We start from the raw sequence: 72,089 nt of genomic DNA, 5'->3' as shown, positions 1-72,089 counted from the left end.
CCGCAAAACAAAATCTGCCTACTGAAACGGTTCTCAAAACAAAAGCTATAGCGCGCGGATTGCAAAGGAATTGAATCGAGCAGTTGAGTTTGAGTGAACCTCCATTAGCCTGTTGACCAGCGTGGCTTTCTCGTTGCTCTTCTCGTTGTACGCCTCGAGGCACATCTTGTATTCCTTCTCCTGTTCATGTACATACATTCGGTACGTGTTATCTGCCTGATCGATCGACTTGCCATTTGATCAATCAATCAGCATGCAAGCAACACATGAGGAGTAGTCGATCCGATGCGCAGCCGCACAGGAACAGCAGTCAAAAAAGAGTAGGGTACCTTTTTGAGGCATGTCTTGGCGAGCGGCTTGAGCTGCTTGTTGACCTTGTCGATCCGCTTGCGGATGGCGTCGACCTCCCGGCGCGTGGGGTCGGCCATGAGCTCCAGCTCCTGGCGGATGAAGGCCAGGCGCTTGGTCTCCTCCTCCACCCGGCCCAGCATGGAGAACACCTTGTCCCGCACCTCCACCTTCTTGCGCTCGATCTCCCCCTCCTTCTCCTTGAACAGCGACAGCGCCGACCGCGACGACTGCTCCTCCGCCCACTCCCCCACCTCCTCGCCGACCACGGCGCCGCCCGTCGACACGCTCCGCACGCACACGATCTGCATCTGCTGCTCCTTGCCGCTGTACTCCATCTGATCACCCTGCTGCATCGTCGTCGCTGCTAGCTGCCAACAGCTGCAAAGCAGCAGAGGCCTCTTGCGCCCTAAGTCGTGTAAGAAATTTGTAGTAGGAGTAGCCTGCATCTACCAACCGTTCGTCTATTTATTCCGGCTTCCCCCTCTGCTCCCCGGCCGTCTTCTCTCTCTCTCTCTTTCTCCTTTTTATTGTTTTGCAACCGATCAAGAGCTAAGTACCAGCTAGTGTCCTATACTAGCTACTCCGAGTCTGAACCTTTAAGCAAGCACCGGTGATTTGTATGAATTATTATATTGTTTGATGTTATATTTATCTTCATGCAGGTGTCACCTGTCACTCATAACTCATACTATTCGCTACTTATGGTAATGATAGCACAAGCTTCCTGGGCATCGATGGAGGAAATAAAGCCAACAAAGCTGTATGCCATGACCTGAGACAGCATCATTCCACGTACATGTGATGTGTGCTGGAGGGCGGCTCCGGATTGGCCCAAGAACAACAGCCAAGTATCATGAAAAGCGTTAGGTGAGACCCTGCGGCGATCCAAGAAGTCGAGTAGGAGTAACTCTTGAGCAATCTAGTGTACATTCGCTGTCACCAGTCGGTGTGACCAAAATGCACGCGTGATCGTCTTCTGCTTTCCTCTGAGGATACGATACGGCATGCGTCCAAGTGTTAGTGTCTTAGTGAAAACAGTCACTTAGCTTTGCAGCCATTTCGGCCTTGTTTAGATGCAAAAAATTTTGCAAAATGGCTACTGTAGCGTTTTCGTTGTTATTTGGCAAATAGTGTCCAATCATAGTCTAATTAGGCTTAAAAGATTCGTCTCGTGGATTTCGTCTAAACTGTGTAATTAGTTTTATTTTTTATTTATATTTAATGCTTCATGCATGCGTCCAAAGATTCGATGTGACGAGGAATGTGAAAAATTTTGCAAAATTTTTTGCAAACTAAACTGGACCTTCGTTTCACAATTCCGCATCCATGTCTATCATTGTAGGGTTAACATCTAAGACAGGCGGGCAGGCGAGGTATACCTGCAACGGCAAGTTGGGAATGTGCAGTGTCATCAGGGACATTTGAGTGGTAGTGCTGATCGAGCGTGTCTGAATATGAGTGACTCGGTAATTGGGAGGAGTAGCAGTCAAGAATAAGCAGAGCAGGGCCACACTGCTGACTGTTCTGTAGTTGGACAGACATGCAACACAGTCTGACCTAGGCGCTCCAGTCGATTGTTTAACTCTAAGATCATCAGTGCTCAACGGAATGAAACAAGCGCAAACAATCAGTCATCAAGCATTAGGAAAACGAAAAAGAAAGAAAAGGCTATGTTTAATTGACATCCTGAAGGTCTTAAATATTTAGAGATGACAACGCAGCAGGATGTCTGGGCTTTCCAGCATCGATTGAAGTTTCAGAACCTTATTGTGCCATGCATGCATCTGCCGGTGTTGGCAGAATGTTTTTTTTTTCCTCACATCGACAGCCCCACACATGCCGCCCAGCAACCAGTACCTTGCTATCATTCCGCTGGAGCATAGACGACGCAGGTTCTGCTTGGTGTATAAACCGAGAAGGAATGGGGCCTGTTAATTATCATGTGAACAGTCCTGCAGGTAATGGCCAATATTGTAACAGAAGTTAGCTCACATCTTCTGTCAGGAACAAGTTGACATCTGCGTACCGAAAGCAATATCATGTGCCACAAAACTTACGGTCGTGAAGTGCTCTGCCTCGTGATGGATCCTGCCAAACCCACCAAATAGTCCACCGTCCGAGTCCAAGACCACCTAGTAGTAGTACAAATAGCAGATGCTGTCAGCACCTCAGCAAGTGGATTTTCAGAAACTTCTCCAGCTAGTTTTGGAACAACGGATGTGCTCCAATATCAGAGGCACCAAGAGAACGAGCATGCGGCCATCCCCATCCATAACAGGTTCGCCTAGTTCATATATATATTTATATATATATATATAAGTATGACACTAGTATTTTGCTACCTTTTACCTGCTCGTATGGCATAACAAAATGGAAAAATCCAAATCTAGTGTCCTACTTTTTCAAGCAAATTAAATTAACTACAACATGAATTGCTGACAGTGGCACCAACAGCTTAGTTGCTCCTAGCTTCATCATAGAAAGAGATCAGTAATGAGATTTGATAAATTGCAGCATGATACTACGTATAGCAAACTCATTTAGCAAGAAAAGATATGCACTTTGAGCATAGGGAATGCACGACAGATGCATACCTTATACATCCCAGGTTTTCGACAACTAATTAATACGGTAGTCAAAATAGCTGTTGTTGCAGTGGAAGTTGAACACAAATACCAAATCTCCCTTTTCGAACACTATCATCTTATCCTCCTCATGTTTCCGAGAAATATACTGGTGATCGGACGTCATGAACTGCAATCATACAAGCAAGTTTCATCAGAAAATTTTTCGCTACTGTTATGGCGTGTTGTCTCAAGAGTCCAGAGTACTACTAATGATCATATGGAAATACCTAAGATAGATTTGCCAAGTTTAAAAACTTGACCTACGAGGTGTAAGATAACCCCCAGGCATTCTATTTAAGATAGAAGGCAACCATCTCACATAGGTTGAGAAAATCCCTAAACCCCTGCCACAGCCATACACAATGGCACCGTTGCCCATGTGAGAACCTAGGTCAGTCCTTAGACCTATGCATTGGCGTGGGACACATGAGGGAATTTTTTTAACCCCAGCCTAAAATTTACTCCCACAGGGAGTCAAACTTAAGCCACCTAATCAACTCAGCTAGAGCATAAATTATTGCGACAAAAGGACAGCTAAAATCAAGCACCATGAAATAGAATTGCTGATGCAACATCAACGAATTCATAATAAAATTTTCCTAGCTTAAAAGCTCAGTAAAATAGAGAAATGGTTTTTTAAAATGACATTACAAGTAGAATGCCCACCAAGTATGATGTTAGTAGAAACAATAACTCAAACTCGCAGAACCAAATCAAAAAATAAATACAGAACATACTCCATATTTTTGCTAAGTTGTTGCATTGCCTGATCAAACTCTTGCATACCACGTCACCCTGACAATGTAAAAATAACACAATTCCGATAATGATCAATTATTGACCAAACATAACAACAGAAATTAAAGAAAAATTTTGCAAAGGCAGTAATATTTTTACTTTTGAAAACACACTAATATGAATAAATAAGGAACTATTATAATGGCACCTTGCTGATTAAAGCACTCGATAAGTGGTAAAAGTAAATACAAACTGGACTTTACTGATGCACAAGCACAATAGCTCAAAGAAAGTTTACCAGGTCAAATCTTCGACGGCATTTGTCATAACTGTTATTATTCCCTGGAATGAACTTACCACTTGGAAGTCTTTGCGGACCTCTTGGAAAATCTATCCATTCTGCAAAATAGAAAGTAGAACAATGACCTCAAGTCCTCAACACCAATATAACTAACAAAAGATAAATTGCAAGATAATTGTTAGATGAGGTACTGTTCTACAAGACTCAAAGAATGTTAAATGAAACAAAATAGTTAAATCTCACCAGGATGTCCAAACTCATTTCCCATGAAATTAAGATAGCCCTCTCCTCCTAAACCCATTGTGATAAGTCTAATCATCTTATGTAATGCTATCCCACGATCAATGGTAGGAGTTGCAGGTCTATCAAGGGCCATGAAATCATACATATCCTGCATAAATAGAACCAGTGAGGTTCTCATGTCACCCTCTAGTATTGTTCTGTGTTTCTACATGTATTTTTCAGAGAATAGTGGAAGGAAAAGACCAAATATAATTTTCTGAAAGTATAGGATGAGGAAGAGCCGATATGTTCTACAAACTCAATGAAGTATTAAAACAATAAATCATAGTTCACTAGAACTGTCAAAGAAATGAAATTGCAACTATAATGCTCATGAATCATGACAGAAAAACAGGGCACACAAGTCCAAATTAAAGAAAACTAACAAAAGTTCTAACTCTTTGCTTCTAAATAACATTTGTTTTGTGGGAACCATGAATACATCATGAACTTGAAGAAAATAAATATAATTAATTATTGTAGAAAAAATATGTAAAGTACACCAAGAAAATTAATGAGTGGTAACCTTGTCCATCAACCAAAATGCAATAGTCTTGTTGCCAACTAATGCTTGATCATGACTTTCAGCATAAGTTACACACTTCTCCAACCACCTTCTATTTGTTAGTGTGTGCGCAATATCACCCATCTTCCAAGCTTCATCACTTTGCCTGTGCGGTTAAAGAGAAAGTTGAAACTCACCACATAACTCAAAGTGAACGCACAAGGTATATTACAGATAGAGCTTCCCCATTTCGAAACAAAAGCCTATACAAATTATTTGAGCACCAGATTCAAGGGGAGACTTTTTGTATAGAAAATTAAACACAAAACATATGAACATAGTGAATAGTGTAATGTTAGTTGTACAAAATATATATGCACCGCCGATATATGTTGGTATGTGCAATATCCTATGCATAAAAAACTTCAAGATTTGTGCAGCAATATTACAATAAGTATCAGATGGGTTCACTGGTTTCAAATTTGAAAAATATACATCAATCTCAAGGTATATTTGGTGGTGTTAATCATGTATGCGGCCACATGCAAATGTGCATAAAAAATATCTCATGTGAAAATCTATTATTTTTATGATTATGTAGATTAAACCACAAAAGTGATGACGACGACAACAACAGCAACAAAGCTTTTAAGTCCCAAACAAATTGGGGTAAGCTAGAGTTGAAACCCAGTAGAAGCAATCAAGGTTGAGGCACGTGAATAACTATTTTCCAAGCACTCCTATCTAAGGCTAAGTCTTTGGGTATATTCCATCATTTCAAGTCTCCTTTAATTGCCTCTACCCAAGTCAACTTCGGTCTTCCTCTGCCTCTCTTTATGTTACTATCCTGGCTTAGGATTCCACTACGCACCGATGCCTCTGGAGGTCTCCGTTGAACATGTCCAAACCATCTCAACCTGTGTTGGACAAGCTTTTCTTCAATTGGTGCTACCCCTAATCTATCACGTATATCATTGTTCCGAACTCGACCCCTTCTTGTATGACCGTAAATCCAACGCAACATACGCATTTCCGCGACACTTATCTGTTGAACATGTCGTCTTTTCGTAGGCCAACATTCTGCACCATACAACATAGCAGGTCTAATTGTCGTCCTATAAAACTTGTATTTTAGCTTTTGTGATGACAAATACAACAAAAAATGCATATGCACATGGCCCATGCAATTAAAAATTAGTGTATGTACTTGAATATTTTATGCCAAAAAAAAGAGAATTATTTCGAAATGCAGGCCAATACAAGAAAATAATGATCATCCACGGACATATGAAATACTTACTTGAGAAGTTCAATCCATTTGTCAGCCACAGCCATATGCATCCGATAGTCAAAACCTACCCCCACCATCGTGAACAGGAAGCGCAAATGTAGGCATTCCACTAACCTGAACAAGTTATATAATTTTTTTAAATAACCAATAGAAAAGTCACAGATTATTTTAGATACGTTCAAATTCCTATTGGTTTATGTAAGCCAATGATGTGGAGGGCTTGCCCTATTTTTGTCAAATTATAGCCCCAAAAATATTTTGTATATGTGTATACTTAATCTGACATTCAGTAAATCAGGACCTTCCAGGGAAAGAAAATGTTATCAATATGGAGCATGCTTCTACTTCAAAAGGGATTAAAATCTCAAGATATTTTTTCGGAACTTTGCAGATGGTTAGCATGAAGAAGCTAATATTCACCTAGCAACCTGCTAATTCCACATCAGGCAATGCTCATCTCTGTATTAAAGTTAGGTGAGAACCGAGCAATAACTTGGTTGGTAGAGCCTCTAGCTGAGATCCTATCCACCTGCTTGAACCCAGGTGCTCACAGGTCAGGCTCAGGTGATTACTTCCCTAAAGGGTTCAGTACTCTGCTCTCTTTAAAGCCAATCCAAGGGGATGTCTTCTCCGCGTTGTTGAGTTTTTTAAATTTTTTTAATTAAATCTGGGAGCCAAAACAAGGGCAACAGAGTGGCTTACAATTTTTTTTTGGGTATCCTCTGGTATCCATCCAGTAGTTTGGAAAGCATATTTGAGTCGAGAATGTAAACCTCTTAACTTCAAGAGAAATATTCTTTATAGTCGAGGCTCAGTATAAAACCAAAAGTTCTAGTATTCTCTCCATTATAATTTAGGTTCAGCCATTAACTTTCTTCATGTATTTCAAATAGTTTTTTAAATGTAATTCTATATGTTTCTTCACAAAGTAGTCATTCTATATGTATGAACTACTTATCTAATATACACACATGTTGTAAAGCATGATCTTGTTGTATTATATATTAATGTAAAATTAAAACAGTAACATGCTAAGCACATTATTATAAATGGAGTTGAAAAAGACTGAAACTTCGAATAAATGAACAATAATATAAATCAGTAACTTAGTGTGCACTTCGTATTAAAATCCAAAGTAACTTTTCTATAACCAAGGACCTGTTTGGATCCTATGGTCTAAAGTTTAGTTGGCTAAAGTTAAGGACTAAAACTAGACTAAAGAGCCCCACTAACCACACTACTCAACAAAACAAGCTAGCTCTCAAAACTAATTACACTAAAAAGCTTAGCTACACTAGAATGTAAATACAAAAGAGTGAGTAGAGTGATTATACCGCTGTGGCAAGAGATGATGAGCCAATCAATGAATACCAAATGAATCACTAGGAGAATTCCAATCACAACTTGACACAAGATTTTTCTCCCGAGGTTCACATGCTTGCCGTCACGCTAGTCCTAGTTGTGTTGACCAACACTTGGTGGTTCAGCGGCTAATAGGTGTTTCATAAACCTAGCCCAACAAATAGGCGCCGCAAGAACCTACCCACAAGTGAGGTAACTCAATGACACGAGCAATCCACTAGAGTTACCTTTCGGCTCTCTGCCGGGGAAGGTACAAGACCCCTCACAATCATCCGGAGATGGCCACAAACAATTACCAACTCGTGTCAATGCTCCTATGCTGCTCCAAGCCATCTAGGTGGCGGCAACCACCAAGAGTAACAAGAATTCTACAGCCACAACGATCCCCAAGTGCCACTAGATGCAATCACTCAAGCAAAATACACTAGGAGTCGCTCCTAATCTCACTATGATGATGAATCAATAATGGAGATGAGTGGGAGGTGTTTGCTTAGCCTTACAAGGATGTCAAGTATGTCAAAGTGTCAAGAGTGTGAGCCCCAAGCCAGCCAAAGTCTATTTATAGACCCCCTCAAACGAATAGAGCCGTTCCTCTGCGCAGGCGCAACCAGACGCACCCTAGCATCTGGTCGGCCAATGGCCGCCATGTGTCCTCCCTTTAAACCTCGCCCATCCATCTCCAATGGTCACTAGCCGATCGCTCACGTGGTTAAGTTGTGACCTGATGCGCTGCTCGAATGACCGGATGCACCAACAAATAGAGTTCAGTCGAGTACAGAAACTACACAGAGAGGTTTTTTGTGACCGAACGCGTCCGGTCAACGATGACTTAACATGCCTGGTGTTCGGTCGTCGCCCACTCTTCTCTGCACGCACCACACCACCGTAACCGGACGCACCCCCTATGCATCCGATCTCGCCACGCCACCAGCGTCTGATCACAAAGCCACGCGGCACCCTCTTTGGACCGTGTGATCTGACGCCGCGCATGCATTTGGTCCAGCGTCTGATCCTCCTAGGCACTCTTGGCCAAGTGCTGGACCACTCAACGGATGTGCCGGGCCAGAGTTCAGTCCTCTGCGTAGACAGAGTCCGGTCACTGACCATCGCCTCCTTTTTTTCTATCTCCTCAAACACTTCACCCTTGCTTCCAAGTTGCTAACCACAAAGTGTACAACTCATGTGCCCGTGTGTTAGCATTTTTTCAAGGGTTAATTGTTAGCACACTAGGTTCCTAATGCATATGCAAGAATGATGTCACTTGGTGGCACTCGATAACCGCTTATCCAAAGATTTCCCCTCTTTATAGTACGGCTATCGATCCTAAATGTGGTCACACTCTCTATAGTGTCTTGATCACCAAAACAAAAACCTATTTGATACCTTTGCCTTGATCAACACTTGGTTTTTGTTTTCTCTTTCTTCTTTTCCAAGTTAGAGCACTTGATCAACTCTTTTGGTCACCACCATCACCATGACCATCATCTAGCCCCACCACTTGGTGTGTACAACCCTATCTCAATCACAACACTAGATAACAAGGGTTAGTACACTAGGTTTCATCAATTATCCAAAACCAGACTAGGGCTTTCAATCTCCGCCTTTTTGGTAATTGATGACAACATTTTCACAAAGATATTCAATAAAATTTTCTTGGATTCATGTTGCTTGCCCAAGCATTTTACCATGTGTAAAGGATATGAACAAGTTTCATAAACCCAAATTGGTATCATTAGCTCCCCCTACACATGTGCTAAGAGTTTGAATTTGAAAGCTTGCACATATGCATGGATTAGAAAGTGTGGGAGAGTAATGGCTACTAAATAGTGCTAAGGTGTAAAGAATGGACCTTTGAAGCGTGATACCAATCAGAGTTGCCAGTAATACCATCCTTAGCACCATGGGTAGTTAGATAGCACTTGCAAAACACAAACACTAGATACCTCATGAGATCAACATTAGAAACAAGGCTCTAGTACCACTTGTAATGTAAGCAAGGCACATCTAACTATCATCCTATGCATGCTAGTTTTCCATTTCATCAATCACTCCTACAACTAGCATACACCACACATGCATGGACATGGAATTAAGAACTTGTGCTATGCAAGCAAACATATGTAATGCACATACAAATGCAACATACAAGTTTATGAGCTTGCTCCCCCTACTTGTGTGCGTCAAATTTTAATTGATCCCCTTCCTTTGTTAATCCACTATCTATCTTTGTAAATCTCTCCCCTTTAATTATCTTTGGGAATTTCTCTCCCCCTTTGTCATTAATTAACACAAAAGGTGAGCTCAAATTTTAGATAGGTTGGTGTGAAACCATGTAAAGTGTGGATGATTTTTCCATATTTGGTTCAATCTAGATCATGCACCAAAGATATTTAACTCGGTTTAATCCAATACCAAGCTTCTTCACACCTCATTTTAAGGGTTATCTTGACAATATTGAGCTAAACACTTAGAGCTCAATTTTAGATTAAACAATAGGTTCACAAGCCCACAAACATGTCATATGCTGCCACTAGATCATATCAAGCATAAAGACAATAGTGATACCAACAAGCATCAAATTCATTTGATTTTTATGAATGAGCCTAAGACATGTGAGGAATGACTAGATGCACTAAACAAGTCCTTAGCAAAGGATGAATGACATGTCAATCAATTTTACCTTGATTTGCTCGAAGGAGAGGCATGTCATGTAATGATGGTGCAGCAACACATATTTGAGAAGTCAAGTATGTTCAGTTCATTCCTTAGCTTGCAAAACCTCTTCTCATCAAGTGGCTTGGTGAAAATATCGGCAAGTTGATCATCGGTGCCAACACTCTCAGTGCAAATGTCTCCTTTTTGTTGGTGATCTCTTATGAAATGATGACGGACATCTATGTGCTTTGTTCTTGAATGTTGAACCGGGTTGTTGGTGAGCTTCATGGCACTCTCATTGTCACATAGCAATGACACTTGTTTGAATTTGATTCCAAAATCACTCAAAGTAGCTTTCATCCAAAGTAATTGAGCATAACAACTACCGGTCGAAATATACTCCACTTCGACGGTTGAAAGAGCTACACTATTTTGCTTCTTTGATGACCAAGATAAGTGATCTTCCCAACAATTGACATGTGCCCGATGTGCTCTTTCTCTCAACTTTGCATCCAACATAATCGGAGTCTGAATATCCAATCAACTCAAATCTAGCTCCTTTGAGATACCATAATCTAACATTTTGTGTATGCTTCAAGTACCTCAATATTTTCTTTGTTGCCTTCAAGTGACTTTCTCTTGGTGAGGCTTGAAATCTTGCACACATGCATACACTAAACATCACATCCAGCCTTTATGCGGTCATATAGAGTAGGATTCCAATCATAGAGTGATACAACTTTTGATCCACCATATTGCCACTAGCATCACTATCCAAGTTTCCATTTGTCCCCATTAGTGTACTAATGGCCTTTGTTTCATTCATGACAAACTTCTTGATCATGTATTTGATGTACTTCCCTTGACTCACAAATATACCATTCTTCAATTGCTTGATTTGAAGACCAAGGAAGTAACTCAACTCTCCAATTATGGACATCTCAAACTCATTAGCCATCATCTTTCCAAACTCTTCACAAAAGTCTTGATTGGTTGATCCAAATATGATGTTATCAACATAGATTTCCAATACAAACAAGTCATTGCCTATCCTTTTAGTGAAGAGAGTGGTGTCAACCTTGCCCATCTTAAATCCCTTCCATACAATGCCTTTCTTGACTTGTAAACATGGTTGGGTTTCTTCTCATCTTTAAAACTGGGTTGTTGCTCAACATAGACTAGCTCATTGATGTACCCATTGAGAAATGCACTCTTCACATCCATTTGATAGAGCTTGATGTTGTGGGCACAAGCATAGGCTAACAAGATCATAATTGCTTCCAATCTTGCAACCGGGGCATATGTTTCACCAAAGTCAAGACCTTCAACTTGTGTATAGCTTTGTGCTACCAATCTTGCTTTGTTCCTTACTACTATCCCATCTTGATCTTGCTTGTTACAAAAGACCCACTTGATTCCAATCACATTATGATCCTTAGGTCTCTCAACTAACTCTCATACTTGATTTCTTGTGAAGTTATTTAGCTCTTCATACATACTATTGACCCAATCAACATCCTTCAAAGCTTTATCTATCTTCTTTGGTTCAATGGATGACACAAATGAGAATTGTTCATAAAATGATGCTAATCTTGATCTAGTTTGCACACCTCTAGAGATATCACCAATTATAGAGTCCAATGGATGATCTCTTGCAACATTGGTTGGTTGAAGCACTTGAACTTGATTGCTTGCACTTGGTTGATCATTTGGTTGAGATGATGAACTAGTCACTTGTTGATCTTGCACTTGAGCACCACTTGTACTAGCTTGATTTTGATCATGAGAACCACTAGCATGCACTTTTGAGTTAGAGAGCACTTGATTCTTGTCATCTTTAACATCAATCACTTCTCTAGGCCTTATAACACCAATGTCCATGTTCTTCATTGCATTGACCAATCGAGTGCCTCTCACATCATTTAGATTCTCATCTTCTTCTTGTGAACCCTTGGTTTCATCAAATTCAACATCATGAACCTCCTCAAGAGTACCACTTGCCAAATTCCAAACTCTATAGGCCTTGCTAGTAGTGGAGCATCCAAGTAAGAACCCTTCGTCATATTTCTTCTCAAACTTACTCAATCTAGTGCCTTTCTTCAAAATATAGCATTTGCAACCAAAGACTCTAAAGTATGCAATGTTGGGCCTTCTATCATTCAATATCTCATATGGGTCTTCTCTTTTAATGGATGACAATAGAGGCGGTCGCTATAGTAGCAAGCCATGTTGATTGCTTTGGCCCAAAAAGATTGACTCACATTGTACTCACTAAGCATAGACCTTGCCATATCAATGAGTGTTCTATTCTTTCTCTCAACTAGGACATTTGATTGTGGAGTATACTTGGCCGAGAATTGATGTCTAATTCCAAATTCATCACATAACTCATCAATTCTGGTGTTCTTGAATTCACTACCATTGTCACTTCTTATTTTCTTGATTGTAGTTTCAAAGTCATGGTGAATTCTCTTGATGAATGTTTTGAATGTAGCAAACACATCACTCTTATCAACAAGAAAGAAGACCCATGCATATCTTGTGAAATCATCCACTATCACAAATCTATATTTGTTTCCACCAATACTAATGTATGTTGTTGGCCTAAATAAATCCATGTGCAATAACTTAAATGCCTTAGATATGCTCATCATGCACTTCTTATGATGTGTGTTACCAACTTGTTTTCTAGCTGGACATGCACTACATAGCTTATCCTTCTCAAATGTGACCTCTTTCAAGCCCCTTACTAGATCATGCTTAATCAATTTGTTCAATTGGTTCATTCCAACATGACAAAACCTTCTATGCCATAATCAACCCATGCTAGATTTAGTGAGCAAACATGTTGACAATTGAGCTTCTCTAGCATTGAAATCAACTAAGTATAGATTCTCATATCTAAATCCTTTGAATATCAAGTTAGAGCCATCTACACTTATGATCTCTACATCATCCACACCAAATATGCACTTGAAACTAAGATCACAAAGTTGTGCTACCGACAATAGGTTGAAGTTCAAGCTCTCTACTAGTAACACATTGGATATGCTCAAGTCATTGGATATTGCAATCTTACCAAGCCCTTTTACCTTGCCTTTGCCATTATCACCAAATGTTATACTATCAACCCCATTGCTATTATTTGTATTGATTGAATTGAACATTCTTGAGTCACCGGTCATGTGTTGTGTGCACCCACTATCAAGCACCCAATGCCTTTCTCTGACCTTATAATTGACAAACAAAAGAAGATCAATTCTTTTTAGGTACCCAAACTTGCTTGGGACCTTGAAGGTTAGTGACTAAGGTCTTTGGCACTCAAATAGATTTCTTCTTTGAGCCCACAATTGGAGTACCAATAAACTTAGCATGCACACCATTGGCACCCTTGGTAAGCAAAAAAAACTCGACCTATGAGGGTTTATGATGGCCCCCGGGTTTTCCATTTAAGAAGAAGGATCTTCTCACATAGATCAAGAAAACCCTCGAACCCCTGCCCCCATCCTAACGCAGGAGGTGCCATAACTCTGTGAGAATCGAGCCGGAGCCTTCCACTATGCTTGGGCACATGGGGACGGGCAAGGGGATTTTTTTTAACCTTAGCTTGAAATCCGCTCCCACGGGGAGTCAAACCCAGGATCTAAGGAGTGATGCTGGGTCACCTAACCATTTGAGCTAGGCGCCCTTTAGCTCACCCTTGGTAAGCAAATAACAAGAATCAAACTTAATTGAGGATACATTAGTTTGCTTGTTCTTGTTCTTGCAATATTGCTCTATGAGCCCAACTTGCTTGCATCTATTGCAAAACCGATCATTGTCCTTCACAAAACTAGTATTGAGAGTGACAAAGGCTGCCTTGCCATTCTTAGGGGTATAGCCTAATCCCTCTTTGTTGAGAGAAAACCTTTGTCTACCCAAGCACTTTACCAAGAGGGCATCTCCACCATAGGCATTGTCTAAGGCACAAGTGAAGTCATTCACCTCCTTGAGGGTTTCATTTTCCACCATTAGTGAAGCATCACAAGTGAAACCATCATTCAAAGGTGAAGTAAAAGTGAAAGTGCTACAACAGGGATTAGTAGGAGAAACAACAATAGGCTCAAAGAAAGATTCATTAATTAGATCACATGTAGAGCCCACATCATAAGTCACAATGTCCTCCTTCTTGGCTTGCTCAAAGAGAGGGGAGTGAGCTTTTTCAAGCTTAGAGTGAGCCTTGCCAATCTTCTCATGGGCTTCCATTAGCCTCTCATAAGTGGTATTGAGCTCATCAAAGGATTGCTCAAGAGATTTAACCTTCTTGTGCAATTCTTTGCACTCCTTTCTCTTTATCTCGAAGCAAGTATGAACTTTCTCCAATATGTCCATGAGCTCCTCCTTTGAGTACTCATCATCATCATCACTCCTTCAATCATCACTTTCACAATCATCATTATCACTCATATCACATTTTACCTTGGTGGGCTTTGCCATGAGGCAAGTCGATGGAGTGTCGAAGATGGAGGGCTTGTTGTTAATGGCAATGCTTGCTAGTGCCTTCTTGATGGATTTCTTGTCATTATCACTAGAGTCATCATCATCTGAAGAGCCATCACTATCCTAAGTAACCACATAGCCTCCACCCTTCTTCTTCTTGAATGTCATCTTCTTTTCTTTATTTTCCTTCTTCTTCTTCTTTTCTTTATTCTTCTTATCCTCATCATTGTCACTATTGTAAAGACAATCTGCTATGACATGATCCTTGCTCTTGCATTTATAGCATCTTCTCACATACTCCTTGTTGTGATCTCATCTCTTTCTTGCACCATAGCCCTTCTTCTTCATGAATTTGCCCATCTTGCGCATAAAGAGAGCCATGGCTTCATCATCAATGTCACTAGCATCTTCATCATCACTTGATTCTAGTTTGTTTGCTTTCTCCATGCTCTTAGATGATGAACTAGCCTTGAATGCTATACTCTTATTCTTCTTGTCCTCATCCTTCTCATCTTGATCAACCCCCTCCCTTTTCACATGATATGTCTCTTGTGTCATGATAACACCTAGTACTTGATTAGGGGTTATGTCCTTCAATCCTCCTCTTATGATGATAAATCTCAATGTTTCAAACCTTGGAGGTAGGCACATTAAGAACCGATAAGAGAAATCATCATCTTGTACCTTCTCACCCAAACTATCACTTCTACAGATTGATTTATCACTGTCGCCACTTTCACTGCCCTTGCACCATCGGTTGGAACGATAGTGAGGCCTCCTAGGACTAAAACCGGCTGTTTAGACTTCTACCACCAATGGATTAACGATAGATGTGGTAGTGGTATTGGGGTTGCATTTCCTTCATCACATGAAAAGTTGGGCCGACTAGGATACACATTTTGCTCGATGGCCCTAAAGTAGCATTTGGTCCACCGGCGGTAAATTCAGCGTGAGTGTTGAATTACCTCAACTTCTAAGGCCATTACATCACCATTGAAGCCTAAGAGCCGCGTACCCACTGCTCTACATATCAAGTTTGGTGCCCTATGAAACGACCCCTCTTCTTCATCCATCATCCCCTTCTTTTTCAATCTACAAAGAAAATGTCGGAGCGAGGATGAATTGCCTTTCCACCATTCCTCCGAGCAGAACGTCTCCTTTGACGACAGGATGTCTGATTATAGTCCTCTGTGGAGCTCCAAGAAGGAGGACCCAGAGGAGGAGGAGGAGGACGAGGACAAGGATGATGCTGACGCTGACGCCAAAGATGATGACTTCGACTCCAACAATGACTCCAGCTCTGACTTTGCCTCGCCTCCTCCCAATCGAGTGAGGCGATTAAGTAGTTTATAGTTAGTATAAGTAGTTTTAATAGTTTAGGTTAGTTATTATGCTTCCGGACGAGTACAATCATATACTCATCCAAATTGTATCTATATGTTAGATATATATATAATCAATTAATGAAAAAAATTATATTCCTATAGATTTGATCTCTTCAATGCCATATTTTTATATGAAATGAAAAGTAAGTTCTTTCCAATACTACTTTCAAAATGCCAGTGCGTGGATTTGACCTCTCGACGAATGTTTTTTAATTTTTCTATATATTTGTGAATGAAAAGGGAAAAACTATCATGTACGGTTGCAGTTGTTTTTTGGAGAATTTAAAAGCAGTTTAACTACTGACAATCTCCATATTATAGCGTTGGATTTGCGTGGCAATGGTCGGTTTAATACGGACACTGTTCAACTTATCCCGTGTCATCCGTTCTCGCTGCCGATCAATCTGGACTGTCCATTTGGAAACAAGCCTAGAAGCGCCTGGCCCGTACCCAACTGCCCTCGGATCCTGTCGGTGCCTTAGCGACGGTTCGACCAACTAAAAAACCCCAATACAAATCCATTTGTCCTCCCCACCCATTGTTGCTTCATCTTTATTCTCCCCACCTGTTGCTTCATCTTAATTTTGACCCGTCACTTGTACTTGCCCTGCCTCGAGCACCTTGCATTGTCATCATGGTCAATGCCCCCATGAAGGTTAGATGGATTTGGTTACCCCCCCTATTTGCATTTGGTTCCAATTGGTTTTGGGTTTGGTATCAGTTTTGTTCATATTAGGAATTTCTTCATTGCGAAAGATGTCTTACTTCGGAAGAAGCCATTTCAATGCGAGCAACCTTGTGTTTTCGTGGCTAGGGGTGGCACCAGGACTCCAGATGATGGTGTTTGCTACTTGGGGATGCAACATTCACCTGGACTGACTATTGATTGTTGAAGCCACTGTTCGTCACCTTCTCAGACCATAAAATTTGACAAGAATCGTTCAAGACCCTGTTTCTAGAGATATTTTTGTGCTTTGCAGGACTTGACATGAAGTAGACATACTTTATAGATACAATGTGTTCATGGACAGAGATGCTATCATCTTAGCTACTATTAACTACCTTTGGCTTTTGGGACCGCATCAACCAATTGAGTATCTTAGCAACTGCCTACCCATCCAACATTAAGCCTTAGAATTTGAGAAACTTTTATGTTAATGAAGTTGATATGTACTGATGAAACCTCTAGATTAGTATGTATGAGTACTGCATAATCGTTGAACTATTACTTCGATTGAACTGTTAATTGAATCAGTTGGTCTTGATTGTGGTCCATGCATACACCTCTATGTAAGGATAGAGGATCCAAAACAGGCCTTCTTCTACAGGCGGATAGTATCCTAAACCGCCGGTGACACAACATTTCATCTTGGTGGGAGTGTGAGGGTTTTCAAGGATGTTTTGGTGCCTTGGTAGGAGGCAAAAGCATAGACAAAAGACCTGAGCTGACCTCTTCACTCAAAGTGTGCAACACTTTGTACCCTAACTGCTCCATGGCTGCATCTAGCTCCAACTCCTCCTAGTGGTCGGCACCATCCTAGGGTGCTGTCGTGAGAAGAATACTAGCTTCTAGCGGAGGAGGCTACAATGGGAGGGGGCCACCCATTGCATGCCGTGTCGAGAACCATCCCTACACATGCCAGCCACCACTTTTGTATCACTACAGCTTGAAGATGCCTTGGTGATTTCATAGAGTGATGGAAACCCAAGACGTTGGTACCACATATGCTGCAGGGCAAATAATGTAACTCGATTTTTTTTCTTGTTCATTTTGTTTTCGCAATGCAAATGCTGAAATCTGGTTGTACTTATGGTAATTTGGTTTTTTCATAGCCCAACTTAGATTGCGGGTTCTTTAAGTGGCACGATCCCCAATATGGAAAATTTCTGAGGACTTTGATTTTGGATTTACGTAATAAGATTTGGGAGCTGAAGGCAGAGGCCAATGTTACAACAAATGAAGAACATTTACAGGTGGAGGAAGAGCTTATGCCATAGATTGAATAAATGGCTAGGGTTCCAACAAAGATGATGGAAGATTTGGTACCTTTGAAAAAGAAATGTGTTTTCTATTCTTGTTTCACCTATTTTGTACTTACCTTAGTTCTTGGTATGTTCATTACCAAGTTGCTTAGTTCACTATAGTAGATTCAAGTTTCAATTTATGTATCAGACTAAAATCTGTCACTTTTGTACAACTATTATTGAACTAAATGCAAGGTGATTAACCATGTGTTCAATTTATTAAAGTGTAAATGATAGTAGATCCAAGTATCAATTGATGTGTCGGACTAAAATCTGTCACTTTTGTATAACTATTGTTGAACTAAATGCAAGGGGATTAACTAGGTGTTCAATTTATTGAACTGTAAATGATAGTAGATCCAAGTATCAGTTGATGTGTTGGAGGCATCCTACTTCCCTAGACACTAGCCCTGGTACAGGGGCAACCAATTTATTGAACTATATATACACTCTCCTACGGTCCTACCACACCTTCCTCCCATTCATTCCCTACTCTGCTCCCTTGCTCTGCTTCACCCTACTAACATCAGACGAAAGGCAGCCTCTCGCATGCTCACTGCTCCTTCATCTCCAACCTCACCAGCACATAAATCTTTAGCGCACCATCCCTGCTTCTCTGCTCCATCTATATCTAAGGTAACTGCACTGGATCTGCTCCTTCACCAGATTCTATATTCCTTTGTATTGCTCTCTTGTGCTCTCTACTCCTTCACCTCCCACCTAGCTATAGTAATTTTATTGGATCTACAGATAAAAATGCATCTTCTCGTTCTAGAGTTTGTGGCCTTCTATATCCGTGGAGTGCAGCTTGTGAGCCTTATTGTCCTCAGTATTGGTTCACCGAATCAGTGCTTTGTGAACAAAGTCGATGAGCTAAATGAAAGTGTACCAATGGATGTGGACATTGTTTTAGTGGTCAAGGCTCGGGATGACATGGAGATTGACAATGATCCCATGGAGGTCGACAATGATCTACAAGATCTTAGGGAGATTCACAACAATCCCATGGAGGTCGACTAGGATCTACATGGAGAATGATTAATTATGCAACCAATGATGTACATATGAAGGCTATTGATGGTAGTTATCATCCATCATAAACCATCCACTTAGCTTGAATAAATGTATAAACAGGATCACCAACATAGATTTAGGGGTTTAAACTAACAATTTCCACAAGTTTTGGTGAATCTGTATTTTCAGCACGGTTTATCCAGAAAACCGTCAAGAGTGATCAAATCATCAAATAAAAACACACTTATCCACAGCAAAAACTACACCAGAAGGTTCCAGAAGACTCGGAAAGATACCACACCAAAGTGGAGGCCGAGGAGCTAACATGTGGGGCCGGCCGGCCCCACCTGTAAGTCAGCCGACCCCTGGTCCCCACCTGGCAGTCCCTTCTTCGTACGTCGGTTCTCCACCGCCTTAAGGATTGCATCTACGCCATTCTTTTAAGTCAGTTTGATCCAAGGGCTAAGGATTGACGCTATGACCTATATAACCAGCCCCTGCCCCCCTCCAAAGAACGCTTCCATAAGTCAAGATCAGACCAAAAATTAGAGTTTCTAGAGAAAAAGAATAGAGCTCCACTTCTTCAAGTTTCTAGTATAGGCTAGCTAGCAAGGTTTATGTAGAGTGTGGGCTATTGCTTAGGATTCCAGATCTGCCATCTGGAGACTGGTATAGCCATTGTATCTCTAAATTTATGACTTTGTGCTACTTCAATATTATATTGCTATTTATTATGTTCCTAGTTTTCTCTAGTTATATGCTTGATATAGTTATGGTTGATAATGAATTTATGCATATATTCGCAAAGCTCTTAGCTTAGTACTCGACACTATGTAAGCATGGTGCTTGGATATTGTTTGCCTGTGGATGCATTCTGCACTCTGGGTCATGTGATAGATCGTGGATGTGACACTTCCGTTGAGTCCTCTATAGTCTACTCTCCGTTTATAGAGCAAGTAGAACACGGTTGCGAAGGGAGACAAGCCCAGTTCTTGATCTTCCTTAGTAATGTTCCTTATGCATAGATCCAGAGTTAGTTATACTATAGATGAGAGTGTATATACTTGGGTGTACAAAAAACTTAGTAAATAAGGAATGACTTAGGAATCTTTTGCTCTTAACGAATCTCCTGCTTAGCCGTACTACATTTTATGAGTCTCTATTTCTATCTCTAGAATACCATTATTACCTTATACTAATTATTCATTTATCATTTGACTTACCCCTGCCATAGCATGAGAGTGCTTTTATCATAAGTATATATATTTGTCAATATCTCTATGCCAACACAACTCCATACCTCCACCATGTGGATAAAATATAAATAACGATACATGACATACTCTTAGGTAAAATGCTACAATGATATATTATCTGTGCGCTTGCAGATACTTTAATATATATATATATATATATATATAATTTTCCTCTAAGTTTTCAAGTGTCATTTATAACTACCAATAATGCATTTCTAGCATCATGCTAAGGATGACAACTTAGTAAAGAGTGATGTTAAGAAATGTCAACAAGCATTTTTGGCGCTATTGCCAGGGAGGGGCACATGGCTAAGAGAATTGACCAAATAAATACTTATTGATAAAATCATAACATCTCTGCTTTAGTAGGCTTACCCTTGTTTGTCTTTGTTCATATCTTATATAGGGTATTGCAAGATTGGTTGTGATTTACCAATAATTTTCATCAATCAGAATCAACCAAATAAAGAGGAAGCTTGACACCAGTTTCTCAAGCTATGGCTGACAAGACCCTGCATGAGTTCTCTGCTCTAAGCACCGAGAACATTCGCACTAGGCCAACACTCAAAACTACCAACCTTGAGTTTGAGCTCAATACAAGCCTCATCAACATGGTGCAAGCTACCCCATTCAGTGGAAACGCACATGAAGATGCTAGTGCTCATCTTTAGAATTTTCTAGAGATAAGTAGCACGGTTGTCATCAAGGACGTTGCTCAAGACATCATACTACTTCACTTATTTCCATTCTCACTTGTGGGACGGGCAAAGCCGTGGTTCTACACCAACAAAGATCACATCAACATATGGGCAAAGTGTTCAAAGGCCTTCCTAGAAAAGTTCTTCCCTATATGCAAGACAAATGCCTTAAGAGGAAAGATTTCTAATTTGCAACAGCAGAAAGGAGAAACCATTCTAGAAGCATGGGAACTATTCCAAGAATACATTTCAGATTGTCCTCATCATGGAATAGAAGATTGGTTGCTCATGCAAAATTTTTACCATGGATTAACTCAGAAAGCTCGCGAACGACTGGATGCAACTGTTGGAGTATCATTTATGCCACTCACCCTTAGAAAAGCTAAAACTCTTATGCAAAAGATAGCCTCTAATCAAGGCTAGTCTCAATGCAATATTCAATCATGCAATAAGAGTGAAAAAGTACTAGAAGTGGTGTGTGCACTGTCAACCAAGATGGACGTCTTGTTGAATTGGCTTAAACAGTGAGCCAATTACAAGAAAGATTGTTAGGCTATTCAAGATGCATTCAATGCTCAAAACACCTATGGAGAATATTTGGAGTTGAATTCCCTAAATATCAGGAGGATACAAATATCATCATCAACAATTCTACTCCACAACAACAAAGACAAGGATGAAATAAAAAACAACGGTTAAATTACCAAGGTAAGTACTCAGGTAATTACTATAATTCTTCTAATTCTAAACAACCATCCTTGAGAGACTTGATCTTAGAACAAGCTAGGATTAATGAGAATATTTCTAAGAAACTTGCTTTTAATGATAAGGTCCTAGAAAATATAAATACTAAAATAGATAGTTTTTCTACCTCCATAAAAGACCAACTTAGCTATAATAAAAAGATAGAATCACAATTAGCCCAGTTGGCTGTTGCTTTGCCTTTTACCACTAACCTTGAGAAGGTAAACGATATAACCACAAGAGGTGGCAAGTCTACTCGTGATCCACCATATTCGACAAGGACAGGTAAGACACTAGTGGTAGTGCAAGAAGAGGAGAAGATAACTAATGAAGTTGAAGAAGTTGGCCCACAAGAGCGAGAGTTACAACAAGATTTGCATGACATGACCCTCCTACCGTTTCCATGCAGAAATCGGAAAGCCAAAATGGATGAGCAGTTTGGTAAGTTCATAGAGGTAATTCAAAAGTTATATATCAATATTTCGTTGCTAGATGCCATACAGGTACCTACCTACACGAAGTATCTCAGAGATATCCTCAACAACAAAAGACCACTGCCTTCCACTGAGGTAATTAAGTTAACGGAGGAGTGTAGTGCGGCCATCCTAAACACTTCACCTGTCAAGAAGAAGGATCCAGGATGTCCCACTATCAATTGTTCAATCGGGAGCCAGAACTTTGAGAACACATTATGCGATCTTAGAGCAAGTGTCAGTGTCATGCCCAAAAAGGTCTTTGACAAGCTCAACTATTCAACACTCACACCAACATTGATGTGTTTGCAACTGGCCGACCACTCGGTCCACTACCCTACAGGAATCGCTGAGAATATTCTAGTAAAAATACAAAATTTCTTTGTTCCTATAGATTTTGTAGTACCTGACATGCAGGAGGACATGAAGACACCCCTCATACTTGAGAGACCCTTCCTGAGTACTACAAATGCTCATATTGATGTCGGAGCTGAAGAAATTATATTCCAAATTAATGGAAAGGAAGAGCGGTTCACTTTCAAGCCTAGACCGGAACAATGCTCCAATCTAGAGTGGCATGAGAAGCGAGTATCAAGGTCTCCATCTCAGGGACCTACTGACGCACCTGAAGAATAAACCCGAATGGAGAAGTCTAGTTTGGTGGACATAAAATACCAAACCCTTGTCGGAAGGTAACTCGGTAGTTATCTATAATTATTTTTTGCATTATATTGTCATATTAACTTTTCAACACTTGCATAGAAAAATAAAATAAAAATTCACATCATGGCATCATAAAAATTCAAGCCCCATGTAAATAATTTTTACAGGAGCGTAAAAACCCCATAAAGAAATATTTACCGTGGAGGCATAAAAATTAAAAATACCATCATTCATCTTCTTATATTTCATAGTATCATAAAATATTTTTGCATTGTATTTTTATACATATATATGGTAGAAATACAGGCATCGGAACCCACAGACACTTGGGACCCACCACCATAACCTCCATCTCCACTCAACCTCCACCATCACCTCCATATCTTCACCGTATCTCCACTTATTTCCATTCTGCACCGTCTAGAGCAAATATCCGCCAAAAGGAGCACTCCATTTACTTAACCATGAAGCAAAGATCCACTAGGAAAATGGAGAGGCCATTTGGCCATGTGTGGGGCCAGTCGGCCCCACCATTAGGCCGACCGACCTGCTACCTCCCCCTCTATAAATACCACTCCTTCTTGGTTGCTCTTGGCCTCAGGCACAACACAAAACAACTTTCCAAGTTTAGAATTCTAGTTCAAAATCTCGTAGTTGAAATTTCCTTGGTAGAAGTAGTGTTGGAGTAAGAAAGAGTGTGAGGAAGTTTGGGTGTGAAAGTATTGCTAAAATCTTGAGAAAGAGAGAGAGAGAGAGAGAGAGAGAGAGGTGCTGCTAAAATTTTTGCAAGAAAAATAGAGTTTAAGAGTGGTAGTGTTGGCCAAATCAAGAGAGGAAATTAAAAATTATTAGGGCAGAAGTCATGCCACAATCTTGATTAGAATATTCACTAAACAATCTCAAATGTCTAACCTCTAGATGATTGACTTTTGGACAGCTAACCACTAACATTTTTATTTTTCCTAATCTCGTTCCACGAGTTTTGTTTTTGTATATTTTACAGGAAAATGAGCAAGATCACCGGCATGCTCAAGCAGGCGATATCGTTCCGTTCAACAAGAAGTTCTTCATTCCAAGCAAGCACCGACATAGAGGTTGATCCTCCATCTCCTGCTATTGGAGCACTATCCCGATTAGCCCCCACGGAGAGGAACGTTCTTCTACAAGAGAAGCAACTCAAGCTCTGAGAAGATAGAGAGAAGAACATCTACAAGAAGCTAAAGACCCAGGATTTCGTCCTCACTCCTACCTATGATCTAGCCCTACTACAAGCCACAGGTATGACCACCGAATTCAAACTTATTTTTAAGACCATAGGATGGGAGGATGCTTCAGAAATCGATGAGCTAGGGTGCAAGCTTTTGACTATTGAATTTTTGTGCACTTTGCAACCCACTAATTCAGAAGTCTCATTTAGACTTTTTGGGAAAGAATTTTCTATTCCTTGGAAAATTTTAGTGAACTTCTTGGATTTCACTCTCGGTGCATAATTGATGTAGACTCTGCCATACAAGACTTTGATAGGAATAAATTTTTGACGAAGATTTCAAAAGAAATTGTTTGCTACCGCCCTCGCACCAATGAAATTCACCATCCTACTTTGCGATTCATGCACAAATGGCTAGGATTTTTCTCTTTTTCTAGAAGTGATTTCTGCACAGTTAGGAATGTTGAACTAAAATTGCTTTATGCCATGATCAAAAGAAAGAAGGTCTCACCCATAAAATTCATGATGACACAATGGTTAGAAATTCCTGGTCTTAAGGGAGATGTTGGGTGCACTTCTTTGGTCACCCGCATAGCTAAAAATTTGTGTCTACTAGAAAATGCTTCTGTTATTTACATTGACGTTTTTCACTGGCTTATTGATTATAACTATTTTAATCATGCACATATGTCAAAAAAGGGTAAGGATGGAAAACTTGTCATGATGTATGTGGATTATACGACCGAGTTCCCGTTAGTAGACCGGAACCTTGGTCTATATGCAGTGGATTCGGTTGTCTTTGATTTGTAGAGAAAGGAAGAAGCACCTCGCAAGAGTGCCTCTACGAGGATTACATGCAACCCGTAGCCTCGATACCATGGAGACAACCTCATCCCAGAGGGCCCTGCCTTCATCAGCTACATAGGATTTGATCAAGTAGGACCTTCCTAGGTGCACCACCCTATGCATGTAGGCTGGGACCAGCCGAGATCTTCCTGTATGCACCAACCTGAACATGTTGGGTGGGAGCAGCCCCCTTCTCATCATTTAGAGAGTTCCAGACATCAAGGCTTAAGTTCATAATGGTAGGATGGCAACTTCGATTACTATCAGCAGCAGCCATATGAGGAAGTCTCTAGAGGTTACCAGGAAGGACGTATGTCCTTCTCTACTCGTGGCTTCCATGACCACCCCACAGGCTATCATAATCAAGACATGGGCCACCATCCGCCGCCCATGGGATACCATGAGCAGTAGATGGAACACGCTCGCTTCGACACCAGGCTCACCATCGAGGAGAGCCAGTAGGAGATCTAGAACACCCTGCACCAACATTCCTAGTGGCAAGAAGAAGCAGGACAACGCCTTGCCGCCATCTAGCAGCACCAGGAGCAGGAGAACGACAATTGGCAATACTTGTTCCAGGGTCTCAACATCGACCCGCCTTTCGGAGAGACCGCATTACCTCAGGTTGTTTTATCTTTCTGGTATTTTATTTTTTTCTTTAGTTTATTTAATTTTTGAATTTGTATTATTATAAAAAATGCAAAACTAAGAAAACAAAAAAAATAAAAATTTGTCTTTATCTTCTATATATATTAGTGAGTACAAAGTTTGCTTTAAGTTTAATTTGCTCAAGGTATGCCTTAGTTTCTTGTCTTTAAGAGTCAAATAAATGAATAGAACTTGAAGATGATCTCACATGATAAAAATCATGAATAGTTGCTCTGTTGTAATTTCTTTCAAGTACCTAGTTTTTAGCTTGGAATTCTCTCGAGTTTTGGATGAAATTGATTCGATATGAAAATTTGCTCTGAACTTGAAACTCGTGGGTAGCAAACGCTTGATCTAAATCTAGCTAATTGACGGATATGATATGAGAAGGTCTGACCTGCTATTTATCTTGTTCCAAGTGATACTAAATTCTGGAGAATTCTTTTGAAAACCTAAAAAGGCAACATGATGAGTTCCTTATGACAAAGCTTGAATTCCTACTAGAGCCAAACATGATATCTACGCTAAGAAAAACTTATACTTATATGCTACTTGTTTTGCATTGAGTTTAGTCAAGCTTTGTTGATGCCTTATGAGAGGTTTGTCATGCTCTTAAAATCAAGATCACGTACACACCACCCACATATGCACTACTCCTACACTAGGGGTTGGCGCAAAAATATGCTTTCCATCTAGATTCACCCAAAAATGTTTTACTCCTACACTGGGACAAAACATAAAAAATATGCTTTATAGGTTTTCACCACATAAATGCTCCAAGTTCTGTTGTTATCTCTTAAATATTTTATTGCAGAAAAGAGGCATGGGCTATGCAAAAATTAATCATAGAAATAAAAAGAGAAAAGAAAAATATTGGAAAAAATGGACAAGTGTTCGAAGTATTAAAACAATGGGTACTTAGATGCCCACCAGAAAAAAATGAGATGAATAAGATAGCCCATGTTTTCTTGCAAAGATGATTCCAAGTTCAAATGAGAGATATGTTTCCAAGGAGCATAGTAGAATTAGGCTACACCATATTTATATCCACCATACTCCACACACATGCACATCTTGATTTGATTGTATGACTCAACTCTCTTTGGATCCATTATTTGACTTTACAATATATGTATTGCAAGTATGCTCTTTCATGCAATTTCCATTCATATGGGCTCCACAAAAGCCTTAGTTGTAGGAAAATAAGGGCATAACATCATTTATTGCCTTGGTAAGGATCCACAAAAACTATATATTTAAGAGACTTGAGAGTGTCATACAATGGAATCTCTAAGTTTTATTTTGAAAGCTTACAAAGACTCTGGCATAATAGTTGAACAAAGAATTTGAGACATGGTGCTTGACTTGATCATTCTATCTTTCAATTGCTCAAGATCCAAGTGAAAGCTCAAAAGCCCCATGGTTAAAGATAACATGGGTAAGTTTGAAAGTCATATCGATGAATTTTAATCCGGAGAAGAATTCTTGATTGAACACATGTGTACTTTTGAGGAGTGAAAACATTTATGCAACTCTTAATCCATTGATAAGATTAGCTTTACTTAGGGATGAGCAAAGGTTTAGCTTGGGCGAGTTTGTTGACGGTAGTTATCATCCATCATAAACCGACAACTTAGCTTGAATAATTGAATAAACAGGATCACCAACATAGATTTACGGGTTTAAACTAATAATTTCCATAAGTTTTGGTGAATCTATGTTTTTAGTAGGGTTTTCCAAAAAAATTGTCAAGAGGGATCAAATCGTCAAATAAAAACACGCTTATCCATAGCGAAAACTACCCCAAAAGGTTCCAGAAGACTCAGGAAGACACCACACTGAAGCGGAGGCCGAGGCACTGACATGTGGAGCCGACCAGCCCCACCTATAAGTCAGCCAGCCCCCTATCCCCACCTAGTAGTCCCTCCTTCATAGGTCGGTTCTCCACCGCCTTAAGGATTGCATCTACGTCATTCGTTTAAGTCGGTTTGATTCGAGGGCTCAGGATTTATGCTCCAGCCTATATAACTAGCCCCTGCCCCCTCTAGAGCATGCTACCATAAGTCAATATCAGACCAAAAATTAGGATTTCTAGAGAGAAGGGAATAGAGCTCCACTTCTTCAAGTTTCTAGTATAGACTAGCTAGCAAGGTTTATATAGAGCGTGGGCTATTGCTTAGGATTCCAGATCTACCGTCTGGAGACTGGTATAGACATTGTATCTCTAAATTTATGACTTTGTGCTACTTTAATATTATGTTGCTATTTATTATGTCCCTCGTTTGCTCTAGTTATATGCTTTGATATAGTTATGATTGATGATGAATTTATGCATATGTTCGCAAAGCTCTTAGCTCAGTACTCGAGTGAGTTAATTGGTCAACACTATGTAAGCATGGTGCTTAGATATTGTTTGCCTACAGATGCATTTTACACTCTGGGTCATGTGGTAGATTGCGGATGTGATACTCCTGTTGAGTCCTTTGCATTGTTCGCCTAAACGGTCGTTTAGCCCGTTTAAACATCGTGTAAATGCTACACGGTGGTGCGCCGTTTCCATTTAATCACCCGTTTACCCCGTTTAATTAGCCGTTTAGCCCGTTTAATGGGATGTTTTGCCCGAATAATGGCTAAACGGTAGGTGACTGACTGTTTACCGTTTAGCGTTTAGGAAAACACTGGTCCTTTGTAGTCCACTCCTCGTTTGTAGAGCAAGTAGAACACGGTTGCGAAGGGAGACAAGCTCTATTCTTGATCTTCCTTAGTAATGTTCCTTATGCATAGATCCAAAGTTAGTAATACTATAGATGAGACTATAAATACTTGGGTGTACAAAAGACTTAGTAAATAAGGAATGTATTAGAAATCTTTTGCTCTTAATGAATCTCCTGCTTAGTCGTATTGCATTTTATGAGTCTCTATTTCTATCTCTGGAATACCATTATTACCTTACACTTATTATTCATTTATCATTTGACTTATCCCTGCCATAGCTTGAGAGTGGTTTTTATCATAAGTATATATATTTGTCAATATCTCTATGCCAACACAACTCCATGCCTCCTCCCTATGGATAAAATATAAATAACAATACCTAGCATACTCTCAGGTGAAATGCTACAATGATATATTGTTAGTGCGCTTACGGATACTTTAGTATATATATATATATATATATATATATAATTTTCCTCTAAGTTTTCAAGTGTCATTTATAATTACCAACAACGTATTTCTGACATCATGCTAGGGATGACAACTTAGTAAAGAGTGATGCTAAGAAATGTCAATAAAGGCCTTTTAACTTTTGCATAGTGTCGGCCTAATAAGTATATGCATTTTAGCTTTTGGCATGCTTTTTAGCTTTAGTGTCCACCTACTTATTCGGTATGAATGTATGGAACTCAAGTTGGACTCCTTTCAATCTGAGAGTACTGGCATTGTGCTTTCCTTATGTTTTCTAAGTGCATGTTTTGGCTTTCTTTTAGTGTAAATTTGTATGCCTTATTATTCACCATCGACTCAAGTTGGCTTTCTTTCAATCTGAGTACTAGAATTGTGCTTTTCTTAGTTTTCTAAGTGCGTAGTTTCGCTTTGTTTCAATGCCAAACATTAAGATTGTGTGCCTTAGTGTTCGTTACCGTATCATATGGAGGTCTCCGGGGGTAATAGGACTAGCTGCCGGTGATGGTACTGTGCATTCACCATCGCTTAGATGCAAAATTTCCAATCCCATGTTTGAACCCTCCCACACAGAATTAATGAAAGTTGATTCTCGTGTGCCGTAAAAGTTACATAGAGAGCAAGCAACCCCTACTCCAACATCCCCCACTAACACCCCCCCACACCCCCACCCCACCACCACTCTCCCTCCCCCACACAAACATAGCTTTTCCTTTCCTCATTGTTGGTGTTCGTCATTGCCGCTCCTGCTCATCAGCACCACTCAACTCTTGCTCTGCACCGGTGCACATCGTTGGATTGCCCACACAGATCCACCGGTGAACGAGCTATTGCTGTCACCGGTGTTGCCACTCGTGCTCATCACCACCAAATCCAAAGGCAAGTGTAATAAAGGCCTTACTTGCATCGCTGTCCCTTCTCCTCAAAGCTCATCTCCTTATGAATGTTTATTGATGCAATTCCACAGTAGGGTGGCCTCATCTCTTTGTCTAGTGGTGTCCTTCTAGATGAAGGAGGCCCCTAACATGAGGAACGTAGTGGATAGCCCCTTAGATGATGTGCTTGCCGACATCTTCCGCTACTTCCCTGCCTGGTCCTTGTGCTGCTGCAAGTGTGTCTGTCGCTCCTGGAAGCACGTCATCTCTGACTCCTATCAACGTAAGAAGCTTTCATAGACTATCATTGGCTTCTTCTATAGCAGCTGGTGGAAGGGCAATCACCACTTCACCAGCATCACCGGTCAATGGCCCTTCTTGTCCTTCTTGCCCTTCCCCTTCAAAAAGTCCTATTCTCATATTGTTGTAGTGGCCTCGTCCTTTGCTAGTGTGTTGGGCCTGATGGATTATGTCACTATGTTGTCTGTAATCTGGCGACCCACAAATGGCATGTACTGCTGCGTGGCATCCGTTCTGTTGGTCAGGCTCGCTTAGGTTTTGACCCAACGTCCTTGCACTTCTATGTGATTGAATTTGTTGAGGTGGAGGGTGTGTGCATAGGTGTGGAGATCTACTCATCTAAAACTGCAGCATGGATCTTTAAGGAATCTGAATGGGGTGACGGTAGTATTGTTCTACGTTCAAAATTGAGAAGTGTTTTTCTTAATGGTTTATGCACATGTTTGAGTACTCTATGATAGTTGCTGTGGATATGGAGGGAAAGACATGGAGAACAATTCATAAACCAGGTGGTGCTGAAATGTCCATCCATCAAGCTCAGGGTCACCTATGTGTGTGTTGTGTTGATTTTCGTAATAGGTCTAGGCTTTTAGTGTGGATACTTGAAGACTATGGTACTGATAACTGAAGTTTAAAGCATGTTGTGGACACGGAGGAACTGTTTGGACACATGAATATTAAAGTTGGTTCTGAGCTTTATGATGAGGAGTACAAAGTGATTATAGTTCACCCAGATTAGAATTTCATTTTTCTTGTTGGGAAGAATAGAACATTGATTGCATATGACATGGACTGCAGAAAGGTTCATGTCATCCATGCCCGTGTCATTCACTTTTGTAGATCAAGAGGGTGTTTCCATATGAACAGGTCTTACTATCTTCCTTATGTTCTCTTATTCATGGAGCCATTAGCAGAGCAGTAAAGGTGCATTTCCTACATTTCATTGTCACGATAGTCTTTGTTTAGGTAGGGAGTTGTTTTCATTCTATGTATGTATAGGCCAATTTTGGGTTGTTAACTAAAGGAATGGTATGCTCAATATTATTAATTCTATTGCTTTGTTTAGGTTGTGGATTAGAGATGAAGAAGAGGGGTTCCATGGTGCATTGGCTACCAATCCGAAGGATGCACTAATTATATTCATTTTGCCTTATAAGTAGGAGTGCCACATAGAAGAAGCATAGCTATGTTGTTTCGTTATGTAAGTCTGTACAGATCAATACCTTTAGTATGCTCTATGTACCTCTTGTGTTAGGACATTAGTTGAGAAAGATGTTTTGGTATTGTAAAAAGTAATCTTATTTGTGAACATGATTTCTAGATGCAATGATTATATATCTATATGCTTTGTGTTCATAAAGTTATTAATGGCCTAGCTAAATTAGTAACTATTGTGAAATTGGATGAAATTCTATCACTATCGGATGTAAGCTCCATTCATTGTTTTCTTATCACCACCGCTGGTAGTGGTGCAAACATCCAACACCGTCGCTATATGTATGATGCGGCAGGGACCAAAAGTATATCACCGTTGAATCCTTTAGTAACCCAACACTGACTCAATGATCATCAAAGGCAGATCATGGTGCAAGGTGATGGTGACCCTGGCCTTTAAACTAGTAGATCATACGTTGAAGCGATGGTGGTGTTCACCTCTACACAGGCATCTCGGCCATCGAAGAGACAGCGAATCCACACCATTGACAGTCGGGTCAAAGTACAAGGCGACAGTGCTGGTGACCACTATAGGTGGTTGATGTGCCCACACGATGGTTTTGATAGCCTTGACACAAGTGGATTATTTGCCAACGCGGTGGTGTTAGTGTATATCCACAGTCGGGTCATGCTCTAATGCGACGAAAGTAAAGATCTAATCATAGATGGATCATAAGCCAATACGATGGTGTTAGTATACACCATAGTCGGTCCTAGATGCTGATGGTGAAGGCTATGGCCATCACTGTCGACAGCTTACTATCGAGGCTGAAATACGGCTGCGATGGGGGTTACAACGTGGTTGTGAAAGGTCCAAGTGTAGTAGTGTCTTGAGATCATTGACAATGACTTGCAGTCTATGGAACATCTCCAGAATGCTCTCATCATTCTTCATCTTGAAGCTTGTCAACTTGTCCTTGAGAATGTACAATTTTGCACTCTTGACCACCGGTGTGCCCTCATAAGTCTCCTCATATCTCTTCCAAACCTCACTAGCTCTCTTAAGATCCTTGATTTGCTCAAAAACCTTTGAATCAATGGCATTGTAGATGGTGTTGAGCACCATTGTGTTGTATTGCTTGTTCTCTAGCTCTCTTGGGGTAGGATTTGTGGGATCAAGAATCACAAAATCACTCTCGGTCACATCCCACACCTTGTCATTGATTGAACTCAAATACATCTTTATCTTTATCTTCCAATAATCATAATAAGTGCCATCAATGTGCGGTGGTTTACCCCCAACATGGTTGAACACTATTTAAGCCATCTTTTGACACCGAAGGTTGTGAAGCCTTAATCAATCGGTGACCACGGCTCCGATACCACTTGAAAGGTCCTAAATGGCTAGATGGGGTGAATAGCCTATAAAAATCTCTACAAAATCACTAGAGCAAATGGTTAGTAACCTAAATGGTGAAATGCAATTTTGCTCTAGCTCTACAAGGGTTGCAAGCCACCTATACCACAATTCTAGTTGTCTATGATCTCTATAACAATCAAAGGCTAAGTCGCTACAAGCTAAGTTATTGAGCTCTCAAAGACTAGACTAAAGAGCCTCACTAACCACACTACTCAACAAAACAAGCTAGCTTTCAAAACTAATTATACTAAAAAGCTTAGCTACACTAGAATGTAAATACAAGAGAGTAAGTTGGGTGATTATACCACCCTAGCAAAAGATGACGAACCAATCAATGAATATCGGGAGAATTCCAATCACAACTTGACACAAGATTTTTCTTCCAAGGTTCACGTGCTTGCCGGCACGCTAGTCCCCATTGTGTTGACCAACACTTGGTGGTTTAGCGACTAATAGGTGTTTCACAAACCTAGCCCAACAAATGGACGCCGCAAGGACCTACCCATAAGTGAGGTAACTCAATGACACGAGCAATCCACTAGAGTTACCTTTTGGCTCTCTGCCGAGGAAGGTACAACACCCCTCACAATCACTCGGAGATGGCCACAAACAATCACCAACTCCTGCAAATGCTCCTCCACTACTCCAAGCCGTCTAGGTGGTGGCAACCACCAAGAGTAACAAGAATTTTGTAGCCACAATGATCCCCATGTGCCACTAGATGCAATCACTCAAGCAAAATGCACTAGAAATCACTCACAATCTCACTATGGTGATGAATTAATGATAGAGATGAGTGGAAGGTGTTTGCTTAGGCACACAAGGATATCAAGTATGTCAAAGTGCCAAGAGTGTGAGCCCCAAGCGGACAAAGTCTATTTATAGATCCCCAAAAATGAATAGAGATGTTGCTCTACACATGCGCGACCAGACGCACCTGATCGGACGCACCCTAGCATCCGGTCGACCAAGTCCGGTTAGCCATTGGCCACCACGTGTCCACCCTTTAAACCTCACATGTCCATCTCCAATGGTCACTAGCTAATCGCTCGCGTGGTTAAGTTGTGACCTAGCGCGCTGCTCGAATGACTAGACACAACAACATGTAGAGTCTGGTCGAGTACAGAAACTACACAGAGAGGTTTTTTTGTGGTCGGACGTGTCCAGTCAACGATGACCTGATGCGCCCGGCATCCGGTCATCACCCACTCTTCTCTGCGCATGCCACATCGCCATGACTGAGTGACCTAACACCGCGCGCATGCGTCCGGTCCAGCGTCTGATCCTCCTAGGCGCTCTCGGCCAAGTGCTAGACCACTGACCGGACGCGTTGGGCCATAGTTTGGTCCTATGCACAAACAGAGTCCGGTCACTGGCCATCGCCTCCTTTTCTTTTTCTATCTCCTCAAACACTTCACCCTTGCTTCGAAGTTGCTAACCACAAAGTGTACAACTCATGTGCCCGTGTGTTAGCATTTTTCCAAGCATTTTTCAAGGGTTAATTATTAGCACACGAGGTCTCTAATGCATATGCAAGAATCATGTCACCTAGTGGCACTTGATAACCGCTTATCCAAAGATTTCCCCTCTTTATAGCACGGCTATCGATTCTAAATGTGGTCACACTCTCTATAGTGTCTTGATCACCAAAATAAAAACATATTTGATACCTTTGCCTTGATGAACACTTGGTTTTTGTTTTCTCTTTCTTCTTTTCCATGTTGGAGCACTTGATCAACTCTTTTGGTCACCACCATCACCATGACCATCATCTAGCCCCACCACTTGGTGTGTACAACCCTATCTCAATCACAACACTAGATAACAAGGGTTAGTGCACTAGGTTTCATCAATTATCCAAAACTAGACTAGGGCTTTCACGGGCGCAGGTGGATAGGGTGCGGGTTAGGCGCAGGGATGGTCGGCGTCGTAGCCTAGGCAGGGGCGGTTGGCGTCGGTGCCGACCTCATGGCCTAGGTGGGCGCAGGCAGCCCCATGGCCTTGTCGGAGCCAACCATGGTGGGTACGTCCATCTTCGAGGGTGGCGCTCAGGGCTTGGGTAGGCGTGGGGCGGACAGAGGTCATGACCAAGGCAAGCACGGGTGGCCTTGTGGCCTCGCCGGAGCCAGCCATGGTGGCGCGACCGTCTTCATGGTCAGGCTCATGGCCTCGGTGGAGGCCATGGGCGCCTCGCTGCTAACTCGGATAGAGAACGGGGAAAAAGAAATAGGCAAGGGCATAATAGACATTTCATCGCTCTTCTCTCTCCTCAAAACCTAGAAATAAATATTTTATTCGATCTGGTGTCCACCAGCAAATTTGACAAGAAGCAGAGTGTCTATCAGCAAACTGCTCTATTTGACATGTCCAGCAGCAAAGCAGAGTGTCACGATGTTGTACATCCATGTGTCAGTGTTTTATTGGGCCACGTGTCACGCCCTTAGCTACCCACATGTCTTTTTTTATTCAACCATGTGGCAGGACAGATTTGTACCACGTATTGGGTTTGTATTGGCCCACGTGTCCTGTCCTGTCCTGGCACTTACGCGTATCATTCACTGGTTTGTCCACGTGTCAGATTCTTATTTAACGACATGGCATGTGCCTAAGGCTGGACAAAAAACTCGAAGCTCGTTAGCTCGCTTGGCTCGTGGCTGGCTCGATTCGGCTCGGCTCGGCTCGTTATAATAATGAGCCGAGCTGAGCCAAGATTTTAGCTCGTTAGCTATAACGAGCCAACTCGAGCCAGCTCGCGAGCTAAACGAGCCAAGCTTCCAGAAAAAAGTATCATTTAAGGTTGTTAGATGCATGAATACTATAGTATTTTATTATACTTGTATATATATTAGCACATATTAAATTTTTTATTCGATTTAAGGTTGTTAGATGCATTTCTTTTATATTATTATTATTTTCAAACTTTAGATAAATGCAAATATTATATTTTGTGTATTTTTTTATACCTGGCTCGCGAGCTTAACGAGCCAGCTCGAGCTAGCTTTCTGGCTCGTTAGGATAACGAGCCGAGCCGAGCTAGCTCGTTATCTTAACGAGCCAGAACGAGCCGAGCCGAAACGAGCCGAGCCGGCTCGTTATCCAGCCTTACATGTGCCGGATCTGTCAAGTGCACAACAATCATTACATCAGAAAAAATGATTTTAGATCTACACTGCTGCACAAAATGACTACATGCATAATTATATTGAACCTGAATCAAATAACAGCAGTTCAGGTCAGCAGCAAACCACTGACAGAGTTCACATATCAAACCGCCACAGGTTCACATCAAAACAGCAAACAAACCATATGTTCACTACATCAACAAGACTGAGAGTTAAAAGCGCTTAAGAGTATGATATGCTCACAGAGCTTATTGTACTCCTTCTGTTGCTATTTCCTGAACTCCTCAAACTCTCTTTCAGTGTTTTCTGCCTTCCTCTTCAGTTGACGATGCCCTATATTGTTCTATGACATTTTTATGATAAACATTGTGCTGTTCTATGACTTTTTTGTGTGACGATGCCTAATTTTGTCACAGATAGGGAGGGCTAGAGGATCATACCACTGATCTATGATGAACCGTAAATATTCGTCATAGAAAGCAATCTTCTATGACAGTTTTGGATTTGTCATTAAGATTTTCGTCATAGAAGTGGATATTCCTAATAGTGCTTAATACCCTCACTATTTTTATTTTATGTTGTAGCTATGGAAAAAAAGAGAGAGGGGCATAATAGTCTTTCGATGACTAGAAACAAGAAGAAGCTCGGTTCCCTCAGCTTACCAGATTATGAAATCTAGGGTCTCTGGATTCTAAAAGCTAGCTACTCCCTCCGAATAAAGACTTAAACTTCTTTTTAGTATCATAAGCTTTATATTTACTTGCAATTTCAGATTGCGTTCATTTTGTTCTTGCTTGTGTTCTCAATTCACTTGCAGAAAAGCCTTCTCGGCAAGGTCAATCGCGTTGTGTGTGGTTGATAACCAATGGAACAGTAGTGTAACGATGTGTGGGGGTCCAAATCAGTCTTGGTTTTAGTATCATAAGCTTCATATTTACTTGCAATTTCAGATTGCGTTCATTCTGTTCTTGCTTGTGTTCTCAATTCACTTGCAGAAAAACCTTCTCGGCGAGGTCAATCGCGTTGTGTGTGGTTGATAACCAATGGAACAGTGGTGTAACGATATGTGGGGGTCCAAATCAGTCTTGGTTCGAAGCCTAGATCGTGAACATCGAGTTCTCCACTAATCAAAGTTATCGTACCTATCCGGCCACACCTACATCACAAGCACCACCCCCTACGACAAGTCGGTACCTGCCTCTAGTGCCACACCTACCGTCACCGATGTGCTCACCACCGAGTCCACAACCATGGAGGACCACCACACTGTAGCCATCATTGCTCCCAATGTCACCACCAAGCTACTCCTGGCAACATCCTAGTTGTTCGACGTCAGGCCTCAATGTTGGCGCGTGCACCGCACACTCGTAGGTCACCGTGGCCTTGGATGGCGTTGTTCATGCAGCAACAATCACTAGCGACTCCATCTTAGAAGTACACAACTTGTTCGATCAAATGCCAGGTAATGGTGTCGATTTTCACATGGGGAAGGACTTGTTTGACACAATGTCTACAAGCGGATTAAGTGTTGATAGGTATGATGAAGCACCAGGATATCGGTCAGCATCTTTTCATGATTGCATCATGTTTGATCCAGGGCCAAAGCCATGTGGACTGCATAATCTAGATCACCTCTCCATAGTACTTGCTGATGGTAATGAGCACACATACTTTGCCTTTCCCATGGACTACCCTTTGCATGTGTCATCCTCTGCACTACATGATGTTCATGTTATTGCAACAACACCTCAGGGTCAATTAACATCAGTTATGAACGACAGTGGCCAAGCATTAGCAAGTCTGTGTGTCCCTTGCAACTTGGATATCTTGTTTGACAAAAGAACCACTTTGTTAGTTCAAATGCAAGGTGTTTCAAATTTCCATGTTCCTGCTATTACCAATGGGTCTGATAAATTATCTAGGGTACTTGTTCATCAGGATGTCTTTAAGGATGCCAAGTGTAGAGCTATTCCCTTCTCCAGTTCACCTTTTCTAAGTACCAATGACACATGATGAAATACCTGTCTAGGATGGCATACCATAAACAGACACCAAATTGCAGGATATATATGTTGCCTATGATCTGAACAGTGATACTGTGGATTGGATTGCTCCTACTATACGAGAGTCCATTGGTGTTGAATTTCCAGTACAAGACATAATGGAGATGTGGAGATCAAGCTTCAGTCCTAGAAGTGCTTGTTTTGGGTTTGATGTAACACAACAGATTGCACATGAGTGCTTACAGCTTCAAACTTGTGATGGTAAAAACAACCTTCCTGCTTGCATATCAAAATTTTCTGGTTGGTCAGGTGCTATCACGGTGTACCATGGGACCCTGGAGTTTAAGATGCTAAATACCATACTAGTGTAGGCGCTTGGCTGTTTAGGCTATACATTATTGAACCTAAATTTGGTTGTATGAAGGAATGCTTAAGGAGCACAATCGGTTGTGTAGCTTATAGTATCCTTGATGTCAGAGAAGGCCTTGGTGATACATTTCAACTGTTGGACAAGTACTATGATGAAGATATAGTAACACTATGGATCAAGATGAAGCATATGCATATGTGGCCATCACCTAGGCTTGTTGAGGTGACGAGATTATGAGAAGTATGATGGAGTTGAGTATGCACTTTTAGATATTGTTGAGATCTGTCAATGAAGATTAATCTAAAGTTTCTTCTTGGAGACGGTTGGAACCATATATTTAATGTTTGATGTTGTAGCTGCTATACTCAAAGGTTGTTGGGATTCTTTGATATGAAGCTACAACTACAAGTGAATGATGTTGGACATCCTCCAAAATATGGACCAATGCATCGTGCTATTAATTTCCCAAGTACTTCTTAGCAATTAAGAAGTTACACTAATTGGGTGATAGACTTTTGTGTTTTATCTTCTCTGTTAGTGGCCTCCATATTGTTGATGCTCAACTTGACCAAGCTCATACAATCTATAGCTGATTAGCTCCAATCAAATAAGAAGTTTGGTTAATTCACAATCTCTTATCTTCAAGTTACCCTCAAGGACGAGGGTCTTTAAAAAGGGAGCAATGTCAGGGCTAATATGAGTATGGCATAAGTATACATTGTGTATCCATATTTGTATTCGTATTTGTAAGACTATCTTGTATGATGTGAGACCAGAAGTAGCAGGGGCCTTTTAGGCCTAGTGTGCCGAGTCAGAGATCACAGACATGGATTAACCAAATTTACTTCGTCCCTATTCTCTCCTCTTCTCACCTAAACCCTACTCCTGTTCTTCCCAAATTCCTACCGATCTCCTATTCAGCCTGTTCGGTTGGCTGGTTCGTATCGTTGCTGGTTCGTGAAGAAGTACTGCTGGCTGGTTTATGTGAGAGAAAAATATTGTTCTGGCTGGAAATTTACGATCGTTTACGACAAGCCACGGCCAAACGAACAGGCTGGAAATTATTGTTGGATTCCCCGCAGGATCCTGACACATGGGTCATACTCGTGCAACGTCACTAATGGCGTGCTTATCGTCATAGTTGATGCCATCCCTATTGCTACCCTGATATATAGGTAAGCTAAAAAACGAAAACACAATCAATATAAGTGCAGGATATGCATGAACAAGGCAAAAGCTAGAGTAATAGTACCATACTATTGGATTACAATGGTATCTTCGATGGCGAATACTATCAGCGAGACTATGGGCCTGCTTGGTTGACATCCAAAATTTGCCGGGCCAAAAGTTGAGCAAAAACATTGTCATAGATTTGGCAGAGCCAAATATGAGAGTTTGATAAATTACTAGCCAAAATCATGGTTTGCCAAATCACTGGCTTGACAAATTTTGAAAGCTAACCAATCAGACCTGTATATCTATATTAGGCGTTTTTTCTTACAATATAGCAACATCATATTTATAGCAGAAGAAAAAATGCGGTAGTATTTTCCTTAGCAGTATAGCATTCTAGCAGAACTACAGAAGAATGTCCATATCCATAGTTTTTTTAAGTCCAATATTCCCCCCAGTAAAGTGCTTTGACATTCGTTGGCAGTCAAAGCTTGAAAATATTTGACCAGATTTTATCGACTAAATACTGTATAGGACCACTAAAATCGTGATAACAAGTTGGCGGAAACAAGAAAAATAGAAAGAGTGGGAAAACAAAAATAGTACTAGTAGAAAGTGGCGTGGGGAGAGGCGCGAGAGAGGTGGTTGGTTGGGGTGGAGGACCGTAGCCTTCCCCGTTTCGTCTCCGATCCTGCTCCTGTTATCTCCTCGGCTCCTCGCCCTTGCTCTCCTCCGTCCAACCCCTTTCCTCCTTCCGCCCTCCGCCGCGCCTGGCCTTCTCCCTTCTCGAGAGGCCACGCTCCATCCCCGCCCGCGCTCCGCCTCCCCTGGCGACCGGCGGCGAGCGCGGCCCAACGAAAGCCTCGTGGTCGGCCGGTAAGAGCTCCTTGCTTTCCTCCACGTGCTGCTCCTGCCGTTACGCAAGCTTTGTTTGATCCCTTCCTCGTTGGACGAGATGAGAAAAAAGTTGTTGCCTTTTGTTCATGTGCTCCTGCATAGAAACTCCGGTTTTGCCCTCCGTTGGAAATTTTGGATTAATGACTTGCCATGCTTCGTCTTACTTCAAATTCGTTCGAATCTTGCTGGGTTTCTCTGATTAGATCTTTTTTTCTTGGTATGAATGGTATCCGACTGCTGCTAATGTAGCCGTCACGCTTCTTGCAGGCGCTCGGCGGGTTGGGGAACAAGGCGCGAATGGGGATCGCGGAGGTGGCTCTCCACACCATGCCGGGGGCGTTCACCACCCACTCCCCGGCATCCATTCTGTCCCTCAGGGCAGTCGCTAGGAGGAGGAACAGGAACACCAATTCGGTGCCCAACGCCAGGGCACTGCAAGGCCTCCTAAGGGTCCCGAGGCTGAGGTCCGTCAGGGGGCTGTGCTGCCAGCGGATCGATGACCTTGCGAGGGTCACAGAGGGGAACGGGACTTGGGTCAAGGATGCCATGAATAACGCCGGCCAGGTTCTTGGCGACGTCAGTGTGCCTGGTCAGGCTGTTGGTGGCAATGGTGGTCTAAATGGGAGTGCTGCCAAGCCTCCACCTCAGAGGCGGAAGTCCTCATCGGTTGAGGATGAGGCCTGGGAACTTCTGCAGGAGTCAATGGTTTACTATTGTGGTAGTCCTGTTGGGACGATTGCTGCCAACGATCCAAACGACAGTGATCCGGTGAATTACGATCAGGTGTTTATTCGGGACTTCATACCATCCGGCATTGCTTTTCTACTGAAGGGGGAATATGAAATTGTGCGTAATTTCATTCTACACACCCTTCAGCTTCAGGTACTGTTCTTATCTTGCTATTTAAATATTATTTTTATGTTGTTTAGGTTTAGGGCCTTATGCCTATCATATGAATTACGATAATGTTAGTGACTATTTATGTAATATGCATTTAACTAATGTTCAAGAAAAAAGTATGCATTTAACTATCAAAAGAATTATACTCCATCCGTTCCAAATTGTAAGTCATTTAGTTGTCGTAAGTCAAATTTCTTTAGTTTTGAACAAGTTTATAAAAAATGCACAAACATCTACAACATCAAACTACATTTATGTTAGATACATCATGAAATATACTTTGATAGTGCATTTATTTGATATTGCGGATATTAATATATTTTTGTATAAACTTGGTCAAAGTTAGACAAGTTTGACAAAGAACAAAGCTAAAACAACTTAAAATTTGGAACAGAGGGAGTACAATTTAATCTAAATACGGTAATTTCATCTTTGTGAACTTATTATCACTTTGGCATGTTGCTTTATATGTATTTGTCTTGGTATATAAATGAAAAATGAGCAATAGCTCAGTTGGTGGAGTCTCCAGTAGAGACACCTCACAAAGTCTGGAACCCAGGTGCTCACATGGTCATGTGAGTATCTCCTTAAAATGAATGGTACTCTCCTCTCTTAAAACAATGCCAGAGGATGCCTTCTTCGCATAGTCGAATTTTTTTTTTTTTGCATACAAATTTGTCTTGATGCTTCCAAATTTCAGCAAGTACACCAGCGGTTAAGACTATCGCCTAGGAGCTACAGAATATGTTGTCAGGAAATATGGTTACACACATGCCTTGGTAAAAGTTGATGTACAATGACATGCATACTTGTTATTTTATTGTCTTTGAAAATTGGCATCCTATGGCTCAAGCAGTTTGTTGCTTTTAAATATATATAAATTGTTTCAGAAGGAAAAAAAATACCATAACCGTATGCACTTCCTAAGATGGTGATATTTTGGGATATGATGCTCAATTAAATGGCATTCCTGTTTTCTGACCTTATGTCTCACTAACATGTGGCTGAACTTCATGCCAGTGAGACATAAAACTACAAAATCCTGAATTGCCACTAAATTGAGTGACATGTCCTCAATTATTCCTCTCGATGTGACAGTTTGTCTGACACCTTGAACTGGTCTATAGAGCTGGGAGAAGACAATGGACTGCCATAGTCCAGGTCAAGGTTTAATGCCCGCCAGCTTCAAAGTGCAGACAATTCTGCTTGATGGTGATGAGGATGCAACTGAGGAGGTCTTGGATCCTGATTTTGGGGAGGCCGCAATAGGCCGCGTGGCACCTGTTGATTCAGGTACTTTTTATAATGGGGTTAGTTGTTTTTGTTTTGGTTACTCTGCATTCCCTACTTTAATTGGGTACCTGATAAAAAATGGGCTTCAGGTCTATGGTGGATCATATTGCTTAGGGCATATGGAAAATGTTCAGGGGATCTGTCACTACAGGAGAGAATTGATGTCCAGACTGGAATGAAAATGATTCTGAAGCTTTGTTTAGCTGATGGTTTCGACATGTTCCCTACATTACTCGTAACTGATGGTTCATGTATGATTGATCGTCGAATGGGAATCCATGGGCATCCACTTGAAATTCAGGTTTTCTTTTTGCTACGCCTAGTTATATTTTCTGTTTCATATGGGTCCTTGTTTCTCAAGTTGATTTTTGTTGTGATTGTTTTCGAGGAAACTTTATAAAAGAATGAAATACACAAACCATCCTTAAAATTGTCTGGGGATGCCATCTAGGTTCCCTAGCCATTAATTTGGAGTTTCACATCTCTGATCTTTCTAAATGGTTCACTCAGGGTACTATCCTTCATAATCAGTTAGTCCATGGCCAGCCTTCTTGGCAGCTCCTGACATCATATTCTTTCATGTTCTCCCTCCCCTCCCTCTCTCTCTCTCTCTCGCTCTCCAGTTCACGCCTTGTTAATGTCCATCAGCAATCCAGCATAGAGAGTCTTGTTAGCGTCCACGTCACCAGTTTACCACGGGGTTTGCACCTTGGGTGAACCACTTAGTAAGTTGAGGGACATGAAACTGCAAATTAATAGTTCAGGGACCTACATAACACGCTTGTACAAGTTTTAGGGACCGCTGATGCATTTTACTCCTATTAAGACTAGAACAAGACTCTTCTAGACATCTACTGGAAAAATTCCAGCATCCTATTATGCAGGGGTTGCAAAGATTAGTTTCTTTTTAGTTTGAGCTTTTAATTTATTGAAATAGCAGATTGTATGTTGGGAGTTTGTACAAGTCTTGTTCTAATCCTGAGCTGATGTTATTGTTGGGCTGATTGTGAAGTATTTTCTACCAGAAAGTTAACATCACTTGCTATTGTTGTAATCTAAATGAAAACATTTGAATCGAACTATTTAATGTTCAAAGCCTGTTGAAATAAAGCATGGATACTATTGGGTTTTTTATGTGGGGAATGAATTTGTATTGGAAAATGGCTTGAAGCAATGAGCTTTCTGGATTGATTGGCATATATAGATAAGTTGATCATCAGTAGTGGTGAAGATGGTACTGCAGAGAAGAAACAAGGATCCCAGAGACAACATTTGTGATTAGGATAGTGATGGCATAATAATTACTAATGCAGACACAAGTTTACAAGGATAGTAACCATGAAAAACTCAACCCAATCTCTATGGGCTATATTATTAGCTCATGCACATTGTTTTGTGTGCAGGCACTCTTCTATTCAGCCCTCTTGTGTGCGCGTGAGATGTTGACTCCAGAAGACGGATCAGCTGACTTAATTCGTGCCCTGAACAATAGACTTATTGCACTGTCCTTTCATATCAGGGAGTACTACTGGCTTGACATGCAAAAATTGAATGAGATATATCGATATAAGACAGAAGAATATTCTTATGATGCTGTCAACAAGTTCAACATATACCCTGATCAGATTTCTCCATGGCTTGTTGAGTGGATACCTCCTAAGGGGGGTTACTTTATTGGAAACCTCCAGCCAGCTCATATGGACTTCCGATTCTTTTCACTGGGAAATTTATGGTCAATAGTAAGCAGCTTGGCAACAACTCATCAGTCGCATGCCATTTTAGATCTTATTGAGTCTAAATGGTCTGATTTAGTGGCAGAGATGCCACTAAAGATATGTTATCCTGCTCTTGAGAACCAGGAATGGAAAATAATCACTGGGAGTGACCCTAAAAACACGTGAGCCTTGGATAATTCTCAATTTTTACGCTCTACCTGGGATCATGTTGCAGTTCCTTTTGACATACTTAGCGATTTCTTTTGATACAGGCCTTGGTCGTACCACAATGGAGGATCCTGGCCAACATTACTGTGGCAGGTTTGCATTCTCTAAACTGTTTTCCTATTACTGTACATTTATTGTCTCTTGAATTTGAATTGGCTTTTATTTGTCCATATGCAAAGCATGGTGTCATTTTGATACACTGTTGCATTTAGCCAAACTTGCTGAGATTTACTGGCAATCTGTCTGCTCACATTTTGTTGCTCCTCTATCATGTGCATATTGAATGTTGTTGAGCAGTTGCTATTATTTTGTGCAGCTCACAGTGGCATGCATCAAGATGAACAGACCAGAGCTTGCAGCCAAAGCTATAGAGGTAGCCGAGAGGCGTATTGCTACAGACAAATGGCCTGAATACTACGACACCAAGAGAGCACGCTTCATTGGGAAACAGGCACGGCTGTACCAAACGTGGTCTATTGCTGGGTTCCTAGTAGCCAAGCTACTGATAGAAAAACCAGACGCTGCTAGGATTCTGTGGAACGATGAGGATGCAGAAATCCTTAATGCTTTGAGCACAAACAGAAAGCGGGGCAAGAAAGTGTTGAAGAAAACATACATTGTGTGAGTTCTCGCAGCAAGTTCCATCAAATAACCTAAGTTAGCATTTGTAAGTTATAGGAAGTGTCGTTCCTGTACATAAACATACATGAGGTTGCATTTTTTATGGGGAGGGGGGTGCCTGCTATTGGATGCTGTTATTATGGATGCATCTGGCTTTGCAACAAAGCTCTTGCTTGAGCATAGACCTGCCTATACACTTTCATTTGGTATGACAAGTTTTCTGGAGTCTCATTACCGAACTTAAAATTTTTGGTTCCTGGAATTACCTCATTTCTCTGGATTTCCAGATACTGTTACGGACATATTTTAAACCCATGAATTGTCAGAGCTGCTAACAACAACGTTATAAAAGAGTTCATCTCGATTTCCATTTCATCTGACGAAACTCTTTCAAACAAAATCCTGAAATAAACTTTCATAATGAACTTCCCCTCGATATTTCTACTAACCCTAAATATCCCCTTGAAGTCAATGATAAACTGCAGTTGTTATTTTAACTATGGATGCCTAACATCATCACAACCCAATGACTGCATCATTTCTTAACCGGTGATCCAGTGTCTATGTAGTGGTGGGTGGGTGTGTGGGGTTCGGGTCTATGTATGACTTTCTTTTTCTTCTATTAATACAATGATACGCAGCTCTCCTGCGTGTTCGAGAGAAAAAAAATGACTGCATCATATATCGTCAAAATCAGTCATTGTCTTAAGCACACATATTGATGCATACTGTTGAGCTAGACAGAATCATAAAGTAGGTGAGTTCTTTGTGTCATCGACCTTAAGAAAGCTATGGTGATTGGTTGCATGGCTATGCCCCTAGCTAGCCTTGTTGGGGCACTCTGGTGGTGCTTGGATGTCTGGCCAAGGGTGTTAGTTGGTCTCTGCCCGGCTTCGTGGAGTGCTTAAATTTGTTGCTCTCGTCGAGCCTGTCCTGGGCTAGCTCGGTCCTACACATGACCTCCCCAGGCCCTCCTCAGGTTTATCCCTTGGCTCCATTTGGCCATCGTCGATCGTGCCTTGTTGCCACCTCCTATTTGGACCGAAGCTCGAGGGTTACCTCGTCAGATTCGGTATGTCTATGCCAACTTGAACCCTAGAGCAGAATATTTCAGATGTTTATTATGGATTCACTCACCCCTCCCTGTCCTTTCTTCGATCTTGTTCATCTTTGGGAGATGGACAGATCTGAAACATTGTTGCGGTAGGGTGCTAGTTGAAGTGATACTATCAGTATTGGACATAGATTTACTTGTGTGATGTGCTAGGGTTTGCCAAGTTCATCAATTTGTCAATGTTGGTGGTGTTTTGAAGCACTTCGCTTGCTGATCCGCATATGTGGATGACGAATATCTTGGTAGTGAACCCTTATAAACATTAGGTCATGGCCGATGATGATTTTCCTCTTCAATCATAAGCAGTATGTAGAGGGTCTAAGATGATGCCATTGGGTGGCGCACCTTGTCAGTGTCGCAACTGTGGCTATGGTTTATGTGATGTTTTGATTTGTTACAACACCTAGGGACTTTATTTCTCATATGGTTTTGATCTTTAGCTACATTTTCCTCTTTAGACATGGATCCTGCTATTTATCACCGCCAATTGATCACCCCAAGTATCACACTTGTGGTATTAGTCACTCGGTTGTATGTTTAGGCGTCGTGCTCTGAGTAGGCCTGGCATTACATATCACCCCTTAATGGAAGATAAGACCTTCGAGTACTTGATCAATGGCTTCAAGTAACTTGTTATTGATACTCTCTTCTACAAAATTTTCTCCATGTTTGTAGTAAGTTCATGAGGTGGTATTTTGTCTTTCATGGAGGAAAGCCTATGGTTTACGATGATTGGCTAACTACCAAGTGGTAGGTGGATGGTTTCCATTGAACCTCTACTTGGGATATAGGACAAAGGAAGAGGCAATCGAGGCCTAGCATGCTTATCTTTCCTAAGATGGTGCATAGGAAGATCAAGGAAGGGTGTAAGCAAACACGAAGGACAACCACAAAGCAACAACTACTACCAACATTCAATGCAACTACAGGGGCTTAGAAATTCTAGTGTTGTTAGTGGATGTTGTGTTACTAGTACCGAAGCATCCTAGTTCATGATCTAGAACTAATTGTACCATTGAACAATGAATTCGTGTATGAACTTGTGAAAAAATGGAGACTAAGCCTAAGCTATGATTGTGTTTGACATTCATGCCTACATGAGACTTGGATCAATTTCTTTGACAACTTAGCATACAAAATGGCGAAGACAATAGAAAACTTGAAAGAACTTGAGCATGAACCATCATTTTGAGGGCAATAGGCATGAAACATTAAAAAAACAAAACTAATTCATCGAATAAAAGATTGGAATTGAAGCAGACAAAACCATATCATAATACTTAAACACCATATTATATTATACTTCATAGTATTCACCAACAATGTTCATCACCATTCATTGGGCCTCACAAGATGCAATTTCATCATGCCTAACAACCATAAGGTGATTTAGAGTTCACATTAACCGAACATAAGTTAGTGACATGAAAATATAGAAGGCATGAGCAAAAAAGGCCTTCAGCTTCTAGAAGTCAGTACCCGTAAAAGGTGACTTCGGGGGTTCCATTCTTCACTTATTTAGGATCATCCCCATGTATATGAGGATGGGGAGGAAGATAAGGTAGAACAATAGGGTTTGTAGCGCTTTCTTATGAGCTTAAGAACTCTTTGCCTTCTTTTGGCAGACATGGTAGATCCTCCTTAACATGTTGGTCATGTTGTCGATCCTCTCCTACTGAGATTTCTTCTCGTTGAGGGTGTTCAGGTGGAGCTGGAGAGCACGAACCTAACCTTCCATGGCCACTTCCTTCCTCTTCTTGTGGTGCTGGAGATTGGTCCACAATCCTTCCATCGCATGCTACACTCTCTTCCTCATACAACCACTAAACAAACCTACATTTGTTCTCATCAAACTAAACAAGGGGAACAGGAAATAGAGAAGTAATAAGATGACAATACAGAACTAATCAATGGAAGTTGAGCATTAAGCAGAACATAGAACACAATCACCTTCTTAACACAGCCAAAGAAATGTTGGTCACTATGATTTCACCCTAGCAATGTGACCATGGCATGCTTGTTGTGATGGCACTTGGGGACAACAATCTTGTCAAGACTAGTCCAATCGGACTTAGGGAGGGCCACGAGAACATCCTTGTGCCACCCATCCTAACACAATCGATGTCAACTAAAGGGTTCTCACTCACATTAAACTGTTAAACCTTAACTAAATCCATGATGAACGCACAACATAAGAGGAAATGTCCTGCTAGATCACAACAACTAACCTTGAATCACAACATCAACCACAACGGGATCAAGAAGGGAAGGGTTTTCTAGATACTCACCCCATTGTTCTTCGATGTAGTGTGAGGAAGAAATGAAACAACCACTATCTTGCTTGGGGACCCTGTATCCCAGTCCCCGATAGCGCACTCGGCTTCCTTGGCATTGGTTGGTATGGAAGGATGATCACGCGGTTGAGGCGAAGCAAAGGGGGAGCGGTTCTTGCCGAACATGGCAATGAAGGCGACAACAAAGACGATGGCGGAGGGGGCGAGGGAGTTGAAGTCAAAGAGAAGGGGGTTTGAATGAATGGACATGAGTGAGTGGTGGGAAGACAAGAGACGTGGGGTTTAACGTGGGGGTGAAAATAGGAAATGCACCAATCTAGCGAATGGATGACCACAAACATGTTACATGCTCCTTCGGTCAACCAAACAAGCTACATATGCTCCCAGTAGCATATCCAACTATCGGGTCATGTAAACCAAACATGGTCCAACTCAGACAGGCTGGATTTAGCTAACTAGGCTAGGAATTAGTCAAGTAACCTATTGACGAGATCCTATCATATGGGTATGTTAAGCATCGGGTCCAATAGTTTCTGACCGAAGAAGACCCCCTGACTGACCCCTCCAGGATCGCCTGGGGGCTCGAGGGCTATACTCATTGGGTACGCTCGTGCGCACCCTCTGGTGAAGAAACTCGACTGAGCCTGACTACGCCGTGGCCTCCGCTTAGGGCTCGGGGGCTCGCCCAAGCTTTAGTCTCTCGATCTACGACACACCCGGGCCCGGCCCTTGGCTCCTGCCTGGCTAACGACGCTAGCCAAGGCACGGGCACAAGAAGACACACCCCGAGCTACCGAGGCTCGGGGGCTCTGATAAGCCTATAGCTCCTCCATATGTTCAAGCAGATATGTCTAGTAACAATTCAAATATAGAGGCTAGTAATTCTTTTATATTCATAGGTCTTAAATTTCGAGATTTTATTTTTGTTGAGAAATATAGCGAGAACGTGGACAAATTTACTACTGTTGGCCTATCATCAAATATATGTTTTAGATCTGCATTATTATTTGCAAAAGAGGAGAAAAGCAAGCAAGGAAATCATGTCAATATTGGTTCTACAAATGTGGATGTCCACGAGGAGTTTCCACCGTAATTGCTGGAGTATTATATTAATACTTGTATGCTGAGCTGCTAGGGCCTTGTTTAGATTGCAAATTTTTGCAATCTGGATACTGTAGTACGTTTCGTTTGTATTTGACAAACTTTGTTCGATCATGGACTAACTAGGCTCAAAAGATTCGTCTCGTGATTTACAACCAAACTGTGTAATTAGTTATTTTTTTTACCTATATTTAATGCTCCATGCATGCGTCCAAAAATTAATGTGATGGAGAGAGAGTGAAAAAACTTGGAATTTGGAGATGATCTAAACAAGGCCTAGTTTAGACGAGATGGTCCTATATTTTATTCCCTAGACTAGAGTCCATCACGTAGAGGAGTATTTGTGCTTGTCTTTGTATTTGGTTATAGTCAGGTCACGTTTTTCTCAGGTCCTGGTGAGTCCGAGTCTGGTTCCAACAGCTTGCGTTGGGTGGCCTGCGTGCCTTTAACCCTGGGCCGCCGCCCCTGTATCAAGCTAGATTGGATTTTATTCTGGGAGTGTTTCGTCTAGGCTTTCTTCTACGAATAGTGAGAGGACATCTCCTCTCATCTACCTTGCCTATCCATTTGGATTGAGAATTACGCGCGATCAAGTTTCGTCTTGGGTGCGTGCTGTGGAATCCTCGTCTTCTGACCGTGGTTCATTGTGGCTGTGGGTGGAAGAAGTTATCTAGGGTTTTGATTGCATCTCATTGTAAGTTGTCCCCTCTATCTATCATATTATTGTCTTGATTGATCAAAGGGATTGTTCAGATTATTTATACTACCATCGCTACTATACTGTATTGGTCCGTGATCAGTCAATTAAGTTTGATATTGCTTGGAATAATTCTCCTGGGTTGCCGTGATCTGTCCGATATTTGAGATCCGAATGTACACTGGTGTTGAGTGAGATTATTCGGTATCCTGCTTTTAGCTATCTTGGAATAGTCACGAGTTGCTGGTGCTTTTGTGAAACAGCGCTTGTAATTTGTGTGAACTGATCTGCTACTTGCTGATTGGCGTGATCACCTGGAAGATAATTATATCGCTACAGTATTAGACTTCTTGCCGAAAACAATATAATTATTGTTGCAGTTCGTCATCTTCTAAAAATATTTGCTGCTGCTATTCAGAGTTGATAAATTCAGAGAAAGCTACATTTTAATTTGTCTGTACCGTGAAAGATTGGGCAACTTTCGGGCATCGTCGGCGTGTCCTTATTAGTTGGTATCAGCTTCTGGGTTGCTCACGGTGCATTTTTATTTTTTTTCAATGGCTGATTTGAAATTGCTCAAGAAAGTTTATCTTTTGCCAAAGTTATCTCTAGCAACATGACTCAAGGAGTACTATGATTGGGAAGAACATATGGAGGATTTCTTCTGGGATCGTGGACTTGAATCGGCCCTAAAAATGTATTATACAGAAGAGACAATGGCTAAAGATATTTTACATTGGTGGGGTCACTGGGCCAAAAAAAATCCTTGTCGGACGTAGAGCAATATGAAAGCTGTGCTTCTACACGTGCACAAAATCCCCAAGGCACTAAGACAAATATACGCTCGTCATGGGCTGATTCTATTGCTGGAGATGAGTACCTTCCTGCTTTTAACCGGCCAGTCGGTGATATTAATTCTTATGAGAAGAAGCTGGGTTCTGGTGTTAGTTATGGCAAGTCTATGTATGCTGAATTTGTTTCTTCTGCTAAATTAAAGCAAGCTACCAGTCACAATAATTATGGTGGCAAGTTATCTGCTTGTGCTCGTAGTTCTCTTGGTACCAAGAAAAAATGTGTGGCAGCAAAGGAAAGTCAATATGTTGATACTCAGAAGTTCATGGTGCATGTTAAAAAGTCAGAGGCTATTATTGCTTCTGCATTTCCTGTTGCCAAGCAGCCCGAGAAGAAATGTGCTCATGTTACTGATGTATTCCTCATATTCAGGAAAACAAAAAGGTGCTCGCAGTTTAGATGTTGTGCATGCTTTGTCTTTGTCTACGCGGAGGCTTCCAATGCCGCGTTATATCCAATAGATGAATCAAAATGATACACTCAAAATTACTCATAAGGCGCGAGTTAAATTCTCCATTGGAAATTATGTTGATACAGTGGACTGTGATATTGCACGAATGAGTTCTTGCCATTTGTTGTTGGGTCGACCATGGTAGTTTGATCTTGATGCTACTCATGTGCTCAAACCGATGCCAGATAGTTCTATCAAGGCTGAGGTGTTTACTCCTACGAAAGTGAAGAAAAAGGCTCCTGAAGTTACCCCAAAGTTGACGACTTTGCTTCAAGAGGGAGAGAATGATGTGACTGTTTTGGCTCCATTATATGCTACTAATATTTCGGATGTTCCTAATAATGCAAGAAAGGATGATGTGATGCTTGATTTGCCAATTGTGGCTTCTGAAAACAATTGTGAGAATTCTAAAATAGCAATTGTTAATTTTGTGATGCCTCAGAAAAAACAGTTTGGGCTCATTAGCTACTCACGTCAAGGAGAATGAGGACAATAAGGATGACTCTATACCATGTATGTCTCTAATTAATGGTATTGATCATTCCAGCAAAGAAATTCATAAGTATATGTCAAAGCCGAGGATGGCTTTGTTTCAAGAAAGGGAGGATGATGAGCCCATAGCTCCTCGATATGTTCAAACAGACATGTCTAGCGACAATTCAAATATAGCCGGGCGATGCCCAAGGCTTCTTTGGCTCCACAACACCGCCATGGTCCACATCGCGTCGCTGCAAGGCCCTCCTGGACTCCAACGCATGTAGACTGAAGACTCATTCCCCCAAACCGTCATGTACCTGACCTATCTCGTTATATAAGGGATAAGGTCGGACCTCAGAGGGGGGAGGATCCAAAGATAGATCATTCCATTACATCCATTGTCCTCTGCTCAGCACCGAGAGCAAGACAACCCAGAGAGGGGCACCGAGAGCTCCATCACTGTATCCCGTCGTCTTCCTCCTCTCCGACGAGGGGAAGGCTCCACCGGTGGTGAGGCAACCTCAGGATTAGCACCGAGCTAACCTCCTACCAAATCTCTCTCTCTCCCTCCTGTACACTTTGTTGTAACCCCCTGATTTTGGGTGCTTTTGAGTATAAGGATAATCGGCTACTGGACATAGGGCACCGATTGGCCCGAACCAGGATAAACCATTGCGTCCTCTCTATGATTCTTATGGTCTTGAGCCCACCCGAGCCACCAGAGACCCGTACTCTGACACTGACTCGAACAACAATACTTGCTGTAGTTCTGACCCTACGATAGCTAGCGTGCTAGGTAGGGGGCAGTGTCAAGTGCAATTCAGTCTCTATGGTGGCCAGAGCCACCCACCTCGTGGCCAGAGCCACCGCGTCGCCCCAAACGGTGGTGTCTGCTTTGTCGACGAGTTCTCCATCGCGGTCGGCGCCTTCGCTCCAGGCCAGGTCCTCAACTTTGGAAGACTGGACTACATCGCCAACTGCTACGATGAGCTTTGTCCACTCCACGGGGCTACATCGGTGGGCAATGAACCCCCAGTGTCGCCCCCTCCATCGGGACTTCTAGGAGCAGATCTCTAGGTCCTGGCCCATCAGATCTGGCATGGTCTGGGCCCGAACCCCACCGTGTTGGACCATCGCCAGATGTTTTATAAGATGGCCAACATTAATGTCTAGATTGCTACCTGTGAGGTGCTCCCACTGCCTAACCACTTCTGTTACTAGCTCCCGGACCTACCTTTCAGAATCTAGAACATGGTGGCATCCTTCTAGATAGAGCTGGAGCACCTCATCAGCCACAATGCGCCTCGAAGCACCATCCTTTCTGGCCGTGGGGCTGGACGTCCCCTTGATGCACACCTTCCTCGAGATCCTCTCGAGGGATGGCCCAGAGTATGACTCTGATGACATCGACTGCTATGCCACACCATGCATGTGCTACCACATTGATGATGAGGTTCTTGCCAAGGAGGCACTCGAGCTCACGCCGCCAGACCAGAGTCCCTGCAGCCGCGTGGCCTACCTTTAGAGAAGGAGGATAGCCTATGAGCTCGACAGGTGGACCTAGAGACCTTTGAGGCAGAGCTGGAGCGCCAAAGGTAGGACCTTATGAGGTAAAGAGCCATGCACACTCTCGGTGACGACGACGCCCACGCGGGGGCTCCCAGTGGCCTCTACTTTCCCCATGAGGCGTACAACATGGCGGCCACCACCTGCCGCCTGGAAGACATCTCCAACATGCCGAACCCAAAGACCAACAAGCGGCTAAACGAGATGAAGCGGCTCCTCTACATCGCTCTCGAGTAGCAGGCCAAGAGCTCAGCCTCTTGGTGCTGCGCCATGCTTTCCTGATCGTCCTAGATGATGGCCACACCCAACGGGGACCATTCTGACGCTCACGCCCCATAGGCGTGGGGGGGGAGCAGCAACGACACCTCCAGCAATAGCTCTGATTGGCCACAGACCTAGGGCGCCAAGCCTCGGTAGGAGTGAAGGTGTGACCCTTCTCCGCTGTGTCCCCCCCCCCCCCTCGCCACCAGATCGGCGATGATCGCAATGTCCGTGACACCATCAAGGCCAAGCACCATGCTCAAGCGCAGTCCCATACCCCTAAGCAGTGAGGTAAGGGTGCCGCCCCAAATCATTTCGCCCCCCTAGCATTTGGGGCAGTGATCCGGGTGGCTCCCAACCCTAGGCATTTCCGCCCAATGATGTACATCTCCAAGTACGACGGTGAGACCAACCCAGACCATTCGCTAGAGGACTACCACCTCGCCATGAATGCCGAGGAGTCAGATGATGACTTCATCGTTCAATATCTTCCCCTGCTTTTATCAAGCTCGACCAGAGCTTGCTCGAGCAGCTTGATCCCGGCAGCATCCGCTGTTGGGGCGATCTCCGTTCAGTCTTCATTGGCCACTTCTAGGTTACCTACACTCACCCGTGTAACTCCTAGAACCTCCATAACTATAGGCAGAGGGCCGATGAGACCCTCTAGGAGTACATCCAGCACTTCTCTAAAAAGCGCAATGAGCTTCCCAACATCACCGACGCTGACATAATCAATGCCTTCATCTACGGCATGACTTGTGAGGTGTTGGTTCATGTGCTCGGTCATGAGACCCTATGCATAATGTGGGAACTCCTGGACGTCGCCACCTAGTATGCCACCAATGAGGAGGCCATCTAGGCTAACTTTAGTGGCAAAGCCAAGGCCACTAGTCACCATAGCGGAGGGGATGGCGGCGACGACCCCACTTCATCCTAGCGATGCCACGATAGGAGGAACAAGGACCAATAGTGTCATGGGGAGGAGATGGTGGCCGCGGTCAACCGTGCTGCCAGGCCTCAAACCCATAGGCAAGGCGCATGCCCAGAACACTTCGAGAAGGCGCTCGAGGCCCCTTGCCTGTTCCATGGGAGGAAAGCCAAGCACCTCCTCAAGGATTGCACTACCATGAGGGGCTTTGCCCTCAGCCAATAGGGCAAGGCCCAGAAGCCTGCCCCGAAGGCTAGTGCCCCAGCGGACGACGCCCAAGAGAAAGACACCGAGTTCCCTGAGGCCGAGTGTTGCCTCATGATCTTTAGGGGCTCCTAGGCCCACGAGTCTCATCGGCAATGCCATATCATCGAACAGGAGGTGAACGCTGTTCACACCCTCGCCGCTCCAACACAGCTTCGATGGTCCTAGATGGCAATCACCTTCGACTAGGAAGACCACCCCGATCGCGTCCCTCATCCGAGAAGCTACCCGCTTGTGGTCAGCCCGATCATGGGCACCATGCGCCTCACCAAGGAGCTGATAGATGGGGGCAGCGGCCTCAACATACTCTATGTCAGCACCCTCTACAAGATGGGCATCCCCCGGAGTAGCCTATGGCCTAGCAAGGCACCGTTCTACGGGATCATGCCGGGGAAGGAAGTTGTGCCCCTTGGGTGCATTTGGCTCAACTTCACCTTCAGCCAACCAGACAACTTCCGCAAGGAGCCACTCACATCCGAGGTGGTTGACTTCCCTGTTGTCTACCATGCCCTTCTCAGTCGATCGTGCTTTGCCAAGTTCATGGCCATCCCCAACTACACTTACCTAAAGCTCAATGTGCCTAGCCCAAAGGGGGTCATCACCGTCGAGGGCAGCTTCGAGCAAGCCTACTACTATGAGCAGTATTGTGTTGCCTAAGCAGTCGTGCTCGTTGCCCTCTATGCTCCCAACGGCCCTAGCCATGATGCAGGAAAGGCGCCGGTGGAGGGAGCAACCAAGACAGCAGCAGCGCTCGACTGACCGAGCATCGGTGAGGTGGCCAAGGCTCCTAGCGATAGTGATGGCTCGGCTGGCCCTTCCATCCAGGTGCTTAGCCCCCTAGAAGGGGTTGACCCGATCGAGGTGAGTTCTAACCTTTCCCCATGAGGGAAGGCCAATGCCAAGCCATCTGCCTAGAAGCACCGCCTCCCAAACCATAACCCGTCTGCCGACCTCCTTCGCCGGCCTACCTCTCCAACAACAAAAACCAAGATAAGTCCTATCGTCCTGACCATCTTGCTTCGCTTGTCTCTATTACTATCTCCTTTAACCCGAGCCACTCTAGCAGTAGCTCGGCTACACTAGAGGATTGACTGAGCTAACCATCTACTGACTTCTCTAAAGGAGGACTACTGTAGAAGGCCCTCGAGCAAGGCAAGGACAAGGTGAATGGAGCAAGAGGACTAGGCTAGGGATCGGCAAGGCGTTAATGGAATGGCCTCGACCACCGTGTTACCAGCTATGTCATCTTTCCCTTCTCTTATATCCATTATGTTTCCTTTGTAGCTATCTGCCTGTCTCTCGATCCTTCGTTGGATCGTACCACCCCACCGCATGACGGTCTACCCCCCCCCCAAAAAAAAGGGCATCACCGAGGGTTCGAAGGTCGACCCACTAGGATTCAAGGTCACCCAAAGCACCCAAAGTGTGAGGGGCATTCATGGTTGGGCACTAGTGGCCATAGCTAGGAGCCAAGAAGCGAAACCGGCCGATCATTGAACAATGTTCAAGTATCGATCTCGAGCCACTCATGGTGACCCATCGAGGGAGGCAGCAAGCCCCTGAGCATTGATAGAAGGGCTCAGGAACTATACGAGTGGCTCAGTCAAGAAGCCAAGGATCTCCCCTAGAGGGGACATGACCAGGGCATGGAACGACCATAAACCTAGGGTTCTCATGAACTTACCCGCTAGTAGCGCAGGCACGGCGATCCTGGCCACCGAGGCCATCATCATAATAGCCCATCCCAACGAGGGACTAAGTCTTTAAGCACAACTCAAGAGCAATGAGATTATAAGCGAAAGTAATTTCATTTCATTGATTAGGAATGACCCAATTACAATATACAACAGGAAAAACTGTTATCCCAAGAACCGCCCATGCGGCAATAGCAACCGTGCCAGCCTGCCTGACCCCCACTGACCTATGGTTGGGGCCGCGCAATTCGCTGACAAGCGTGGGGAGACTCGGATGGTGTTCCTCCAACCCAAGAGGCAGGAGCGGCTTCGCGGTAGCAGTGATGATGAGGGGCGAAGCGAAGGGGTAGAATCTCGCCTCACCCTCGTCCACTCCTCCACCGAGCTCTAGCCTTGAGTTGGATGGTCGCCCTCGAGGTGACAGGAGGGCTCTTCCTATGATAAATGAGGGAAGCCCCAGTAGCCCATATCGCTGGGATTCTTCCGCCCTCTAGAGGAAGACGACAGGGAAGAAGTGCAGCGGCGTGCGTGGTCGAGGAAGTGCCAAGGGTGGCAGCGCATGAGGAAAGGACAACATCCCTCAATGCCAACCCTCACCCTCCCTCCATGCGATGTTGTGGCCTTCTCTTCACTAGAGCCCTTCCACCCTCAAAGGAGTAATCGCTCGGCAGACCAAGATAGGCTCACCTAGAGGGAAGCATCACACTCCATCGTCGCGATGGCCGCCAAAGAGATAGATCTAAGAGGAAGAAGAGAAGGGGCTAGAGAAGGGATTAAGGATGTCATGTCCCCTAGGGGCTCACCTTTATAGCCTAGACGATGCGTCGTGAGCGGCTCCGAGCCCTCCGATCAGCCATCAACAGCTAGAAGGGGCCTTAGGGAACTAGTTAGGCGTCTCTTCAATCCCCATAGCGCACCTCAAGGCGGTTGCATAATGGTGGCCGTGTCGTAAAGGCAGAGTCAGGGGGGCCACTGACAATAAGTCAACCACCCACTCCACTTTCCACCACGCGTGCCGCCCACTTTGCACGTGCCTCCTCATGGGACTTGAGGGGATCCGACTCCCCTCGGGCCCACCGACCATCATCGATGGCCTAGATCCAGGCACACCGAGCATCATGGCTCCTCCACCAGATCTGCTCCACGTGGCCCTAATGTCCCATCTCCTAGACGAAGTGGGATGGCGTGTGAGTGCACGCCATAACTCCTCCGGCAGGCACGATGACCCAGACGCCATCAACCACCTGCGTAGGGCGTTAGCAGAAGGGATGTGACCAGAAGCCACCACTCCCGCTGACAGAGAGGCCCCACAATGGCCTAGGGGGCTGCACTGGCTCCCCAGGTGGAGTAACCTGACCCTCCGATCGACGGGCGCTCGGGCGACACACCCCCAAAACCAACCAACTCCCTAGAGTTGGGTTAGGAGTCGCTAAACAGCAAGCCCAACGAGGGCCCCTCTGAGCTCGGCACGCTCCTCGCACCCTGACCTATGGCCGTGAAAGGTTGGCCCCAGAAGGCCAATTCGAGAAGGTTGGACCAGCTACCAAAGCCTCTAGAAGGGCGTGGCACGCTGGTTGATTAGGTGGCCTTGAGCCAGAGCCTAGACGCTCTCAATCACCCGACCCACATAGGCTCTGACCACAATGGAGGGTGGCCCTAGGCTTAAAGTCTGAGGAGTCCTAGACGAGTCTTCTGAGCCCTCGCTTGAGCTTTAGACCTAAGGAACATAGGAAGAAAGAGAAGGGGTCAGCACCACTACCACTTGGCCTCGATAGCCAAGCGTCCCCCGTCATGCCAGGGGAAGGGCCCCACGTAGGGCATCGTACTCTCATCAGCGGAAGTCATCCCCACCAAGGAGGGTTCGATCACCAGAAGATTGAATTCAGCCCTTTGTCGCCATCATGCTAAGTGAGGCCACGAAGGGCTCGGGGGCTCCTAATGAGATCCTAACATATAGGTATGTCAAGCCTCAGGTCCAATAGTTCCCGACCGAAGAAGACCCCTTGATCGACCCCTCCAGGATCGCTTGGGGGCTCAAAGGCTATACCCATCGGGTACACTCGCATGCACCCTCTGGTGAAGAAACCCGGCCGAGCATGAATACGTCATGGCCTCCGCTCAGGGCTTGGGGGCTTACCCGAGCCTCAGGCTCCTGATGTACGACACACTCGAGCCTGGCCCTTGGCTCCTGCCCGGCCAATGACCCCAGCCAAGGCCCGAGCACAAGAAGACACGCCCCGAGCTACCAAGATCAAGCACAGGGCGTGACACAAGAAGACAAAGCTTCTCTATGGCTTCCAAGGGCTCGGGGGCTCTCGGGCCAACACATCAGCCCCTCGAGCCGGCCTCCTTCGCCACCAAGAAGACTCCAGAAGGCACACCTGGGAGAGGTCGGTTTAAGCCAACATAGCCTGACACTCAGCGTGTTAGAACAGATCAGTCGGACGACGCCCAAGGATTCTTCGGCTCCACGACACCGCCACGGTTCATAGCGCATCGCTGCAAGGCCCTCCTGGACTCCGGCGCATGTAGACCGAAGACTCATTCCCCCAAACCACCATGTACCCGACCTATCTCGTTATATAAGGGATAAGGTCGAATCTCAGAGGGGGGGAGGATCCAAAGACAGATCATTCCATTCCATCCATTGGTCTCTGCTCAGCACCAAGAGCAAGGCAACTTAGAGAGGGACACCGAGAGCTCCTCCACTGCATCCCATCGTCTTCCTCCTCTCCGACGAGGGGAAGGCTCCACCGGCGCAAGGCAACCTCAGGATTATCACCGAGCTAACCCTCTACCAAATCTCTCTCTCCCTCCTGTACACTATGTGGTAACCCTCCGATTTTGGGTGCTTTTGAGTATAAGGATCATCAGTTGCTGGATGTAGGGCACCGATTGGCCCGAATTAGGTTAAACCGTTGCGTCTTCTCTGTGATTCTTGTGTTCTTGAGTCCACCCGAGCTACCGGAGACCCATACTCTGACACTGACTCGAACAACAATGCTTACCGTGGTTCTGACCCCATGACACCTATCACTACCTGTAAGTCACATGAACTAAGCAAATCAAAAGGTCCAGATGCAAAGTGTGGTGATCACTCTGTCCATCAATGTAAGACATACTTGATAGAAGGAGAAAGTCTTCAAAAGTAGATTTGGATATTTGATTTCTCAGACAATACATTGTTACTTGCAACAAATCAACATCATCTTAAACTTATTTTGAGTACAAGTCTAGTCATATAGCTTGTATACGATAAATATGTATATGCCTTAACTAATTGGATTGATAAAGTTTGAGACTTCAAATAAAAATGCACCTTCCACTAAAATTATTCCAATCACAGCTGAGGTAGAACATTTATTTGTTCAAATATGGTAGAAGCATGTCATGTACTCCGGTGTGCTTTATTTACAGATGGGACAAAGATGAAATGGGATATCCTTCCTTCATATATCTATTTTTAGAGGGATACTCCCTCCGTCCTGTAATATAGTGCACTCTAGCATTCAAAAAATGTCCTCAAATATAATACATTTTAGAGAAAAAAAACAGTTTTGCATCCAATACTTTTCATTTATCAACTAATCACCATTAATCATGTTGATGATAGCGTCGGATTAGGAAATAAAATGAGGGTGCGTACGTCTTTTATGTTCTCTTAATTTATTTTAAAATTCCTAGAATGCACTATATTACAAGACAGAGGGAGTAGTAAACATACTGTTGTTAAATTAAAGAAACAGAGAAAAGAGAGAATCGGTAGCTCCTGTGGAATATCAATGTGGTTTCCTTGCATCTTTGCATGATAATGACAGCATGTGAGAAATTGCAGGATGATTATCACGGAGGTCGTATTTACCTTCGTGTCACAGCCACCGAATGGATCGTATAAGTTTCCAAAAATAACAGCAATTTCAGTTAAAATTTTTTTAGAGTGAACGATAAATAGCACCTATATATAGACGGAAGGCACAACAAACAAACGAAGTTTGCTTCCAAATAAAGGCACATTTGTTGCCTCCTCTTTGGTTGTCCGGAGAGGAGGAGGAGGAGGAGAAGGAGGCCGTTATCATTAGCCTGGTTGATAATATCGATCTATCTTTCTTGATTGAGTTCCTTTTCGTTCTTTTCCGATATGGTTCCTAGTGTATTAGTTCCATCTTACCAATTAGATGTTGAATCAGATGAAATGCAGAGATTTGTGTTCAATTTTATCATGCTATGACTTCTTGTTAATTGTAAATAAAAAAAAACATGCTCGCTTTCTCAATCCTATATTGATTTCGTCTTGGTGCATAATAACACCATTTGATGTATGAACTATATGGGCATTGGGCGATGTAGAGGTGTTCATCGGATTAAGGAATGTTTACATTAGAATTATTATGAGTCAGTATGTGTTGTATGATCCTAGGTAATGGAGAAATTAAATTTTATCCTTGAAAACAAATGTCTATTCAATATCTAATTGAACTCGATCAAACATGACAGTCTCCACTTATACAACAATTCACACTTGGAAAACTCTGCTCGTTTGCAAGAACTACTTATAAGTAATTAGCTATTTTTGTATTGACCAAATAATAGGGAGCGGACGACAAAATGCCACGCGGCGGAAAGCCCGCGGCTTCGTCGAAGCCGAACCCCTTCGACTCCGACTCGGACTCCGAGTCTAAGAATAAGCCGGCGGCGAAGAAGTCCGGGGCGTACCAGGCCCCCGCCGACGCCAAGAAGCGGTACAAGGACGGGTTCCGCGACTCGGGCGGGCTGGAGAACAAGTCGGTGCAGGAGCTGGAGCACTACGCCGCGTACAAGGCCGAGGAGACCACCGACGCGCTCGCCGGCTGCCTGCGCATCGCCGAGGACATCAAGCAGGACGCGTCCGACACGCTCATCACGCTGCACAAGCAGGGGGAGCAGATCAGCCGCACGCACGAGAAGGCCGTCGAGATCGACCAGGACCTCACCAAGAGCGAGTCGCTTCTCGGCAGCCTTGGAGGCTTCTTCTCCAAGCCATGGAAGCCCAAGAAAACGAGGCAGATCAAGGGACCGGCACAGGTGTCACGAGGTACCCTACCCTAGCTACCTACGACGACGATCGTGTCCTATACATCTACATACACTGGAACTGAAACAAACTGAATAATGAAATGAAACAGATGACTCCTTCAAGAAGAAGGCCAGCCGCATGGAGCAGAGGGACAAGCTCGGGCTGAGCCCGCGAGGGAAGCGCGATCCTCGCCACTACGCCGAGGCCACCGATGCCATGGACAAAGTCCAGGTTCGTGGCTGCATGCTCTGCTCACTGATACCAAGACGAAATCGATTGCGACCCGGCAGCTAGCTACTAAGCCATGTTAATTTGTGAATCTTGCAGATCGAGAAGAAGAAGCAGGACGACGCCCTCGATGACCTCAGCGACGTGCTGGGCCAGCTCAAGGGCATGGCCGTCGACATGGGCTCCGAGCTTGACAGGTGAGCTTGTCGCCTCCTCCTTGATGGAGTTGCTGAACCAGATCGAGTAGCTCAATATTCTCGATCAGCAATCTTTGGATCTTGGATGGAAATGCTGCTTCTAGTACTGTCGAAGTAATTTGTTCTGCCCAACATTTCAGGCAAAACGAAGCGCTGGATAATCTGCAAGGCGACGTGGACGAGCTCAACTCCAGGGTGAAGGGAGCCAACCAACGTGCGCGCAAGCTGGTCGCCAAGTAGGCCGCCTCACACGTGGGAACGAAGGGGACCGGGGAGCTTGCATTTCTTGGGTTTCCATGGTCTGCATCACGAATCGCCCTCGAATTGCTCTCCATTACATAGAGAGCGTCTTTTTGTTCAACACAGATCAATGTTCTTTTTCCTTGTTGACCAATGTGTGTATGATCGTCACGAGCATATCAAGAGATTAAACCACCACTCCATTTAGGCCACAAAATGACTCACATGACTCCCAATAACAACTTTGATCATTAATTTTATTACATTAATTATATGTGTAAAAATATAGCAAGAATATTCTTTTGTGAAGCTACTTTAGGGAGAAATGGACTCGCATGAATTTTAAAGATCCAAATTAAGTCAGCACGCACATAGTAATTTCTAATAAAACTGAAATGGCACCGTGTGCACCTAAATCAAGTGTCCTGCAAAATTCGAGTTTTAGAATTAAAACAAGATAATGCCACACGTGCAAAAGATGATAGGGATGGATTCTTTGACCAGATACAAAGAACTTTAATTTACATGCATCACATAAAGCAAAAACATAAAAAAAAAATCTATCTATGCAAAAGTGTTTTATTTCACAAATAGATTGCCTACTTATTGAGCAACTCCAAGAGACTTGGTAAAATTAGATGCTAAATTACGAGATTTAGCTATTATGTAAAATAGAAAGCCCATCTAAAATGTAGTATTTTACAGCAGCCTAATTAAATTAGAAAACACAGATAGCAAGCAGAACTCGCTAGGGACATATGGCCAGCGAGAATGGTGGGATAGCCATCTGGGAAAAATAGAAAACAATATAGACAAGCTGTTAGAATGCTTTTTAAGAGCACAATAACTATAAATGGCTTCACAAATGCATTTACCCAATCTGCTGGAGCTGCTCTTGTAGAAAAAGGAAACAAACTCATACTCCATCTCTAGATATCTATGATGGTGAACAAGATGACCATCGGGACACTAGTAACAAATCCCAAGCAGAATAGTAAGATGGTACTGCATTGGCATCCTTTGAATACAAGGTCAATGCTAGATTGCAAGTAGCACATATGGTATGAATAAGAATAATTATGCTGCTAAAACATATAGTGAACATGTACATAACAACCCTCAAGATAGGATTCATGACAGCGAGGATTTAGCGTCTTTTTATGTGCATTTCTCTCTATAAATTGCAGGCACATCCATATTAGCGTCTTTTTTATGTTCCTTGAGACCCATGTCTCAGGTCTCCATGACAACGAGGATTTAGCTGCAGGGGGGACAACGTCATCATCATGTCAACAAAACGTGCATCAGTGCATGTTAAATCCTGAGCAAGCAGTGTAGTGTGAGATTTTGATCCCCTACACAGAATTAAGTTGTGGAATTTTCCGTTTCAGTTAAGATGTGAGGCATCGTTGGCATCACGTCATGTCCATAATGAAATCAGGCTTTTCATTGATTAAATATGTCAAAACAGTCTAAAGAAACAGCTAACTCTAACTGAGTGCTCGTCCGCGGTTCCACCCGAGTTCGAGTCGTCCCGGACATGGGATTAGACACCAAGGAAACAGGTACCGTGCACGCACAGATCTAATAATCAACACGGAGATTCGTGGATCAATAACGGCAAGATGAAAATGCAGTTCTATCACTTTCCAAAGCTCATCAGCCACTGAAAACTTGTTTTTTTTAAATAACATTTAACCCGTGTAGAAGAACCTACTTAGCTCTAGTTTCTCTTTTCTTGGATTTCTGTTGTCGTTTTGTCTACAGTTTTCTTATTCAAGACTTCAGAGCATGTGACAGGTTTTCTACTCCCTAGCACACTAGTATTAGGCCAGTGCACCACCTCCAGTTGTGACATTGTCTTCTGCTTCAACATAGGCCGAGCTGCAATTTTCTTACAAATAAATAAATCAATGTAAATAAAGAATGATCTGTTTCAAATTTTAACTTCCTTCAGAAAAAAAAAACTTATCAAGAAAAACATGTCGAAAACTTTTAGCTGGCAACAACCAATGCCATGTTTCAAATGGAAGTATTAGGGCCGATTCCTCCTGTAGCGCTTGTTCGGTTAGCTCTAATCCGAGGGGCTTGGAAGAAGATTGAGAGGATTTTTATCCCCTACAAATTAAATTCCTCCTCGATCGAAGATTGACCGAACATGCGTTTATAAATTCCTAAATACTCCTTGAGAGAAGTATAGGCAATTGCATAGACAAACAAGTGGGGTACATAAGACAAACAATGATGGCGTTGTTTAACACAACTTATTTCTCAACCCTTGGACATACTAAATAAAGTTGTGTCAAGTAGAGTAGGATTTTATCAATAAGAAGAATCCAATAATGAGTGAATTGAATAATCAAAAAAATGCTTTTTTATAAGTTTTTCACAAAAAAAGACTATATACACAATAACAAGTTGTGTCCAATAGGGAAATAGGTCAATATTTTTTCTTCCCTTAGAATCAAAGTTTAAACGTAAACGTTCACCACATGCACACACACTCATCTAGATGAACACAAGCATGCAATTCTACTGCTATAAACACGTCAAAATGAAATTGATAAAGTCACTACATCTTGCTTTGCCTTCCACAAAAGGAAGCGTCGTTAAAACTTATGGCGTGGCTAGCGCCCTAATGTCCGGACGCTACATTTGCCCCCTGCTGATATGCATGCTGCCTGCCTGTTGCTGCTACGCGGCTAGCATCGGACGCAACATCCACCATCCCATCCAGCTCTAACTCCGCGTTAATTGAACTGTTAATAATTAATCGAACAGCTAAGCTTCTCCCGTGACCGAGGGGGAAGAGCGAAGCGGCAAGGAGGCAGGAGGCTGGCAGCATGATGCGGAGGGCATGTGCGGCCACCAGCGTAGCCACGTAGGCCATAGGATGAGTCTCCTAGCAATAAAAATTTTGGGGGGGGGGGGGGGGGGGCAGAGATCGCGCTTGTAACCATAAAGTCATCGATTAGAACTGAAATAAAACAAAATATTTACTGCAACACGAATTATGTTTTTGTGCAACAAATTAAAACCTCAACTGCAACAATATAAGATTTTGCAACATTTGGGATGCAATAATGCTAGTTAGTCTCCTGCAACTGTAGAAAAATTCCTTGCGCAATAAGCCACCTTCAAGTCAAAAGTTAAGTTCAATATTCACGAAGAGCATGTGCAACATACCACTCAAATAAATAAATAAAATATTGGTGCAACAAACAGAAAAGAACTCTTGTAACATCTCACAATGAAACAAATGTTGCACGGATAAAAATGATGCAACATCTAAAAACAATAGTTGCAACATCACAATATCGCAGCCGCAACATCACGAAATAGCAAATGTCACACATCATAGTACAAACATGAAAAAAAATCAAAACTGCAACATCACAAATGACCAATCGACATTGAAAACCTCACATTGCAACATAAAAAATCTGTAGATGTACCGGTGGAAGGGGCGTGAGAAGCATGTCATTCTTGAAGATGCGATACACAAGGGAATCTCCATGAGTCGGGAATTCAGCTTCGCAGGAGATGCATTGCTGTCCGCCAGGGGAGAAGAAGGCTGACAAGCTGATGTGGTGTCGACTGCTAAGCTATGGTGGCTCTCACAATGCAATGACGGGAGGGCCAGGTTGACGATTCATGGGGCTTCTAGTGGCGGTGAGGCTAGGGGTGTGTGTTGTTGAAGCTCCTGTGAGCTGATTTTGTCGATCTCCACTAGCCATAGCCAATCGATGACGGATAACACGAGGAAGTTGTGGACATCATGGTGAAAAGCTCCAAGCTAGGATGAGAATGGAAAAAGTAGAAGAAAGAAGAAGCGCAGTCATGTGGATGAGGAGCCACGTCGCTAACAAAAGGAACAGGTGCGGACACGGGCCTCCTGTAGAACTGTCTGACGATTTGCGCTAGCAACCACAACATTACTATAAAACTTAAAATAAACCCAAAAAAACATAACCACCCAAGTCGATCTCTTGAACCAAATCTACAGGTATCTAACTAGCTTGTAGGATCGATTAAATTCTAAGAGAGTAGTAATAAAAAACTTTTAAAGTGTTTTTTGAATCTCGACGTAAAGAAAATGAGGTAAAAGGGAGTACAAACTAACCAAGATTAAACTAATCTCTTTTTGTAATCTTATATAATATATGGTCGTGAAAAATCATGAATCCCGTATCCCATAGTCGCTTTTTTTTTAATTTTAACACTTTTTAATAACTAATTTTAAATCTAACACTGCAAGTTTTTTTTTAAAACTAACACTTTTGGCGCGCCTATTGCCCTAGCGCGGCCAAATGCCTGAGGTCTGACGTGGCGACGACCGGTTTCGGTGACCGTTGACGTGGCAGCTCTTGCCGCTCCACCATGCATGGCGCGGCAGTGCCGCGCCCTGATCCGTGGCGTGGCAGAGCCGAATAAATATCGCGCCCAATCCTGCCTGCCCGAGCAGCAAGCCCGCCTGGCCGCCGCGCCCGCCGCCCGGCCGGCGGTACCTGAACGGTTTAATCCGAACGCGTCGCGCTGATAGTGGGAGTTATTTTAAGTATTGCTTGACGTAAAATCAATGGTAGATTTATTTCTGTCTTTTGTTGAATTTTTTTCATGGCCGAATAGAGAATTTGATAAGCCAATGATTTATTTTCCGTCTTTCATAATACGGTTAACCACCAATTTAACTAATCGATTATGAAAAATTGCCATTGCCATCGAGATACGCCGGGACTGTCGGTTCCTGAACTAGTTGGTACTTAATCTCACCGGCAGTGCTGCCGCGACGCAAAGAAACGAATATAAAACAGATAAATGAAGTCCGTGCGTAAGTTGACAAGCTGCCACATAACACTTTCATTGTTTTGACATAAGTTTGACATAACATAACCAAATAACTCCGCAAGTTTTGGACGCCAATATTCGTTTGACCTAACAAACTAAGACCCAGGAGTGTAAGGATCCCTCAGACGCCTCTGTCTCTTCGGATTTGTTGGCAACACATTGGGAGTGTAGCCAACGTCGGTATGATCGCGTCGACGGTGCGTATGGCTCATACCCTGCAAGTATATGATACGCATGATTACTTATAATTCTTTATGATCGTTAGTTCATGGAGCCTACGTATTTAAATAAACTATCTTTGATAGTACCTGTGAGGCTCCTTGGGTACCAAGCGGGGCACCACCTAGCTGAGACATGCCGATCTCGTGCTGCGGCCAATCATCCCACTGGTCGTGCTATCTGCGGAAGCCCGGGGGGTCGTCGTCATCGTCGTCCTCGGTTGCAGGGTCCTTCCCAGCGCTATGATGTGGTGGTGTATGAAGGGACCATGACGCCTAAGACGGGGGGTGAATTAGGTAACTTAAAATTCTAACTCTAAATTATGGTCTCTTTTTCTAACCCAAGCAAAACATATGCAATAGATAGACTATTTAGATGTGCAACTATGGTTTTGCTAGTGTGTTGCTATCTCTACTGCAAACGTAGTAAAGTAATCAATGTAAATGCGGAAGCTAAAAAGCAAGGTAGAGATATGTAAACTCCCGTCGACGACTTTGGTATTTTTATTGAGGTATCGAGAAGCGCGCAAGCTTCCCCCTAGTCCTTGTTGGAGCCCCTCGCAAGGAATCCCTCACAAGGGCCAAGCTCCCAGTCGGGTAACTCCGTGGATAGCCTCGAGCCTTCCCCACGCGCAAGTGGGTCTCCGACGTGCCTCTCGGCAAGCCTCTCCCGGATGCTCCCCGCCGTCTTCACTATCAAGCTTCTGGCCAAAACGCCACGGGTCTTGTTCCCTCCGGTACACGGTAGCGGCCACACCACAAACGCGGTTGGTGAGATCTCGCAAGACTTCAAGCCCCTCCGATGTAAACACTTGTGCTTGCAAGCACGGGGTGGCAAGAGGTATGAAAACCTCACTAAACACTAGGCATACACCTAGAGCAAGCGCATAAGCGGTGGTCTAATCAACCTAAGCACTTTGCAAAGCACTTATGCTAATCACCTAATAAAACACTAAGCACTGTGCATGTGGAGGTCACTAAAATGGTGTATCAACACCCTTGGTATGTTTCCTCAGCTCCACACACCTTAAATGGCCGGTTGGAGGTTGTATTTATAAGCCCCACTGAGAAAGTAGCCGTTGGGGTCGGATTCCCGCGAAACTGCTACTGACCAGACGCTGAATCGTCCTGACCGGATGCATCCGGTCGTCCCAACCGTTGAGCCAGCAAAACACTGATCGGACGCTAGACAGTGTCCGGTCGCCTGCCACCGGACGCGTCCGGTCGTAGATATGCCGCTCTGGAACCTTTCTGTACTCGATCGGATGCTGCGTTCCTGCGTCCGGTCGGTTGCCGCCAGCGTCGGGTCCTCGCGTCCGGTCGCTTATCTGCTGAGCCACCGGTCCAGCGTCTGGTTGCGCTTCCAGCGTCCGGTCGCCTCTACAAGCTCGTTTCTTCACGATCTTGCATACGGCTTGGTTCCTATCTTCATGCTTGGACTTTGCTTAATATCTTGGGTCTTTTCTTGTGCTCCTAAGGTCTTGCTTAAGGTGTTGATCATCGGATCATCACGTCGCCTTCGTCCAAGTCACGTCTTGCACCCTGTTGGACTACAAAACAAACACTTGCAAATTCATTAGTCCAATTTAGTTGTGTTGGTCATCAAACACCAAAATCCAAAGTAAAAGGGCCTAGGGTCCATTTTCCTTACAATCTCCCCCTTTTTGGTGATTGATGACAACACGACCAAAGCAAGCAAATAATAAGAATTTGGAAGTTAAAAACTACCTACTTGCTGGAATGCAATGCGAAGGGCAAGGTTATATGATACTAATTGACAGATACCAATTAAAACTTTACTTAAAAGCTTGTCTTGCCCTTGCAAATGTCCCCATGTGATATTATGGATTAAAGCCTAGCTTTCTAAAAAAAATTCTCCCATTACTTAGACTAACCCATAATTTACTTTCCTCCCTTTTTTAGACCATTACCACTTGTAGACATCAACTTGATGCTTGCCTTTGGTCCTTCAAATTCTCCTCCTTTGGCATCAAACACCGAAAAGGAAGACATTAGTAGCACAAGGAAGGGTCAAATTTTGTGATCCTTTGTGTAAAGAGAGAAATGGATCACAAAATTTGACTCTCATATTATATAGACTAAGCTCCCCCTAAATATATGCATATATATGGTAGAAAGCAAGGCATATGCATAATTGGCAATTTATTTTACAAGAGAGTTTAATCTATATAATGCATAGAGAAAGCATATAAATATGAAAAGAAAACAACATGATGATTCCAATTGAAGAATGATGCTTAACTCTGGGGACTCCAATTTCCTTACAATGAGACTACTACACATGTGATAGGTTAAAAAAAATGATACCATTTGAACAAGTGTTAGTCTCAAAGCATTCAAGTTGTAGATTAAGCTCCCCCTAAATTTGTGCACACAAGTGTTGAATACTTGTAAAACTTGTGCACATTGATTACAGTATCAAAATACCACTTGAAAGATGATATTTGGGAGAGATTATCTACAATTTGGACTTTGACACATATTAGATAATTAATTGTAAAACAAGCTATGTGCCGTGCTCCTAAACAATTTTAAACCATGTAGGTTTGCTCCAAGGGTTGATAATAAAACCGAGCAAGCCTACCATATGATATACCTATTGAATGCATGACAAAATATTTAAGCATGTAAATGCAAACATTAGGCTTGAAAGACAACTAGATGCTTTAAAAGTATACCAATTAAAATGAATACTAATTGAAGGTAATGACATCTAGTTGCCTAACATGGGAAGGGGAATTTGGGTCCATAGTATTCACTAACCCACTTGGCAATGATTTAGTCCATCATGATGCACCCCATGAAATGCACCCACCCTTTGCCAAGTCTCCAAATTCCCCGATGTCCGATGGACTTCTCACTTCCCTTTTGGGATCCAAACCTTCTTGGTGCTCTTCATATTTGAAATGATTTCCTTTGGCACCCAAAAGCGTTTGACCCCATTGTTGGCTTGCTTGTTCACCTTGATGGCCACCACCTTGTCATTTTTCTTCTTCTTCAAGAGATAAGATGTGGAGGTCTTCTTATCCACCATGTTGGTGTAGGTGTTGGAGAACTTGCTTGTTTGCTTTTTCCCCTTCTTTGCTCCTCCCCCATTCTTCACCTTGCACTCATAGGACTTGTGGCCTTCCTTGTGGCACACGTAGCAAACCACGGTTTGTCCTTCATCAAGCTTCTTCACACCCTTGATGGTGTTATCTTGATGAAGTTGAGCTTGCTTCGCCTTGCCTTTTACTTGAGTCAAGTCCTTCGTGAGGCGAGCTACTTCTTGCTTAAGTTCCTCATTTTCCTTTGCAACCTCTTATGTGCATGTATCTATAATAACTTTCTCAACACAAACTTGGTTGCACAAAGGTGAGTCTAAACATAAACCATTGCAAGAAGTAGAGGCATCCCTTTTAATGATAGAACTTTTCTTTTTAGGTGCTTTGGTGGGGGTATTTTTGATGGCTTCAAGATTAGCAACTTTCTTAGTTAGTTCATCACAATGTTTGCACATGATTTCCAATTTAGCAAGCAAACTTTGATAATCATTTTGTGAGCTAGCTAACTTTTCTTTTAATTTTTCATTTTTCTTTTCAAGTTGCTTATCATTGATTGTGCATTTATTTGTTGTTGCACTAGCCTCAAGTTGCTCAATTTTAGTAGATAGTTCAACATTGAGATTTGCAAAGTTTTCATATTGTTCAAGCAAATTCTTGTATGCTTCTTGTGAACTACCTAGCTCTTCTTTTAAATTTTTGAGCTTCTTTTGTTGACTAGTGCAAACTTTAGCATATTTACGATTTTGTTGCACAATTGTATTATAAGAAGGCAAATCATCATCACTATCGCTCTCACTAGAGGATGAGCTTTCATTACCTCATGCCATAAGGCACACACGAGAAGAGCTTGATGATGAGTGCTTGCGCCCTCGCCTCTTGTGATGATCTTCTTCACTTGAAGAATCATCCCATGACCTTATTGATGTGAGGGCTTTGTTCTTGCACGCCTTCTTCTTTGCCTTAGGTGTGGGCTTGTTTGGACAAACTTCCACAAAGTGCTCCAACTCGCCGCATCCATAGCATCCTCTCTTTCTTTGCTTGTTTCTTTGATTAGTGAAAACGAGGTCTTGAATTTGGATGGGCACACCCTTGACATTGAGCCTTTGGATCATCTTCTCCACCTTTTTGATAAGTTTGATTGATTCTTCATCAAGGTCGGAGGTGGAGGAGGAAGATTGATCATCATCACTTGATTCTTGTTCATCATCATCATCATCATCATCATCCTCATCTTCTTCTTCACTTGAGGAGCTTGAGCTTGAGCTTGACTCAACTTTCTTGCCCTTCATCTTTTTCTTCTCGCTACAAGCGAGAGCTTTGCCTTTGCTTGATGAAGATGCTTCTCCTTGACCCATCTTACGTGACATTTCAAATGCCACTAGCTTGCCAATAACAATGCCTGGGGTCATGGTGCTCAAGTTCTCCATGTTGTGAAGAATGGTGATGATGCTTGCATATTTCTTTTGTGGTAGAACGGAGATGATCTTCCTCACGATGTCTGCATCATCTAGCTTTAACAATCCTATTGAATAGAGCTCATTGATAATTAGATTCAATCGAGAATACATATCACGAACAAGCTCATCATCATTCATAGCAAAGGAATCATAATTTTGCTTAGCTAGACCATGTTTTTGCTCACGGACATTACTTGTGCCGTCATGGAGCTCTTAGAATTTTAACCAAATTTCATGTGCCATATTTAAGGTGAACACTTGGTTAAACACATCCATGCT

General features: G+C 42.9%; 4 protein-coding genes, 1 non-coding gene and 1 pseudogene across 5 annotated transcripts in view; 3 read left to right on the top strand and 3 right to left on the bottom strand.

Annotated features, from left to right (window-relative positions):
- LOC136463449 (uncharacterized) overlaps positions 1-874 on the bottom strand; it is a 2,940-nt gene extending 2,066 nt beyond the window's left edge. Inside the window, exons 1-2 of the mRNA XM_066462447.1 lie at positions 330-874; positions 100-180 (exon numbers count right to left, since the gene is read on the bottom strand). Of these exons, the coding sequence (XP_066318544.1) occupies positions 100-180; positions 330-797 (549 nt within the window). The 5' untranslated portion in view covers positions 798-874. The remainder of the gene's footprint in view (positions 1-99; positions 181-329) is intronic.
- A 1,040-nt stretch (positions 875-1,914) lies between these two features.
- LOC136463448 (1,4-alpha-glucan-branching enzyme 2, chloroplastic/amyloplastic-like) lies at positions 1,915-6,160 on the bottom strand (annotated as a pseudogene).
- Positions 6,161-21,133: 14,973 nt separating this feature from the next.
- Positions 21,134-21,240, bottom strand: LOC136468354 (small nucleolar RNA R71). Its single transcript, XR_010761855.1, has one exon. It is a non-coding gene; the product is annotated as a small nucleolar RNA R71 (small nucleolar RNA).
- An 18,550-nt stretch (positions 21,241-39,790) lies between these two features.
- On the top strand, positions 39,791-45,044 carry LOC136467090 (neutral/alkaline invertase 3, chloroplastic). The gene is made up of 7 exons (XM_066465638.1): positions 39,791-40,027; positions 40,316-40,930; positions 42,076-42,241; positions 42,331-42,542; positions 43,645-44,138; positions 44,229-44,277; positions 44,501-45,044. Exons 2-7 carry the CDS (start codon positions 40,346-40,348, stop codon positions 44,807-44,809), a joined length of 1,815 nt encoding a protein of 604 aa, XP_066321735.1. The 5' UTR covers positions 39,791-40,027; positions 40,316-40,345; the 3' UTR covers positions 44,810-45,044.
- A 10,015-nt stretch (positions 45,045-55,059) lies between these two features.
- On the top strand, positions 55,060-55,467 carry LOC136465659 (uncharacterized). The gene has a single exon (XM_066464307.1). It carries the CDS (start codon positions 55,060-55,062, stop codon positions 55,465-55,467), a length of 408 nt encoding a protein of 135 aa, XP_066320404.1.
- A 5,025-nt stretch (positions 55,468-60,492) lies between these two features.
- LOC136463447 (SNAP25 homologous protein SNAP33-like) lies at positions 60,493-65,688 on the top strand. Its single transcript, XM_066462446.1, has 5 exons — positions 60,493-60,587; positions 61,095-61,575; positions 61,667-61,788; positions 61,885-61,982; positions 62,123-65,688. The coding sequence occupies exons 2-5, from the start codon at positions 61,110-61,112 to the stop codon at positions 62,220-62,222; spliced, it is 786 nt and encodes a 261-aa protein (XP_066318543.1). The 5' UTR covers positions 60,493-60,587; positions 61,095-61,109; the 3' UTR covers positions 62,223-65,688.
- Positions 65,689-72,089: the final 6,401 nt, after the last annotated feature.

This window comes from Miscanthus floridulus, chromosome 7 (assembly GCF_019320115.1).
Source record: "Miscanthus floridulus cultivar M001 chromosome 7, ASM1932011v1, whole genome shotgun sequence".
Taxonomy (NCBI): Eukaryota; Viridiplantae; Streptophyta; class Magnoliopsida; order Poales; family Poaceae; genus Miscanthus; species Miscanthus floridulus.
This window is presented reverse-complemented; position numbering and strand designations above follow the sequence as displayed.

Bases quoted from the DNA above. Each gene is read 5' to 3' on its own strand.
- LOC136467090 (XM_066465638.1), top strand. From the start codon at position 40,346: ATGGGGATCGCGGAGGTGGCTCTCCACACCATGCCGGGGGCGTTCACC. The intron at 40,931-42,075 runs GTACTGTTCTTA...ACTGGTCTATAG, and splicing joins TACACACCCTTCAGCTTCAG to AGCTGGGAGAAGACAATGGA. The intron at 42,543-43,644 runs GTTTTCTTTTTG...TTTTGTGTGCAG, and splicing joins GGCATCCACTTGAAATTCAG to GCACTCTTCTATTCAGCCCT.
- LOC136465659 (XM_066464307.1), top strand. From the start codon at position 55,060: ATGGGCACCATGCGCCTCACCAAGGAGCTGATAGATGGGGGCAGCGGC.
- LOC136463447 (XM_066462446.1), top strand. From the start codon at position 61,110: ATGCCACGCGGCGGAAAGCCCGCGGCTTCGTCGAAGCCGAACCCCTTC. The intron at 61,576-61,666 runs GTACCCTACCCT...GAAATGAAACAG, and splicing joins ACCGGCACAGGTGTCACGAG to ATGACTCCTTCAAGAAGAAG. The intron at 61,789-61,884 runs GTTCGTGGCTGC...TGAATCTTGCAG, and splicing joins ATGCCATGGACAAAGTCCAG to ATCGAGAAGAAGAAGCAGGA.